Genomic DNA, 71,940 nt, shown 5'->3' on the forward strand with positions numbered 1-71,940 from the left:
ATTCCAGTATTCTTGCCTGGGAAACCCAATGGACAGAGGAGCCTGGTGGGCTATAGTCCATGGGGTCACAAAGAGTCGGACACAACTTAGCACACAGGTGAGGGGCCTAGGGGAGGGGACTCTTTGAGCTTCTGACCTTCTCCCCTCACAGATTCCTTTCTCTCCCTACCATTTCACCAGCTACTGCAGCCTGGACTCAAACTGACTTTGTTTTGGACCCAAAAACCCTGGACCCAACACCCTCAAGAACCCCCAGGCTTTCTAAACTTGCCATATGGCCAAAGAACTTCTTTTCCTCCTCACATGTGCCCTTCAGAGTCACATCTGGAGGGACCATCCTAGCCATTTCCCTTACTAGTCTGGATCACCTGGCCCCAGGTGAATTCAAAGCCCAGTGATCTAGAGCATGATGTCACCTCAGGGTCAACAATGACTGTGGGGTGCCAAAAGCCTTTGCCACCTGCTGAGGAAGGCATCTGCAGGAGGAACAGGATGGCCCAAACCCGTGATTGCGCTCAGGAGAGTCAGTCAGAGCGGAACCAGTCTGCTCAAAGTGCCAGGGGCTAAAAGAGCCTTGTGTCAGCTTGCCAAGGAGCCAGCTATGCGGGGGACCAGGCCAGGCTGAGTATGGGAACCATGCTGGGGACCTCCTGATACCAAGCTCCTCTCATAGCTGTTCCAAGAACCCTCCAATCAGAGACAAAGGGCATCTCCTGTCCTCCCTGTAGCCCACTGAGATTCTATCAAGGTAAAGGCCATGGGAGAAAAGTAAAGCTTTTCTTCAGGCTTCACGCCTCAGGACATTAGGGACATTATGTAGCTTGCTCAAGGTTATGTAGATGATAACAAGCAGACTTGGAACACCCAGGTCCTTGAGTAGGCAACAGTGTACTCTAGCAGAGACTGCATCATACCCCAGACAGCTTTCAGGACTCTCTTTTCCCCTGGGCCTCCTGCCTCAGGCCTTAGCTCACTTGCTGAGAACCACAGTGTGTCAGGATTTGAAGAGATCTGAGAGATTAGTTGTCCACCCCAGCCCACATAGCCATGTACACACATATGCACACACTCAAACACACGCAGAACACAGATGGGAAACGTGAGGCTTGGGGAGGAAAAAGAGAATGAATGCCAAAGATGGACAACGATTCAGTAGGCTCAGAAGCCGGATCTCTGGACTTCTCCAGCAGTTTTCTCAGTGTCCAGGCCTGGCTGCATCCTTGTCCTGTCAACTTTGCAAGCAAGCCCAAGCAGCTATGACTCCCAGCTCCTCTGTCCACCCTGTCCTAAGCTCTGTGGTCAGGGCTCAGCCGACAGTCAGAGAAGACCCCAGCCTCCACACGAGCGCAGAGCACAGCAGGGTCAGCGACTGCTCCCAAGCCCCACCCAGTGGAAGAGCCACCCACTTCTGGTCCACATCCTGTCCTTTCAGTAGCAGGTACAAAGAAGCGATTGGTAGCAGAAAGAATCCATGGGGAAAGGTAGGTCCGGATGAGGCAGCCCAGACTGCTAATGGAAGAGGCAGCTCCTACCCCTTCCATCAAAGCCTTGGAATCCAGAACTGCAAGGGCCCCAGGGAGGAAGTAAAAGGAAGCTGAGTTGCTAAGTGGCCTGCCCCCAGCCCCGGCTGCAGATGCCTGGCTGGCTGGAAAGAGGGGAGGCCAGCAAAGGAATGATAATAACCATCCCTCGCATCTGGACAGCCTTTTTACACACCACTAGCTGGCTCTCCACCCCTTCTCTTATCTCAGCCACACAAAAGGGTCCTTATCCCTATTGGACAGATGGAGGCTCAGAGAGGACCAGAAACCTGCGTCAAGTTGCCCAGCAAATCAGTGGTGATGGTAGGTGCCATTCTGCACTCCAAGATTCCACATCTTGGGCATATGTCCTTTGCTTTCTGCCTTGCCTATAGGCCCAGGCCCCAGGTACTGAGTGCTGCCCCTGCAAGGGGGCAAAGGGCATGGCTGTCCAGATTGGGAGGGACTGTGAGAGAGGAGTAGGGTCTGGGGTGGGGAGGGTGATGAGGACCAACATGACAAAATAAACATCTACCCCTTTCCCGAGTTTCCCTCACTGCCCTCTCATCTGAAGAACTGTCTTTAGCACTTCTTTTAGAAGAGATCTGCTGGCCACACATTCTCTTAGTTTTCCTTCATTTGAGAATATCTTTACTTCCACTTCATTCTTGCAGGATATTTTCACTGGAGATTGAATTTGGGATTGACAGTTTTTCTGGGATTTTAGTAATGTGGCGGCATTTCCTTCTGGCCTCCATGGTTTTGGATGACAACTCCCCTATCATCTATGCCCAGGTCTCTTCTGACTTCAAGGACCTGCTTGAAAGGTGATTTTGTAAGGAGAATGATATCTGGGGACTGGGAGTTGAACCACAGCTCCACCACCTCTGAGCTAAGGCACAGTGGATGAGTTTCCCTACCACTGTGAACCTCAGCTTTGGCCCTGTTGCCATGCGAAAGTGCCAGGAGGACAGATGTCACACTACAGGCCTCTCTTGTGGTCCTGGCATTCTCTGTGTCTCTAAGAATGATCAAATTCCCTAAGAGGGGGAGTTCTTCGTGAAGAGGAAAGAGAGAGACTCTGAAGAGATGCCCTTTGGCCCTGTCTGCCCATGGGAGAGGCGGCCTGAGTCCTACACCTTTTGTCTCCTACCTGCTGAGACAAGAAGGGTTCTTAGGATGTTTCTGGCTTACCTGCACAGCTCCCAAATCCTGATCAACTAGGTAGAGTCCCTCATTTCCCTTCACTCAGGACATTGCGAAGTCTACCTTCTGTGTGGATGGGGCAACCTCCAGGACCACCCAATGTCTGTCCCCCTCCACCCTACAATACATTCCAACTGCCAGGTCTCCCCACACGCTCCCATGCTCTTTCAGGCCTCCATTTTGTTTCCTCTGCCTGGCAAGTCCTTTTGCCCTTGTGCACTTGAAAAGGGCTTGCAAAAGCAATGCTGTCTCTTACTTCCCCTCTCTTTGCCTCGGTTTTCTCATCTGTGTGTTGAGGATAATAATAATACCTACCTCATCAAGTTGTTAATAAAAGCTTTGAACAATGTTTGGCCCATAATAAGTACTCCAGAAACATTAACTCATTCTTGTAATTATCAGTGACATGATTATAGTATAGTGATTAAGTACACAGACCCTAGAACCAGACTGCCTGTGTTCAAATCCCAGCTCCAACGCTAGCTGTGGCACCTCAATCATGTCATTAAACCTCAATGGGCTTCAGTTTCCTCACCTTTAAAGGCAGGGAGGGGGGATGATAAGGTTGTCACAAGGATCAAATAAGACAACATATATGAGCACTTATTATAAAGCCTGGCACATGGCAAGTTCTTAATAAATATTCACTATTAGTTTCATGACAGTTATCATTCCAGGTTCCTTCTTTCTTAGAGAGGGAACAGCTACTCCTGGGGTAGGTCCATCCATGAACACATGCAGTTCTTGGACCACATCAAGCTCCCAGTTCTGGCCGGGAGACACTGTCGTGATATTTCCCACACCTGTGACTTGGCAGACCTGTTCTCTATGCCTAAATTGCCCTCTGCCCTGACCCAGCTCCAAGGCCCTATCTTTAAGAAGCCTCCCCCAGGTCTTGCATGTCAGTGGAATGCCAGAGATCCTCCAGGGCACCCCTGATGTGCCCTCTGAAGCTCAAGCAGCAGTTGCCCTGGGCCTGCCTTAGATGGAATTAGTTCTGCTCTAGAACCCTAGGTTCGAGTCCTAGCTCTGCCCCCTGACTTGCTGCGTGGCCTCGAGACAGTGCTTTTTCCTTGATGGACCTCCTTTTTCCATTGTAATATAAGAAGTGTGGCCCAGAGGGTCTCTAAGCCATCTCCCAGATGGGTAAGTCCTAATATGACTCCCAAGGGTCATCCCAGGGCTGAGCTAGCCCCATGCCTGCCACTGAGAATGAGATGAGTTGAATCAGATGGAACTTAAGTGCAGTGATTATAGAAACAAGGATACATGCCCTGACTCGGTGCCCACTCCTCTGCCGCCTGCCTGCTCTGACTGCCCAACTTCCCGACCTCTGTAACTGTGGGGTAGAGGGAAAAGCCTGGCTTCTGCCTGGAGCCTGGAGTGCTGGGGCCCAAGCAGGAATGTTCCAGGGTTTATTTTGGTGCTCTAAATTGGAAGGCTGGAGGCTCTAATTTAGCCTTCCCTGCCTGGAGCAGAAGCCCAGGCTGGGGTGGCCTGCCTTGCTGCCAAACATGAGCCCCCCACCAGACCACAGCCCAACCTCAGAGCTGCCTGTGGCCGGCCCTGCATAGCAACACTCCAGACAACAAAGGGCCCTTAACCCTCCTCCTCTAGCAGCAACTCTGGTGGTGGCTGCTGTTGCTCTGGGGCTAGGCGGGCTGGGGCCCAGAATAGGACGTGGGGTGGCTGACAGAACATCAGAAGGCTCAGACAGTCCCTGTGCCTGCTCTGGGCACCCTCCCTCAGGGAACCTTGGCAGGGCCACACGACCTGCCCGCTCCAAGCTGGGCCAGACTGAGAAGTGTGGCCAGTGGAAATTAAGGCTGAGAGACCAGAGGGCCACTGGGCTTTAAGGGAAGGGCCAGCTGTTTTCCATCTTCACTGAGGGCTGAGGGAGAGGAAACAGCCAGGGAAAACAGTGAGGAGGCCTGAGGGTTCAAAAGACTAGCCTTCCATCCTAGGCAACTGTGGAGAGGTGACTGGATCTCCAGCCATGCTGCTGCAACCTACCCTCCACGCTGCTAGGAGAGGCATTTTGCCTGCAAAGACTTGATCAGATTCTTCCTTTAATGAAAACACTTTGATGGCTTCCTACCACCTACAAGAGAAAGTTCAACCCTCCATTAAAAAGCTGAGGCCCCTCATTCTGCGGCCCTAGCCTACTTTTCCACATTACTCCCCATGCCTCTCCCCACCCCACCCCTCTACAATATGGCCGCTCCAGCTGCTGGGCTTTCCCCAGTTGCTCCCATGTTCTCTCAGGCCTCCATTTTGTTCCCTTTGCGGGGGAATCCTTTCTCTCCTGTCCACTGGGCAAATTCTGCCTTATCATGGAAGTTCCAGCTCAAATGTTTCCTACTCTGTTACACAGTTACACTGTTTCCTCTTCTGTGCTTCCACAACACTACCATCAGACGCTCATCCATTCAACCAGGCTTCACTGAGCACCTGCTAGATGTCAAACACTAGTCTAGGCACTGGGGATACAACAATTGAAAGTGGTAAGTCACAGATCCTACCCTTGTGGAATTTACATTCCAAAGAGACAGCAAATAAGTAATCAAATGTATAAGATAATTTCAGATATTGAGATTTACAGAGGGTGCTGGTAAATGTTTAGCAGCCAGCTCTGGAGAGGGAGAGCCTTGACCTGCAATGTCTACTGATTTCTGTCGTGTAAATTCTCCTATCATGGCTGAGTCCAAGTGACCAATGAGAAGTCACTCAACAGTGAGTTGGGAAAGGTCAGTGAGGGGCAGCTTCAGCACACTGGTGGTGCAGGCCAAAAATAAAAGGAAGCAAAGTAACAAAAGAGAGAGTAACTGAGGCACAGAGATGAGGTGTTACCAGATTAGATTAAGTGAGGGGGTAAATCCTGGAAGGTCTCTCTGAAGAGGTGACATTTAGGGGATGACCTGAATGACCAGAAGCCAGCCACACAGAGATCTGGCCCATTGGACTTTTAAAAATACTTTTTCTAGATGCCCAATATAGCTCATTATTAGAGAAATGCTAATCAAAACTACAATGAAGTATCACCTCACTCTGGTCAAAATGGCCATTATCAAAAAATCTACAAACAATTAATGATGGAGAGGATGTGGAGAAAAAGGAACACTCTTGTACTGTTGGTAGGAATCTAAATTGATACAGCCACTATGGAAAACAGTATGAAGAGATTTTTTTCCTTAAAAAAAAAAAAAAAAAACTAAGAATAAAACTACCATATGACCCAGTAATCCCACTACTGGGCATATACCCTGAAAAAATCATAATTCAAAAACACACATGTACCCCAATGTTCATAACAGAACTATTTACAACAGCCAGGACATGGAATCAACCTAGATGTCCACTGACAGGTGAAAGGATAAAGAAGTTGTGGTACATATATACAACGGAATATTACTAAGCTATAAAAAGGAATGCATTTGAATCAGTTCTAGTGAGGCGGATAAACCTAGAGCTTGTTATACAGAGTGAAGTCAGAAAGAGAAAAATATCATATATTAATGCATATATATGGAATCTAGAAAAATGGTACTGATAAATCTATTTGCAGGACAGGAATAGAGATGCAGATGTACAGAATGGACTTGTGGGCACAGGGAGGGGAAGAGAGATGGGACAAATTGAGAGAGTAATATTGACGTAATACAATATCATGTGTAAAATAGGTAGGTAGTGGAAAGCAGCTGTATAGGACAGGGAGCTTAGCTTGGTGCTCTGTGATTCACACTGTTGTACAGCAGAAACCAATACAGTATTGTAAAGCATTATCCTCCAATTAAAAATAAGTAGAAAAAATAAAGATATACAATGAAAAAAATACCTTTTCTATTGAGGTATAATTTACATACAGTCAAATGCACTGATCTTAAGTGTTAAGCTCCATGAATTTATATATAAATATATATATCTATCTATCTCAATGTAGATAACCAACACCTAGATGGAGAGGTAGAACATTTCCAGCACCCCAGAAGGCTCTCTGTGGCCTTCTCCCCATCAGCAATCCCCCCACCTGCCCCAAGAGTAACTATTATTTTGATGTCTATCCCCATGGATCAGTTCCATCAGTTCTTGAAGTTCAGATACATGGAATATAAATGTGGCATTCTATAGTATATTCCTTTTTGCATTGGACTTCTTTCACTCAACACAATGTCCAAGAGATTCATCCAGTAGACTGTTCTTTTTTTATTGCTGTGCACTGTTCCATCATATGAATATATCCCAATAATGGGATATCAATTGTAATGATCTGTGTCCCTGCCAATCTCCTCCTCAAGTCTGAGAGATAGCTATGTAGAATGGCTGAAACGTGCTGGGCTTTCGAGTCTGCATGAAATGGGCTCAGGCATTCTGGAGCTGCGGGACTCGCAGTAAGAAAGTCCTATCTAGATACATGTACCCCAATGTTCATTGCAGCACTGTTTACAATACCTAACACGTGGAAGCAACATAAATGTCCATCAGCAGATGAATGGATAAAGACGATGTGGTATGTATATGTGTGTGTGTGTGTGCATGCAAACGTGCTAAGTTGTTTCAGTCATATCCAACTCTTTGCGACCCTGTGGACTGTAGCCTGCCAGTCTCCTCTGTCCATGGGATTCTCCAGGCAAGAATACTGAAATGGGTTGCCATGACCTCCTTCAGGGACTCTTCCCAACCCAGGGATCAGACCTGCATCTCTTATGTCTCCTGCATTGGCAGGTGGGTTCTTTACCACTAGCATCACCTGGGAAGCCAGGTGGAATACTACTGGAATAGTACGGAATACTACTCAGCAATGAAAAAGAATAAAATAATGCCACTTGCAGCAACATGGTCAGACCTATAGATGATCATACTAAATGAAATAAGTCAGAGAAAGATAAGTATCATCTGCTATCACTTAAACGTGGAATCTGAAAAAATATGCAAATGATCTTATTTACATAACAGAAATAGACTCACAGTCTTATAAAAACAAACTTGTGGTTACCAAAGGGGAAAGTAAGGGGAGGGGTAAACTAGGAGTTTGGGGTTAACAGATAGAAACTACTATATATAAAGTAGATAAAGAACAAGGACTTACTGTATAGTATGAAAGTGAATTTACTCTGTCATGTCCAACTCCTCGCGACCCCATGGGCTGTAGCCCATCAGGCTCCTCCATCCATGGAATTTTCTAGGCAAGAGTACTGGAGTGAGTTGCCATTTCCTTCTCCACTGTATAGTATAGGGAACTATATTCAGTATCTTGTAATAACCTATAAAGGAAAATATTTTGTAAAGGAATATATATATATATAATATGTATAACAATCACTTTGCTGTATACCAGAAACTAACGCAACTTTGTAAATCAACTATACTTCAGTTTAAAAAAATCCTTTGTTGTACCTGCTAAATGGAGAGGATAATGGTAACTCCTCCTCCGAGTGTGGCTAAGAGTTGAAGAAATGATACATGGAAAGCACTAAGTGAAGGCCCTGCTATTGGTGGCTCTGCTTGAGGACTCTCTGGGTGCCTTCCTTTCCTTAGACTCTGTGTGTGTGTGTGTGTGTGTGTGTGTGTGTGTGTGTGTGTGTAGAGGGTGATTATGTGGCTATGTTTTGTGCTCTGAAAAGGCTTCTGAGATTGCTTTTGGGATGGCTGCTTTAAGGGGAGATTTTGAGGGATCAGAGGTACCTTCACTGCACAGAGGACCTGAGATTTGAGTTGCCTCCCCACCAGGCAGGGCCAGGATGGGTTGGGGAAAAGAAAGAGGTGAGGGACTCCTGACCCCACCAGCGCCCATGGACAGACAGGAGCTCAGGGAATTCAGTGTGTGGTTTTAGCTCCTCTCCACTCTGCATGGGAAGGGAGGCCAGCAAGGATCATTTCCTCCACTTCACAGCTGCAGGAACCAAGGCTATGAGAAGTTAACCAAGGTCACACGGCCTGGCAAGTGTTGGAAGACAGATTCAAAACTTGGATGTGTTTGACTCAAAGCCAGTGGATTGAGGGCATCTCATGCATGTCCCGGCCAAGGACCTTGAGGCTGCTGAGTCAGCACCAAGAAGACAGACAAGTTGGGCGAGCTGGTTGGGGCTTTGGCCCAGGGGAGGGCCTTGGGCCTGGAGCCTTGGACTGCAGAGGGGTCTACCCAGGGAGCTCCTGCCAACAAGTCCCGTATGACGGGGCTCACCTACACATCACAGCATTTATTCTCCCTCCGTGGCTTCCTAGAGGAGAGAGTAGGTGGGAGAGGAGGAGGGCCTAATGGGAAACATGTGTCCTCAACATTCTAGCAGCAGCTTCCTGTTGTGCTACCCTTGCCTCCCCATCAGCTCGTGCCTATGTATGGCCTTGTCCTTGGCACTGCCGCCTTGGACCCTCCCTCCACTCCCAATTTGCCCCCCTATGGCTTGAGGGCCAATCTTTCTGTGTGACAGACCTTTTTCTTCCATTCACACGGTACTCCTTTCTTTCCCTGAGCCATGGGAGTCCCAGTTGGGCAAGTGCAGGGACAGGTGGAAGGCCCTATGCAAAGCACAAGAACCTGTGGCTACCTGTTCCAGTCCCATGGTAGGTTCCCTGAACTTTGCAGTGCCAGGCCCTTCCCTTTGGCTCTTCTGCTATCTGTACAATGGGCTCATCTCTGAGAGCCTTGTCAGTTCTGGGATTCTCACTGGAACTGTGGAGTGGGTGCAGAGTGGAGCATCTTCAAAGACCCATTTCCCTGATGGAGAGCAGCATCACTGACTCCAGCTTGGGGTTGACAGAAGAGCCCTGCAGAGAGAGAGGAGATTGCTTGAATTCTGCTGAGGATGGAGAGATTCTGGGCATGAGGGTGGGGGCATGGGTGGGATCTGATCACTCTGGCCCCTTTTGCTGCGACTCCTCACTCAACATTCATTCAACGAGGCATTTTGGAGCAGCAGCTCCAGCCCAGGTGATGGACTGGGTGCTGGGTACACAGCATTTGGTTCCTGCCCTGGAGAAACTGCAACAGGCCCCTGGATCCTCAATTACAGATTGGAATCCCATCCATAGCATCACCTTTCATCCCTGAAGAAACCTGGGGCCCAACTGTCCAAAGCTGTTTGTTGGTATTCAGTCACTAAATCGTGTCTGACTCTTTGTGACCCCATGGCCTGTAGCACCCCAAGCTTCCCTGGAGTCCAAGGCTATGTGTGTGCTTAGTTGCTCAGTCATGTCCAACTCTTTGCAACCCCATGGGCTGTAGCCCGCCAGGCTCCTCTGTCCATGGGGATTCTCCGGGCAAGAATACTGGAGTGGGTTGCCATGCCCTCTTCCAAGGGATCTTCCTAACCCAGGGATTGAACCCAGGTCTCCCACATTGCAGGTGGATTCTTTACCAGCTGAGCTACCAGGGAAGCCCTAAAACCTAAGACAGGGGCTCAAATCCAGGGCACCTGACCACCACCACCTCACCCCTCTTGCCAAAATTCTTGTCCCTCAAATCTTAGCCTCACTGGCTGATCGTGAAGGCACTTTAAACATGGCTAAGAGCCTGGAGATTAACAAAAGAAGCCTTAACTGGGCACAGCCCAACCACTAGAAAACTGCCTCAGCATAGAAATATCCTGACTGGCTGCAGGCAGAATTCCTGGCTCTTCTCCTCTGTGCCCCCATGGCATTGTGTTTGCCCTTGCTGGCACACCAGGGATCGCAGACAGCCTTCCTTCATCATTTGTTTGGATATCTGTCTCCTACAGTGGACTGAGGGGTGACTTGAAGGCAGAGCCTGTGACTTGCCTATCTCCGGATCTCCAGGGCCTGGACCAGGCAGAGAGAAAAGCAATTCAGTGGGTGCGTGTGGTATGGAATCAACTATTTTGCTCACTAAGTATGGATTCTTCTAGGTACTATGCTCTTGATGCGTGAGTTCTAGAGGCAGGGGCCTTGGGTTTGCATTATGATCCCATTAATCACCCCCCACAACTTTGGGCCAATGACTTAACCTTGCCTTACCTTTGTTCATTGGTAAAATGGGGATATTTGTGGAACTAACTTCATGGGGTTGCTGTGATACACCCTAAATATCTGGTACATACATAACAAGTGTTTAATACGTGCTCACTACTGCAACTATTACTATTACTATTTGAAGTTAAGCATGTAGAAGGCTATTTCTTATACAGGCTGCCAGAAATGCATATTCTTCATATATGACCAGCTAAAGGTTGGGCACAAGCCTAGTTCTTCCTAAACTTTCTCCTGCTTAGGAATCACCTTTGGATCTTATGAAAATTCAGATTCTGACTTAGCAGGTCTGGGGTGTGAGGCCAGAGACCACATTTCTAACAAACTCCCAGGTAGCGCTGACCCTGCTGGTCCAGGGACCACACTTTGAGGAGGCCTCGCCAATATTAACTACCAGGGAGATCTACCGTCTAATGGGAAAGTCAGTGCCAGGCCCTGTGCTAAGTGCTACATAAGGATTATCTTATTGAATCCTTGCAACAGCCTTGGTAGGTACATATTGATCTCCCTACTTTACAGATGAGAAAGCTGAGGTTCAGAAAAGTCAAGTGACTTCCCAAAGGTTGCACAGCTTAGAAGTGGCAGAAGCAGGATTTTAACTCAGGCCAGGCTGACCTTCCAAGCCCCGTTGTTTCCCATTCTGGCAAATAGCTTCCCTGTGGCCTGGAGGACGTCTGTCCCACTGAAAGAGGATTGCAACACAGAACTCAAACCAAGTGACAGCAAAAGCCTGGGCACAACTCACCCTTCTTTATGGTCCAACTCTCACATCCGTACATGACTACTGGAAAAACCATAGCTTTGACTATACAGACCTTTGTCAGCAAAGTGATGTCTCTGCTTTTTAATACACTGTCTAATTTTGTCATAGCTTTCTTCCAAGAAGCAAGGGTCTTTTAATTTCATGGCTGCAGTTATCATCCACACTGATTTTGGAGCCCAAGAAAATAAAATTTGCCACGGTTTCCATTATTTCGCCATCTATTTGCCATGAAGTAACGGAACCCAATGCCATGATCTTTTGAGTGTTGAGTTTTAAGCCAGCTATTTCACTCTCCTCTTTTACCCTCATCAAGAAGCTCTTTAGTTCCTCTTCACTTCCTGCCACTAGAGTAGTATCATCTACATATCTGAGATTGTTAATATTTCTCCAGCTTGTGATTCATCCAGCCCAGCATTTTGCATGATATACTCTGCATATAAGTTAAATAAGCAGGGTGACAATATACAGCCTTGATGTACTCCTATCCAAATTTGGAACCAGTCCATTCTTCCATGTCTGGTTCTAACTTTGCTTCTTGACCTGCACACAGGTTTCTCAGAAGGCAGGTAAGGTGGTCTAGTATTCCCATCTTTAAGAATTTTCCAGTTTCTTGTGATCCACTCAGTCAAAGGGCTTCCCTGGGGGCTCAGACGGTAAAGAATCCGCTTACAATGTGGGAGACCTGGGTTCAATCCCTGGGTTGGGAAGATCCCCTGGAGGGCATGGCAACCCACTTCAGTATTCTTGCCTGGAAAATCCCCATGGACAGAGGAGCCTGGCAGGCTACAGTCCATGGGGTCGCAAAGAGTCGGAATCAACTGAGCGACTAAGCACAAAGTATTTGCCTGTCCCCCATGAGCCTGATAAGCAGGCAAGGCAGGGACTTGGACTCCAGTTAAGGCTGGTAAGGACTGAGAGAGCTGTCAGAGTGGATGTAAGGGCAGGCGGGAGGCTATGGGATAGCCCACTGGCTGCCCAGGCCTAGCTTCCTCTTGGTGAGATCCCATGACCCAGGAGCTGTTCCTCATCCCTGAAGGCTCAGGACTCTATCAAGTTTGCCAGACTGGGAGCAACTGACTGCCACTGGTGCAAAGACCTAAGATTCTGAGGTCTCAAGCAGAGGATCTGTTTATGTGCTTGGGGTAAAACATCAAACCATCAAGGAGGCACTGTGTTCTCCTTGGCCTTGTATCATAAGGTAAGGCCACAGCCGAGGCAGAGGGAGCCTTGCGCTCCTTATAGCTCCATGGCTCAGGGCCACTGTGTCCCAGCCAAGCCTAGAGACATATACAGCCCTGATGTACTCCTTTCCAAATTTGGAACCAGTCCATTCTTCCATGTCTGGTTCTAACTTAGCTTCTTGACCTGCACAAAGGTTTCTCAGGAGGCAGGTAAGGTGGTCTAGTATTCCCATCCCATATTCCCATTCTCATACCTCCTGACTCCTTAATCACCCCTGTTCTCATCCCCAAACAGGCCCACGGAAGCCTTTTGCTCACATGGGGCATAATACTGTCTTGGGTCTTTCCTAGGTTTCTTAAACTGGGGCCATGGTCCTGTAGCATGTCTGAGAGATGGGTTTATAGGGTCTGAGACTGCTAGATGTGCTAGAATTGCAGGCCAGAATGTGTGCAGAAGTATTTTCTGGGGTGGCTATCTATCCAGCCTTTACCATTCTTTTCCTCATGCAGCAAATATTGATTGAAAACCCTCTCTGTGCAGGGCATTGAGTTAGGTACTAGAGACACAGTGATGAGTGAGACAGATGCCTGCCTCCAGAGAGCTTCCAGTCCAGGGGGAGTCAGTGAATGAGTGAGCAAACCAAAAATATCTCCACATGAGAACAGCTGGGGCCTGGCCTCTGCCTAGTGCAATGTCATTCATGCCATAAATTGGCACTGCTCACAGTTTTGAAGGTATGCCTGAGTGAGGCCCAGAGCAGCAGGCATGGGGGCAGGGAAGGGCTTGTCCAAAGTCATACAGAGAATCAATGGCACAACCAGAAGCAGACTCCTGGGTTTCAGGGCTCTTGGTGCAAGGCACTGACTGCCACGCGCATGTAGTGTTTAAGTGGGCACATGGCACATGGAGTTGCTTTGGGCTTGACACGTTTTTTACGGCCAATAAAGTCACTCCCACCTCTATCCCCGTTCTTAGTTCATCCATTTCCAAGGCAGATTGCCTATGGAGGAACCTCACCCCGCACCCCTCTCAGCCCACAGGCAGCTGTTCTCCTTCTAGCCTGCTGGGTGGGCTCTGGACCTTCCTGAGGCCTCACTCCCTGAGAAGGTCCAGCTGGCAGCCCAGCTGGGGGTTTGAGGGAGGATGGGGCCCATCTGGAGGGGCCTTGGAGTGAGCCAGAGGGGCCAGCAGGGAGGGAGAGCCCCTTGGGAACAGAGCCTGCACTGGGAGAACTCTCTCAGAAGGACACAAAGAAAAAAAGAAAATGCCAGGGTATCTGGGTTGGCATTCATGACAGTCTTCTGAGGCCTGAAAGAATATTGAGGGCCCCCGTTCACCTTCCCCGGGATGTATTTCCTTTATTTGAATCTGTGTGAATCTGTTTAGTTTCCCAACTCTCTGGGCTGGCAATGGACCATTCTCCTGCCCACCACTCCCTGGCACCATTCTCATTCTTCTCTGGTGGCCAAAGTGGCCCAGGCACTGGGCAATGTCTAGGGAGAGGGGAAGAGTGAACCTGTAGTTGAAATCCCCTCTCTGTGGAAGGCCTTCAGTCTCATGGAGGAGATAGGCCTAAATGATTTGCTCCAATATGCCATGCTCAGTGCTTTGGGTCTTTTGAGGAGGGAGAGAGTAAGTCTGGATGGCAGGGCTGGGAGAGAAAGGACTCCCAAAGGAAACATGGATAAGAGGAGAAAGGGTCTATGGGCAGAAGGCCCTCCCTGGCCTCCAAGGGTTAGTCTGAGCTGCTTAAATCCCCATGTGATGTTCATCCCGTTCTACCATATTTCATCCAAATTCTTGACCTGCCTCTGCTTTCCTAGTTCCTTAGGCAGGAAGCTCATTCACTAGCAAGAAAGAGATCATCTCAATATAGCCCTTACTCTCGGAAAGCTCTCTCTTGAGTTGGGCTGAACTTCGTCTCTTTATGGCTTCTGTGCAAGGGTCACAGCACTGTCACCTGAGGCCACCTACATTCTGTCTTCTCCCTCTGCCCCTCAGAGGTCTGGAGCATCACTCTCACCGAAACTCCTGAGTCTTCTCCAAGCCAAACAGCTCTTTCCATTCTCCTTCCTGAGCTCAGAGTTTCAGCTTCCTCCCCAGTCTGCTTTTGCTTCCCTGCCCGTGCTCCAGTATGTCTGCTGCTGCTGCTAAGTAGCTTCAGTTGTGTCCGACTCTGTGCGACCCCAGAGACGGCAGCCCACCAGGCTCCCCCATCACTGGGCTTCTCCAGGCAAGAACACTGGAGTCGGTTGCCATTTCCTTCTCCAGTATGTCTATGGCACCCTAAATATGCGGGTCCACAGCTGACAGCATATTCCAAGGCAGTCTTTCACTTCCTTGTTCTAGAAATGTCTATGCTCCTTACAGATGCAGCCTACAGCTTCTTGGATTTATTTAGGAGCAGATCTCTTTACTCTGTTTCCAGCCCTCTTACCTATTCCCTCTGGTCAGCCTGCATCTGAGGACTGGGTTTTAGGATCCAAGAGTAAAAGATCTGACTTTTCTCTGTGACATAATTACTTTGTACACTTCAGCCCCTCCTTCTTGTCTATCCGGACAAGACTGAAGGCTGATGAATTTAGCTCTCCCACCTATAGTTGGACCCATGCTCCAAACCTTACCAACGAGCAGCTCTGACTGTGCATGTCCTGCCAGGCATTCATCTCTGTGAATTCATCCTGAAAGGCCTTGTCAGATGCCTGGAGGTGAGAAGTCAGCTCCCCTCATACTGCCCTGTGACCCCAGGAGCCTGAAGGAGTATGTCCAGGAGTTGATGGTAGATCCATGGACAGAAGAGGCAGGATGCCAACTACTCTGCCTGGCCTGCCGTCAGCCAACCAACTTTTCCAGAGGCTTGTTATAGGCTCTGAGTGTGATGGGGGTGCTGCAGAGAATATTCAGAGACACCAGACACTGCCTCTGCCCCCTGGGACCTTCCAGTCTCACAAAAAGAAAGACCAGGTAGGCACCTAATGTAGGCTGAATAAGGTTCCCCAAAGGTATCAGGTCCTAATCACTGAACTTGTGAGTGTTCCCTTATGTGGAAAAAGGATCTTTGCAAATGCTTTTAAAGATTTTGAGATAAGGAGATTATCCTGAATCATCTGGGTGGACCCCAAATGCAATTACACTCTAAGAAGGAGGTATCCATATAAGAGGTAAAGTGGAGGGAGATTTGACACAGAAAAAGAAGAGAAGGTCTTTTGACCACAGAGGCAGAGATTAGAGTAGTTCAGCCGCAAGCAACAAATGCTGAGGGCCACAAAAAGCTGGAAGAGGCCAGAAACAGTCTCCTCTAGAGCCTCCAGGGGGAGTCTGGCCCTGCTGACACCCTGATACTGAGTTTGGACTTTTGGCCTTGAGATTTAGAGAATACGTTTGCACTGTTTTAAAGTTGTAGTAGTGGGTTAGAGCAGCCACAGGAAACTAAGACAGTCAATGAGGGAGACATAAGGGAGACAAACGAGCAAGTGAGGAGGCCCAGACCAAGATCAGAGAAAGTCGGGAAACTGGTGGCTGCAAATCTCAGGCAAGGCTTCCTGGAAGAGGTGGGCCTGGAGCTGGAACCACAAGAGCAGAGGTAGGAGGAAATGAGTGGAGTAGGGATACAGGGTGGGTCAGACCTGCTAAGACCAGAGACACTGTAGCTGCAGAAGGGAAAGGGGTGTGTGTGTGTGTGAAAAGGATAAATCCTGCAAGGTTGCTGTTTTACCTTCCTCCCAGGGAGAGAGGAACGGTGCCCTGTATCGCCATAAGGCTGGCCCTCTGCCAGGCTCACAGAACCCTAGAGTGGGGTTTCAGGCCCAGCAGCACCACAGACCAGTGTCTGCTGCCTCCCTGAGCCTCAGTCTCACCGTTGATATATTGGGAATGTTAATATTGGCAACACAAGGACATTTTCTCCTTTTCCGTTTCCCTTTGTTGTCTGAATTTTTCTATAAGATGTTAACAGGCAAGAATGGGCTGCTTCTCTTTACACGAAAGGATCCAAGGGGGATGGGAGTAATGCTAAGACCCTCTCCCTGCTTTGGGATGCAGTGAGGTTGGGGTAAGATAGTCGCCCTGATTCTGTGCTCCACGAAGGCCAGTGCCCTGCAGGCTTGCTTCCCAGAGCCGTGCAGCCAGGTGCCCGCCCTCTCCGGAGGGCCTGTTTCCCCTCTGCCGCTCCTCTCTCCTGACCCCTGCCAGCCCAGCTCCCAGGCAGCCGCTGCAGGAAGGCATGGAGGAGAGCCGAGCATGGCTATTTATAACAGGGGATGTGATAAACACTTCGAAGAGATATTTCCCAATAGACCAAATTCAACGGAGATTACATAAGCAATTAGATCTTCTGAGCTCCCTGCCATCTTCTTGCACTGAGGCTGTCCAAAACGTGTGTGAACAAGTCTTTCTTTATAGTCAGACATTTATACTTTACAAGGCTGTAAACTGAAATGTTTCAGGTGGGCAAGCCAATCCCGACCCCACCCCCATTCCCACCATCCCCCTCCAGCCGCCCTGGGTGGTGGTGGAAGAGTCCTCAGGGCCTCTGCTTCTTGCAGTCAGGTGATCCTGGGCAAGTTCCGGCATGTCTCTGGCTCCCTCTGTGCCTCAGTTTCCCCTTCTGAACAATGGAACAAAAGTATCCGGCCCTCAGGCTGCCATGAGAATCCTGTGAGAAACTGTCTGAAAGCTCTCAGGCTGGCCCCGTGGTGGGTACTCAAGATATCTTGGATCCCAGAGTCCCCTTCTCCTTTCAGGCCCACAGGGGGGAGGGAGTTTGGCTCCTGGTTCATCTGGCCTCCCCTCCCTCTCCCCCAAGTGCTAATGCTTTCTTTCTAATTTATTAGGCTGTTAATGGGCCTGAACAGTGGTAATTGTCTCTTGCCAAGGGTGAAAGCTATCTGCCCTCGACAAAGGCTCACGCCTCTCCCTTCTTCCTGGTCCAAGTGCCAAGACCTGCTGATCGCCAGCACTGGCCCTTCCCACCACAGCAGAGACTCTTGTCTGTAAAAATGTCCAGGACCAACTCCCCCCAAAGCCATAGAGCTGGCAGCCCATGGATCCTGGCCCTCACACTTCTGGCTGTCATAACCTGGCACACATGGTCCCAGGGGAACTGGGCAGAAAGAATGGCTGGCAGAGCTGGACATAGCTGGGGAGGGGAGGGGAGGGGTGGCCCGGCCCAGCGGTAACTGTCCCTCTACCAACTCCAGCAGCTCTCTCCACACACCCAAAGCTCCTGCCGCCCCCAGCCACTCACCCAACTCTTCCCACCTCCAGGCTTCTGCCTGTGCTGTCCCTTCCCCCTCTGCCCCATCTCCTGGTAATTGATCCCTCCTGGTAATAGATTCAGTCCAAGGATTTCCGACTCTGAAGGAAACTCTCGCCAAGGCCTGCACTCCCAGGGACTCATGTGCCACCCTCTCCTGGTGTAAGAGTGAGCCCTTCATCTGGGCTCTCTCTGGTCCCCTGTGGCCAGCCTGGAGCCTAGCCCAGAGGAGATGCCCTGGGGCTTTTTGCCCAGTGTGATGGAATCAAACCGTAGCAGCAGGGTGGTCATTACAAGGGATAGTGAGACAGGTGGCATCTCCTCCCCAACACCAAGCAGAGACTGACCAAGGGATGGGGGCACCTTCCAGCAGAGGAGACAGGCAGCAAGGAGCAGGAGTCAGATGCCATCAGAGGATGCTTGCAAAAGAGACAGTTAATGGGTAACTCTAAGGGTATTCAGCAAGCACTTAAAGAGTCTTGTCAGGGGTTCCAGGAATACTTCTGCTGTGTATGTGGCATGGTATCTGTTCTAGCATGGGGGATAGAAAAACAAGCCCTGGAATCAGGAAGCTACTGCGCAAGAGGCTGTGTGATCTTGGCCAAGTCACCTGTCCTCTCTGAGCCTTGATTTCATCTGTACAGTGGAGATAGGAATCCCTACCTCACAGGACTGTTGTAAGAAGTAAATCATATGACATGAGGACCAGGTGAGAGCACCTGTGCACAAACGCTTGGTGTTCCTTAGGCACCCTAATAAACTACCATTTTCTTCTCCTACCAGTACCACTGGGAACTCACAGTCTGTTTGGGGGCTTTATCCGGCAGAACCCCAGCCATAGTAAGTGCTGAGAGTCTCAGAGTTGAGTGATGAGTTCTTAAAAGGACATCGTATGTGAAGGGCAGAGCACAAAGGAACAAGGCAAAATGATATAGCACAGCTGTAGGTTAGACATTAGCAAGAATTCCCAGACGACAAGAACTTAGAACTAAGAAAGCTTTCGAGAAGAAGAATCCTCTAAAAACCTAACATCTGAACTGAGACGTGGAGGGCATGAAGAAATCAGCCTTGAGAAGAACTGGGGGGAAAGTGTTGCAGAGAGAGGGAACAGCAAGTGCAAAGACCCTGAGGCAGAAATCCGCTTTGTGGGGTCAAGTTACGGAAGAGGTAAGTTCAACTAGAACAAAGTACGAAGAACGTGATCCCAGAGGGAACCAGAGGAGTCCGTAGGGCCCAGACTATGAAGAGCCTTACAGGCGTGGATAAGGACTTCGCATTTCACTCTGAGTGACATGGGAAGCCCTGGGAGGATTTTGAGCAGCAAAACGACATGAGTGACTTAGGACTAAAACAGATCACTCAGCTTTTGTGTGAATAACAGTTGGTAAGGGACAAAAATAGAAGTAGGGAAACCACGAGGAGGTTTCTGCAGTGATCTGGGCAAGAGATGATAGTGGCCTGGAGGGGGGCGGTAGCAGTGGAGGAATGAAGTGGTCAGATCTGGGATTTACTTAGAGATGAAGATGGCAGGACTCATTAATGAACTGGAATAAGAAAGGACACTTATTTGGCGTCTATTATTAGTGCAGCCAGCACCTCAATGAATCCTTTTGACTGCCCTGTCAGGTCAAGCTGATTTATCTCCATTAGACTAAGGAGAAAACCTAGGCTCTGAATGGCGTGTGGCTTGCTCAAAGTCACACAGCCGTGAAGTGGTAGACAAACTAGGAGCCAGGTCTGGGTGATCCCAAACTTGATGTGCTTTCCCTGCCACCATGATCCAGGCCTGTGCTAGGCCCAGCCTTTGGAGCATGGGTTCCCAGAGAACAGTTGTCTAAAGAGGAGTCTCCTACCACTGCTTTGTTCTAAACCTGCCTTGAGCTCTGTTCTCCCTGCTTCATCCCCCACTCCACCCCACCTCACTCCTCACACCAACTACTTCTGCAGCTGAAAGGGAGCAGCCCTAGCGTGTTCATGAGTGAAATGCAGGAGCAGTCCATTGCCTCTCTGGTGACACGAGGACTAAATGAGACATGAGATGGGGTGGCCAAAGCCCCCCTGCCCAGAGCCTGGCATTTGGCCTTCCCCTCTTCCCTCTTGGCCATGGGTGCCACCTGGCCCAGATGCCCAGCAGGCTGCCCTGGTGTCCCTACCCCCAGCAGCCCCCACATAGAAGCTAGCACCTCTAGGCAGAGCCCTGTCAGGCTCTCTCTCTCTGTGTCATTTTTACTGTCCATTCCTTGGGGCCCAGGCAGATGGGATGAGTCCAACCATGCAAAAAGGATGCAAAATAAAGAAGAAAAGTTCATTTCTTCTGGCATGATGCTTTTTATCCCCACCAAAACCAAACATAACTGACCCTCACCATGTGTGGGGCCCTGCAAGCCCCTCTGCGGAGACAGAGAGGCAGCAAAACACTCACCCCTGTCTCTCCTTCCACATCCCAAGCCTCCAGGTCTCCTCCCACAGAAGCTTAGGAACACTCCACACTGAAAGGAAGTATTGCTGGCTCTGGCACACCGCTCTCATAGTACACCTGGGGAAACTCAGGCACAGAGAGAAGGGACTTGGCCAAGGGCACACAGCAGAAATGAAATCCAGGACTTCAATCCCAGAAATATGCTTTTGCCTCCAGAGAATGACTGTGCCCAGGCTGGCATACACCTGGTATGTGCGCAAGTGTGCCCCTAATAGCTGCCGCTATTTTATGCAAGGGCCCAGGCAAGTGGACATTGGGGTGTGTGTGTCCAGAGTCTCTCATAAGCCCCTGCACCCAGGACATGAGGCTCCAGCCTGGGTCACCCCCAAGGAGAGGATTGTTCCCTTGAGCTGGGTGGGCTCACAGCCAAGAAATGCATGCCTGGCTGCCGACCTCTTTCATCAGCCATCCACCTCCCTCCCTGGTGCCTGATGTCTCCCCAGGTCACCTGGCATCCCCATCCTGCCCTCTCCTGGCAGCCCCACGGTTGACCCCAAATGAGACCCCCTCCCACTACAGCCAGGAAGAGCAGGAGGGCACACAGAGGCCACGAGGAAACTCGTGCTGAGCCGGCCCTTAGGGACCTCACATCGGCGAGCAAGAAAGGGGCCATGGCCTCTGGGGGCAAGGGAGCCAGTGCGGGATTATGGGCTCCTCGCTCGGAAATGATTGGTCGTGACAAGCTCACTGCAGGAACAAAGCCATGTGAAATTGACCTCATCACCAGTGATCAGATCAGATTGTTTAGTGTGAGGGGAATGCAAGGGGGATGTTCATCTGGGCGATGACCTAGTTAGGGCCTTAAAGAGGCAGAGCAGCTGCCCCACTCTGGGGAGGAGGAGGCAAGAGGCCTCTCAGGGGGAGGCCCCTGCTGAGCTGCAGGTGGAGGAAGACCCGTTCCCAGGCAGGCTCCGGCCTGGCCACTACAGGCTCCTCGAACCCTCCAGCATCCCCAGGGACTATCTTAGGGTAGTAGGGCCTAGCCTTAGGGGCCTAAGGGATAGTGTACAGAGGTGGCCAAGGCAGGAGCCAAGGGCAGAGTTTCCATATCTGTCTGAGGAGAACAACCAGGTAGATCAGAAACTTGGGAAACCCTGAGGCAGATCTTAGGGAAGAGGAATGGAATTTATTTTACTATTTATTTCCTTGTTTGTTTGCTCTGTCTCAAGCACTATTCGAAAGACGTATATTAACTCAAGTAACCCTCAAAACTCTATGAGGTGGATGCTATTATGATGCCCATTGGACAGATGAGCACATTGAGAGTCAGAGGTGGTATCACTTGCCCAAGTTTACAAAAGCGTTATGTGGCCACCTGATCATGGAGGCTGGGCTTGTTCACAGCAACATTCTACTGCTTCTCCTGTGATGAGAGGGTCAGCCAAATAAAGATGCAACTAGGAAGAGGTGGCCTGTGCCACACAGCAGACGCCTTTCTTTCCTGTCAGGCCCTCAGGGTGCCAGGGGGCCCAGGGGCTGGGGTGAGGACGAGGGGGCCTGTCAGGAACTCCAGAAACAGGTGCCTGCTTTCTCCTTGGATCCTGTTTCCTGACACTTGCCTGAGGACCGGAGGGGGAGGGGGAGGGAAGGGACATGGGGCCAGCCGGGAGCCGGCCCCTTTCTGCCAAGCACCGCCTTAGGGAATATGACTCCTGCTGCCTGAGGGGTACAGGGGGGATGCCAGAATGGGGGTGGGACTTCTGGTGGTGTTAACCCTTCATCAGCAATATACGTGCAAAAGGCAGCATCAGGCCTGGCACACAGGAAGAAGGCACCCACAAATGTGCAGCAAGTAGCCAAACCCACTAAGGGTAGGCCAGGGCAACAGCTGCAGTGTGAAGAATCCTGGTCGGTTGCTGGGAAGCATTCCAGGGAGACTGGAGGCATAGAAAGGACCCCTGTCACCCCCAGAGGGTTTAGAAGCACCCAAGGCCAGTTACTTAGAATCTTATACTGGGGGCTCCAGGGATGCCAGCTCTGATGGAAACTGAGGGGTCAGTGTGGAACTGGTCTGCCAACCAGCCCTTGCTGAGTACCATGCAGGCTGACGCATCTAGGCTGGCAGGACCTGGGGGTATGTAGCTTAAAGGAACTCTGCTGTTCCCCAGTGCCTGGGATGAGAGGGGCAACTGAATGCTCTGTGCTGACCTTTAGGGCAACCAGCCCTGAATATGCCCCCAGGGCAGGCCTCTCAGTTCTCTGGCTCCCTTCCACCCAATTCTGTTGGCGTCTGGGAACTCTCATGAAGGCCTCTGGGCCTCAGGCAGGGATGGGCCAGCCTGCCTACTGCCCAGCCTGCTTTCCAGCCCCTTCCTTTCTTCCCTATTTCCTCAGGTTGGGCCAGTTTCCATTCTACATTCCTCCCCCCACCCCGCCTTATCTCACACCGAATTTCTCAGACTCAGACGCAACCTGGTGTGGCTTTATTTGACTAGTGGCCCCTCTTTCACTCCCCAATTTGGTTTGTGTGGGGCTTGCTTCTCCCACAATGCAGTGCAACTGCTCTGGGCTACAGGGCATCTCATTCTTTCCTGAGAACCCACACTGAGAGGTTGCAGGCCCCCAAGGATTTTACTTCTTTGGGGGAGACTTCTGAAGAACTGTCCAAGGGCACAGGGATTCTGAGGACCACATTTAAGATCTGTGGGTGGCAGCCATAGCGTTAGAGATTTCTGTTCACTTCAGAGAAGGATTTCCTGTTATGGTGAGCTGTTTTGTAAGAGAACAGCTGTCTCAGGTCCTTAGTGAGGACCCCGTCCCCAGAGGTGTGTAAGTAGAGGCTGGATGGACAACCATGAGAGATGCTATTGAGGGCCAGTGAAAAAAAGGTAGGGCTCTTCCTGGGTCTCTCTCTATGTTAATTTTTTTGTTGCTGTGATCACCACAGACCCATGGTGTTGTTTGCCTTCTGGTCAGCTCTCCTCACCGCAATATCCGTGCAAGTTCTTGAGGTTCAAGACAGACACAACAAGACTAACAGCAAATCCAAGCCAGAGGCAGGGAGAAAGTTGAGACAGCAAACTGCTCCTTGCTTCATGCTCCCTTGTCTCTCTCATTAGCTCACGGGGTTCTGGAGGAGCCTTATTCCCCAGCTAACCCTGTAACCCTCCCATGCCTTCAAAGGCAAGGGAGTGCCCCCCCAGCGGCAGCTGTCCTAGCTGCAGGGGTCAGGGCCCCGGAACACACCTAAGGTTGGAAGACCCCTGGGTGAGACCTGGCCCAGGCCACCAGGCAGCTCCCTGCCATGTCTTTGGGTAGAGAGAGGATTCCAGTGGGGCCCCAGTGGCTCCAGGACCCAGGCAGCCAGGAAAAGACTCTGGGGGAAGCGGTCTCTGCCTTCACAGGTTGGCCACCTGGCAGAAGGAACAGACTGGGGTTGTGGTGGCCCTGGGGAGCACAGCTGAGCCCCCAGGGTAGGAGCTGCCTCTGGGTGCAGCCAGCTCAACTGTGGGAAGAACTTTAGAGCTCGCAGAGGCCCTTCACAGGAGCCAGCGTGCACAGCTGTGCACAGAGGCTAGTTGGCCACCCGTAGTGGGGGTGGTGCTGGGAGCCTTGGCGGTGAGTGAGACCAGAGAAGTTCAAAGCGAGAGAGAGAAAGTGACTGATTCTGCGATTCCCATGTCCTCAAGCCATGTAACTATATATCTATGATATCTATGGATTTATGGATTTCTATATCTATCTGTTATCTCTACATTTATCTCTGCATTTCCATATGTCTATCTAAGTAATTGTGTATCTGTGTATTGATCTCTTTGCTATGTATCTACATAGCTCTGTATCCATCTATGTCTCTCCCCTTTTAGAAGAATGGCTGATGGAGATCCCAGAGAGTTTAAGGCCCTCTTCTTCCTGAGCTGCCCCTCTCCACGGTCACTGCCTGCCCTCTCATCCCCTTTCCCACTGGATGGTGGCCATTCTGGGCCTAGGCCAAGGGGTTACCGTGAGGAAATAGGCCAAAGTCCGGAAAGCCGTCCTCCGAAGCCAATAGCAGCTGCTTTGCTTGCATCTGTTGGGGGTGAGGAAGATGAGCGAGCAGGAAGAGCCATGCGGGAGTGGAGGTGGCGGTGTGGGAGCACAGGGAATGTGACAGTGGCTGAGCAGTCGTGAGTTTTAGTTCTGGGAGGCAGGACATCACACTGGCAGCCCGCACTGGCATTTTCTTGCTGTGTGATCTAGGACGGCACTCTGTCCCTCTCAGGCCTTCGATGTGCCCATCTGTACCGTGAGCCTCTTGAAGGGCCCTTCCAGAGCTGGCACCCTTAGCAGGGCAGCAGTCACCACACTTCTAAATCATGGATTCCTATCATTAGAGCACTTTGAACACAGCAACTCAAACTTTCATATATCTATGAAAGTGTTCGCTGCTCAGTCATGTCTGACTCTTTGTGACCCCATGGACATGTTCGCCAGGCTCCTCTGTCCGTGGAATTATCCAGGCAAGAATACTGGAGTGGGTTGCCATTCCCTTCTCCAAGGGATGTTCCTGACCCAGGGGTCAAACCTGGGTCTCCTGCATAGCAGGTGGATTCTTTACCATCTGAGCCACCAGGGATTTATTAATACATAATATAGAGATTTAGTAATACATAATGTAGTGGTAAAGAACATAGACGCTGGGGTCAAGTTTGTGAATGTGAATCCTGGTTCTTCTACTGGGTGAGTGGCTTGATGTCTCTGGGCCTCAGTGGTCCCTGGAGAAAGAGGAGATAGGAGTTCTACTCACTGCCATCAAGTGATTGTGGGGGTCTGGGACAGAGTGAATGCATAGATGCTGTTTTTACTATACATGTGTTACTTTACTAATTGATGATGTAAGTCACAAGTTGCATGTCCAATGTCAAAACTGTTAAAGGATGAGGTGAAAAGAAATGCTCTCTATATTGCAATATTTTCTTCTCACTCCCCAGTGGGTTACTTAGGGCATTGTAACTCTTCCAGAGTTTGCTTGCAATCCCTTCTCTGCTTTTCCACCAGAGAAGTTTGAGTCTGGGCCTCCTAAGGTGACAAGCATGCCAGTCTGGACTTGGGCCTGCCTGGCACCATGCAACCACTCCTGGATACACTGCGTTCTTCCAGGAGTCCTCTCCTTCAGAGGGGCTAAAGGCCCGGAGGCGCCCCATTTCCCCACACCTGGAGGACCAGCATGGTCTGGGGGCCTTACTTGTGGCCCACAGGCTCTGCTGCCCATACCCCAGGGTGTCCGCTGTCCCTGTTCTCCTCAGCCCAGGGCCTGGGGTCAAGGTGTGGCCCCTTCGTCTCTCCCTCACCACAGCCAACCTCTCCATCACAGAGCAAGCAAACCAAGTCCAGGGCTCACAGCCCGTCCTGAATCGCTATTTCTCGGATGAATAATGACAGTGCGTCATTACTGAGCACGCTTGCACTTTCTTAAGTACTTTACCTGCATCTTCTCTTTGAATCTTCCCAGGGATCCTATGAAACAAATACTCTTCTTCCAATTTGACAGATGTGAGCATCACCAATCAGTGACAGAGAGGGGAAACCAACTGCCAGCGATCTGACTGGAGAGCAGCCTCATCACCTTGCGAGCGTGAATGAACAAGGGAGGGAATGGTTTCCCTGTTCTTCACTCTTCCCCAAGGCCCCTGTTGTGCCCTTCCTGAATTTGGGGTTTGCTCTGACCCCCCAGGCCCCAGGTCCCCCAACCCTGTACCTCTGAGGGTCCAGCTCAGTGGGTCTGCACACCCGGCCTCAGGCCCCGGGCTCCTGTACCCACCCCCATCCCCTCTCCCCTCCTGACAGCCTCGCCCCCGTGGACCGCCGACCTGCAGGTAATCCCCTCCCCCTTCCTCCCCCCGCAGCTCCAGCGCCTTCCGATTAGCCCAGTCTCCGATCTCTTCGTCTGGGAACAGCCACCCCCACCCCTTCCCCCACTCTGCTCCCTCGTGGGGAGCCCCTCTCCCAGGCCGGCCGTCCCATTCAAGGCGCCTTCCTCCATTGTCCCTGCCTGCCACTAACGCGGGCCATTAGCATTTCTAAAGCCCACTTCTCCTGGTCTCCACTTTGGTCTCAGCCAAAAAGGGCATCACTTTGAAACAGGATTTTGGGAAAAGGGTGCTCCCTAGGCTGCTAAAACAGCTTCCCTTTATGGCCTCAACGCTCCAGGCCTCAGTCTGTTTGCCTATAAAATGGGGAGAATTGCAATCCCACATTTCAGGCTAAGGACACCTGGAATTTCTCAGCTCGAGAGTGTTTGAGAAATGAAGCGGCCTCCTGGGACCGCAGTACAACTGCCTGTTCCTTCCCCTGGGTTTTTCTGGCCCTACCAGTCTGGACCCTCCATTTCCCAACCACGTCCCAGAGGAGATACAGAGTTTTGTTAAAACTGGTTTTCCCTGCCCTAACCCAAGCGGCCTTTGTTAAGGCCCTGGCAGGATGGGGCATGAATGAGGGTGACTTCGTTTGCCCTGGCATCTGAAACCTGCCTAAGTAACTTGGGTGGAGAGACAGCGCCACCCAGTGGCTCCATGGGCTCCAAGCTAGTCTTCTTGGGAGTGGGTCCTCATATACCTGGCTTCACGGCCCCCAGGAGGCATCTCACCAGAGCATTGGTTTAGCGGCTTCAGGTCCAAGGCTAAATAAAGAAGCAGAGGTTAAAGTCCCAACCTGCTCAGCTCAGCTGCGGCCCCGCCTCCATCATTCCTCTGGGCTGGCAATGGCCCTTACTCTAGACTCTGGCCAATGACCAGTACTTTCCCCTGCCTGGTCCTCACTTTTCTCCATCTGGAAAATGGCAGAATATTCCCTAGCCACCTTCTGCTTTTCCTGGTTGGCTGAGGAAATTTGTGGGATAGGGGAGGTTGTGGGTCTGACAGCCAGTCCTCCAAGACAGTTGGCCACTTGGACCCCAAGAATAGGCTCTGGCCCCATCCATATTTCCCAGACCAAATCCCTAGCCTCAGTGTCTTCCTGGAGATCCATCAGCTGCTGATCAACCCCCTAAGAATACCAGGCAAATGGGACCCACTCCTCCCCAATGCCTACCTTCTTTGGTTCTTACTTGCTGTTTCTACCCTCTCCTGCTTCCTCTCTTCTCCCCCTGCTTGTTCCCCTGTGGCCACAGGATGCCTGTGTTTCTCTTCAACCTTGGTAGAGAGCAAAATGAGGCAAGAGTAACCCCTGTCTCCAATTAAAGCCCACCACCCATCCCATTCCCCTGTAGGGTCCCTTCTGAAGCTGGTCTGGCTGAAGCAGGTGATAAAGGCAGAGGGGACCAACAATCAGCCCCAGAGACCTGGGGTGCTCTGTCTCCATCCTTCCTCCTGGCCTCCTCCCATGAGCCCTCCCTCTGTGCAGATAAGGCAATGGGCTCCAAGGCCCCTCTGATTTGGGGAGAGAGAGTAGGTGGATTGGGCCCCTAGTGTGTTGTGTCTGGAGTCGGCTAAAGCTTCTGGAATAACCAGACTGATGGAGAGAGCAGGAGATAGGAGGAAGCTTGGTCAAGAATGACAGAGCAAAGGGTGCTCAGCTCCAGTATACAGTGTGGCCTCTAAGCATGGTTTAACCTGGACTTTCTCCTAGTCAGGAGGAGATGGAAAAAGCTGAGAGTAGTCCCAGACACATGGATCAGCAATACAGACGGCAGGTTCTTCTGGTTTGGGCCTTTTTAGCTCTTCTCTGAGGAATTGTAGGGGTTTCTAGGACCAATGGCTCTGAGTGTAGTGTGCTGTGTTCAAGGGGCAAGGGCAACCCCCATCCCGAAACAGTTCTACTTGATCTGTTATTTTTTGTTATAGTTCCAGATGAGATTTTGTTCAGAAAAATTATTCTGCCACTGGAAATAAAAAGTTTAAAAAACTCTGACTTGATGCAGCTTTACAGTTTACAAAGGAGGAAATTGAGGCCCAGAAGGGTAAACTTCTCATAGGACCCTATACCCAGAAAGTCTCCAATAAATATTTTAGAAAGAGCTATTGAATATCATAACATTTTCAAATAGTTTTAAAGCATAACCAAGTTCACTTTCATGCTACAAGACCTGCCACCTTTTCAGATGATCTAAAAAAGTTGTTGCATGAGCAGAAACAAAGAAAGTTGGGACTTTCTCAAATGTTAGGAATTACTTAAAAGCATAGCAAACTCATATAATTTAAGTGTAAGCAAAGTGGTAATTCATACAATTGTCCTTACCTGCTGTCTAAGCCAGGAAGTATGCATGTTCTTGAGTACATTTTAGTTAATTTCTGTCATGGGTTTAACATTAGCTGCTGATGTTTGACATGAAGAAAAAGTGAAAAAGGAAAAACTTCCTCTTGCTTTGAGGTTGAAATGTGAAAGGTGCTGTCATGAACACAAAGGTACATTCACACCTCCAGGGGTGGTTTGGTTCTGGGGAGGGGGGGCCCTTATTGTCTCTGAGCCATGACTGGGGTATTTGAGGCCCTCTCTCAGCCTTCTATGGACAATTATGCACCACAGAACAAAGCCTGCCAACGCACAGTGGCACAGATTCTGGGTTGTCCTCTGTGGATGATCCTCAGGCATGTTGTAAACCCAAGCCACTTTCTCTCTCTAGGTGTGGATGGGCTGGCTATCAGGAAAGTAATCAAATGTTAGGAGCTGGTTGACCAGGACATAATGATCAGCAGACACCATCCACCAAAAATGGGACTGTGTGTTCCAGAGGCAAATAGAAACAACTGGTAGGCTAGGCCTGAGTTTGAATTATCCATATCACTGCTTTGCCCCACCCTCCCAGCCTACCTCCCTACATGCTCAGTCAGTATGGATAAATAAAAAGAGCTTTCTGCTATTGACTCATTGAATGTGACTTCAGGTAAACCTCTTTCCTCTCTCACACCCAGTCTCTTCATTTCTCTTGTAAAAAGAAGTTTCAGAGTAAACCATCTATTGAGAAAGTTAAAAGACTGCCCAAAGAATGGGAGAAAATATTTTCTAATCATGTATCTGATAAGAGTCTGTGCTATGCTCAGTCGTGTCTGACTCTTTGCAACCCTATCTGTCCATGGGATTTTCCCGGCAAGATCACTGGAGTGGGTTGCCATTTCTGCCTCCAAGGGATCTTTCTGACCCAGGTATTGAAACTGTGTCTCATACATCTCCTGTACTGCAGGCAGATTCTTTACCTCTGAGCCACTGGGGAAGCCCAATAAGGGTCTAGCATCCAGAATGTATAAAGAAGTCTTAAAAACTCAAGAAATAAAGAGATAAATCACCCAGTCAAAAAACAGACAAGTTGGAAGAAGTAGATATTTTTCCAAAAAAAAGATATACAAATGACCGTTAACACTTGAAGAGATGCGTGCATGGTGTCGCTTCAGTTGTGTCCAGCTGTTTGCAACCCTATGGACTGTAGCCCCCCCCAGGCTCCTCTGTCCATGGGATTCTCCAGGCAAGAATACTGGGGTGGATTGCCAAGCCCTTCTCCAGGGGATCTTCCTGACCCAGAGATCGAACCCATGTCTCTTTCATCTCCTGCATTGGCAGGCGGGTTCTTTACCACCATCGCTGCCTGGGAAGCCCCTGTAGTCATGAACGGAATACAAATCAAAACTACAAGATGTCACTTCATATCAACTAAGATGGCTAGAATTAAAAATAAAATAACTGGGGAAATAACAAGCGTTGGTGAGGATGTATAAAAATTGGAATGCTTGTTCTCTGCTGGTGGGAATGTGAAATGGTACACTCACTATAGAAAACAGTCTATCAGCTCCTGAAAAAGTTAGACATAGAGTTACCATGTGACCAAGCAGTTCCACTCCTAGGTACATACCCAAGAGAAATGAAAATGCATGTCCACACAAGAACTTGTCCATGCAGGTTAATAGCAAAGGTATTCACAAGACCCCCAAATGTGGAAGTGACCCAAAAGTCTATCAGCTGGTGAATAGCTTGACAAAATGCTGTATATCCAGACAATAGAATACCATTTGGGAACAGAAAGGAATGAAGCATGATACATAGGCTGCAACATCGATGAACACTGAAAACCCAAGTAAAAGGCCAAATACAAAAGGGCACATTTTGTATGATTCCATTTAGTTGAAGTGTCCAAAATAGGCCTGTCCACAGAGACAGACGACAGATTAGTGACTGACGGGGGCTGAGGGTAAGGCATGTTTCTTTTGAGGGTGATGAAAATGCTCTGGAATTAGTGGTGATGGTGGCACATACTAAAACCCACAGAACTGTACATTTTAACAGGGTGAATTTTATGGTATGTGAATTCTATCTCAATTTTTTTTAAAAAAAGAGTGAACTATAGCAGTAGTTTACAAATTTGGCTAAATCACAACTACTCCAGAAGCAACCCACCTTCTGGTGATTCCAGGCCTGAAAGTCTGTATGCTTTATACATCCCTGGGATGGTTCAGATGTAGCCAGGTCTGGGAACCACTCTCCTAGCTCTAACATTCTGGGTCCCTGCCTGTGTCTCTAATGCGAGGTACCTGTAAACAGTTGCACACAGCCCCTTTCTCTGTGGGAGCTGGCCCCCTCTCGAGTTCTGCACACCGTGAGACAGCCAGACCTCACACCCCAAGAAGGACCTGCATTAGCCCCAGAAACAGACCCTTCTTGTGCTCCTGGGGCTGTAGGGTGCTTTCTGACCTCTGAGGCGGGGCTGCTGGTGTTGGCCTTTCCAGGTGTGGCAGCCTCCTTGCCCCTCCTCCGCCTCTCCCTCCAGGGCCTCTTTCAGCAAGGCCTTAGAACCATTGCTCTCTGCTCCAGGGGCGCCAACACCAGGCCTGCCCGACTGGCCAGGTGGTGAAAGAACTCAAACCCCACTGGGGAGGCTGGTAGGGGAGGGGCCACAGGGATGACCCTCGGGTGCCTGGGAAACCACATGCCTAGGGCATTTTGGCTCTGGTGCCTGGACCAAATTCTGAGGAGAGAGCTCTTAGAGAGGCAGTCCAGGCCCAGTCTTCAGCAGATGAGTGGTTCTGGTCCCCTTCAGGGTGTGTGAAGACCGGAGGGTGTGTGAAGACAGGAGCATGTGCACAGGCCTAGTGAGGCGCTGTGAGCCAAGATACTAGGGCCTTGCTCATAGTTTCTCCTTGCCTACCTTTTCTCCTCCAAGCTCATATTCTCTCCTCACAGTATTTGTAACAAAATAATGTTCCTCCCCACCTCACCGACTGAGGGCCGACCTTATGTTCGGCTCAATGCAAAATGCTTTGAGAAACTTTCCTTCATTCCAACCCTCCCAACAACCTTTTACAGTAGGAAGTACTCTTCTCACTTTACATGAGGAACAAGAAATTCAGAGCTTAGTTATTCACTTGATTAGAATTTTGGGGACACTTGTTTTATGCCAGGTACTATGCCAAGTGCTGGGTCTACAGAAAAGAATGAGGTCCATCCCCTCTTGGAGACTACACTTTATCTCCAAGCAGGAAAGGAGAATTCTAGAAAGATTTCTAGAAAGAAGTCAAGCTGGGATAGCAAACCAGGTCCACTTGAGTCTATAAGCCCTCCTCTTTCAGGGTGCCCAACCTTGGCCAGATGTTCCCTCCATGCATTGCAAGACTTCCCAGGGCTGCCCTGTGGCTGCGTCTTTCCAGGCATGTGAGAAGGGAGCACACAAGATTTAACAAATATCAGTTGTTCACATGCCACCATCATGACTTTTGCTATCATCCTACCCCACCTGTTTCATGATTCAGTTGCCATTTTTCCTTAAGTGGACACACTTCTGAAAAAGGAACTTTAGTATTTTCCTCAGTGTCATACTAAGCAATGAAATCATTTGTGGTATGCTAATTACATATTCTCCTGCTGCTGCTGCTGTTAAGTCACTTCAGTCATGTCCGACTCTGTGCGACCCCAGAGACGGCAGCCCACCAGGCTCCCCCATCCCTGGGATTCTCCAGGCAAGAACACTGGAGTGGGTTGCCATTTCCTTCTCCAATGCATGAAAGTGAGAAGTGAAAGTGAAGTTGCTCAGTCACATCCAACCCTCAGCAACCCCATGGACTGCAGCCTTCCAGGCTCCTCTGTCCATGAGATTTTCCAAGCAAGAGTACTGGAGTGGGTTGCCATTGCCTTCTCCAACATATTCTCGTAAAAAACGTTAAAATTAATATATCACTTCAGTTCAGTCACTCAGTCGTGTCTGACTGTTTGTGACCCCATGGACTGCAGCACACCAGGCCTCCCTGTCCATCACCAACTCCCAGAGTTTACTCAAACTCATGTCCATTGAGTCAGTGATGCCATCCAACCATCTCATCCTCTGTCATCACCTTCTTCTCCTGCCTTCAATCTTTCCCAGCATCACAGTCTCTTCAAATGAGTCACCTCTTCATCAGGTGGCCCAAATACTGGAGTTTCAGCTTCAACATCAGTCCTTCCAATGAACACTAAGGACTGATCTCCTGTAGGATGGACTGGTTGGATCTCCTTGCAGTCCAAGGGACTCTCAAGAGTCTTCTCCAACACCACAGTTCAAAAGCATCAATTCTTCAGTGCTCAGCTTTCTTTATAGTCCAACTCTCACATCCATTCATGACCACAGCCTTGACTAGATGGACCTTTGTTGGCAAACTTAATGTCTCTGCTTTTTAATATGCTGTCTAGGTTGGTCATAACTTTCCTTCCAAGGAGTAAGCGTCTTTTAATTTCATGGCTGCAATCACCATCTGCTGTGATTTTGGAGCCCCCCAAAATAAAGTCTGCCACTGTTTACACTGTTTCTCCATCTATTTCCCACGAAGTGATGGGACTGGATGCCATGATCTTAATTGAATATTGAGCTTTAAGCCAACTTTTTCACTCTCCTCTTTCACTTGTATCAAGAGGCTCTTTAGTTCTTCTCCACTTTCTGCCATAAGGGTGGTGTCATCTGCATATCTGAGGATATTGATATTTTCTCCCGGCAATCTTGATTCCAGCTTGTGCTTTATCCAGCCCAGCGTTTCTCATGATGTACTCTGCATATAAGTTAAATAACCAGGGTGACAATATACAGCCTTGATGTACTCCTTTCCCTATTTGGAACCAGTCTGTTGTTCCATGTTCAGTTCTAACTGTTGCTTCCTGACCTGCATACAGATTTCTCAAGAGGCAGGTCAGGTGGTCTGGTGTTTCATCTCTTAAGAATTTTCCACAGTCTATTGTGATCCACACAAAGTCTTTGGCATAGTCAATTAAGCAGAAATAGATGTTTTCTGGAACTCTCTTGCTTTTTCGATGATCCAGCGAATGTTGGAAATTTGATCTCTGGTACCTCTGCCTTTTCTAAAACCAGCTTGAGCATCTGGAATTTCATGGTTCACGTACTGTTGAAGCCTGGCTTGGGGAATTTTGAGCATTACTTTACTAGCGTGTGAGATGAGTCCAATTGTTTAGTAGTTTGAGCATTCTTTGGCATTGCCTTTCTTTGGGATTGGAGTGAAAACTGACCTTTTCCAGTCCTGTGGCCACTGCTGAGTTTTCCAAATTTGCTTGCATATTGAGTGCAGCACTTTCACAGCATCATCTTTCAGGATATGAAATAGCTCCACTGGAATTCCATCACCTCCACTAGCTTTGTTTGTAGTGATGCTTCCTAAGGCCCACTTCACATTCCAGGATGTCTGGCTCTAGGTAAGCAATCACACCATCGTAATCATCTGGGTTGTGAAGATCCCTTTTGTATAGTTCCTCTGTGTATTCTTGCCACCTCTTCTTAATACCGTCTATTAGGTCCATACCATTTCTGTCCTTTATTGAGCCCATCTTTGCATGAAATGTTCCCTTGGTATGTCTAGTTTTCTTGAAGAGATCTCTAGTCTTTCCCATTCTATTGTTTTCCTCTATTTATTTGCATTGATCACTGAGGAAGGGTTTCTTATCTCTCCTTGCTATTCTTTGGAACTCTGCATTCAAATAGGTATATTTTTCCTTTTCTCATTTGCTTTTCACTTCTCTTCTTTTCACAGCTATTTGTAAGGCCTCCTCAGACAGCCATTTTGCTTTTTTGCATTTGTTTTTCTTAGGGATGGTCTTGATCCCTGTCTCCTTTACAATGTCACGAACCTCCATGTATAGTTCATCAGGCACCCTGTCTATCAGGTCTAGTCCTTTAAATCTATTTCTCACTTCCGCTGTGTAATTGTAAGGGATTTGATTTAGGTCATACCTGAATGGTCTAGTGGTTTTCCCTACTTTCTTCAATTTAAGTCTGAATTTGGCAATAATGAGTTCATGATCTGAGCCACAGTCAGCTCCTGGACTTGTTTTTGCTGATCAATATTGACATATACATCTTTGTTTAAGGCCACTTAAAATCCTCTCAACAACCTGCAAGGTAAGTACCATACTTTGGAGAAACACATGAAGAGAAAGAAAATATAACTCCTCTGGAGATGCTTGGAGATGTACTTGCATGGAGACTGCCTTCGTTGCGAAGTTGCTTGGTAATCCTGCTTTGGGCTAGACCCTGAGTCTTTAGGGCCCAGAAATGGATCCAGCTGAAGGCTTTGTCTATTATTCCAAAAGAGCAAGGAGGAAGTGCAGTTGACAAGATGGTGGAAGGTCCTGCACTCTGCCAGGTGACTCCTCAAGACGTCCACTCCCCACCCATAATCTCCAGCCAAGTCATTCCCCTCACAGAATGTTGGAAACAAACAGTGAAGGATATGGGTCTCCAGGCTAACTAAAGTAGTCAGAATTTGGGCAGCAAAGCTTCTGGATGTTGCAGAAATCCTGGGGAGGCCTTTGGGTTCTTTCAGGGTTCAGGTCAAGGCTCACTATATCTGGGAAAGGCAGGGATCCTGGATCCCAGTGGCTGAATGATCCTGGGTAAGTAACTGTATCATGTTTCAAATGGGAAATGAGAGCCTTCTTCACAGACTGGTTGTGAAGGTTAAGTGAGACAAGAATGTATGAGTGGGCTTTGGTAATGGCCCATCCAAATGTTTTCATTTTGTGATCATGACTTTTCAACAAATTCAGTAAACATGCTTTGGCCACTTTGGTGCACAAAACATCATTCCACACCCTGTTGGGGAGGGGCAGCAATAAGCATGGAGGGGTGTGAATGAGTACAATGAAGTCCCTACAGTCTAGGAGCGGAAGCAAGCAAACAGTTGGATTTAACCTATGAAATGGCCAATCATTTTGGACCCACAACCCAATACTACCTCTGATATCAGGCAAAGTGAAATAAATACAAATGGAAATGGAGGAGGGAGTGATTTTCTCTCCCTGGAAAAATTAGGGAGGGTTTCCATGAGGAAATGACTTTTGACTGAGCCTTGAAGGATGTGCTGGATTGTAATCAGCTGCAATCCAAGGAGAAAGGCCTTGCAGGCTAAAAGCAGGGAGAGTGGAAGCAATGGCACAAGGGTGGGGTCGGGGGCAGCCTGTTTGGGGATGAGGAAGCCTGGGTACCTGGGCAAACGCTCTGCTGGGACAGCTTGGTGGGACCATTATGGAGGGTCTGAGATGCTGGCCTCGCCTTCCCCAGGGAGTTGGCAGCTGCTTGTTAGCAAATAAGGGACATGGTCATTTCTTTCTGCTTAGTGGGGCAGGTGGCATGAAGTGGGGCAGCAGCCTTCTCACCTTGCAACTAAAGGCTTCTCCTGGCAGCAGGAGAAATTGTAATCAACCAAAAGAAAGAACTTTTTGCAAGCGAGCTATGGGAACCTATTCCAGAATGTCCAAGGAAAGCTGAGGAATCTTTTCCCCTGGAGACCTTGAAAAGCAGGAGAGGTTCTCATCTGTCTGGTTTTAGAAGAATTCTGCCCAGAGGCAGGGGGCTGGACTAGAGAACCCATTTGGGTTCTTTCCAGTCTACAGCCTGGGTGATCTCATTGTTCCCTCTTCCTCTGGATGGTGTTGCCTCGCCCCACCTCAGTCTCCTTGGGATTATTCCTGTTGTTAGGGATCTCCCAGGCCCCCAAAGCCACGGCTTTTCCGGTTGGTGACTCATGACCTCTTCAGCAAGATCTTACCAGTGTCTAGCCTCCATCCTCCTTGCTGTTAGCTTGAGTAAGCTTAGCCTTTCTCTTTGTAGCTTCCTTTGACGGTGAGGAAACATAGGTTATTATCCTTATATAGCCAAGACTTTCCACCATGGTCAGCCCTAATGCCAACGTTCCTCTCACCTCTGAAGGGAGTCAGAACCTCACAGATAGAATAGGTTTTAGAGTTGAAGGGCCTAGGTTTGAGTTTTGATTAGTTGTATGACCTCAGGCAAGTCATTTAAGGGCAGAGATTAAGTCAACTAACACTTGTGGAGCACTTGCTATATTTTCAAATACTGTTGAATGAATCAAATGTAGGTATCGTCCCATTTTATGGATAGGAAAACTGAGGCTCTAAGAGGTAAAGTTTCTTGCCTACTGTTACACAGCTAGTTAAGTAATAAAGCTGGAAATGGAACTTAGACCTCACAGATTCCCAAAGCTGTGCCTTTTCCACACTCTGTGGTGTTACTTCTTGCTTCATCACTCAACCTGTTCTGTCATCTGTAAAATGGGGTTTATCCTCTCTGCCCCAAAGAGATATTGGAGGGATTAAAAATACACATACTGTATGTGAAAGGGATGTGGAAGACAAAAAGTGCTCAGCAGACACTAGATAATTATTTCTCAGTCCCTGATCAATTCTCGGCGCTTCTGCCAACATCTTTGGGAAGCTATTTCTGAGAGCAGCAGGCAGAGTTGGCCTCACCTTTCCACTCTCACTGTAGGATGGAAGAGACATCTCTTCTTCCTGAAGTAGAGAACTAGAGAACCCTAGCTCTTATTGCACTGGGTCGAACTCTTTCTTGAGCAGGTTTGCCTTCCTAATTCAACTGTAAGCTTCTCCAGCGCACAGTGCTGATACACAGTAGTACTCAGCAAGTGTGACTGTTGTCGCTCCGTCACTCAGTCGTGTCAAATGATGCAGCGACTTGCCCTCACAAGCCTGTTCCTTCTCTGTCGCTGGTCCAGTCTCCATCCTCCCTGCCCAGAGCCCAGCTTCCTAACTGGGCCACCCACCGCTGGCCTTCCAATCCCATGGTCACATGTTTACCTTGGCTGGCTGGCATTCAGTCCTTAGCATGTGACACTCAGCTTCGTTCTACCAGGAATGCCCTTTCCTACAATATCCTCTTGTCAAAGTGCATATTATCTTGTTCGTGAAGCTTTCCCTGACCACCCACCTTGTCCAAAACTAAAGGTGATCTCCTTTTCCCATGAGCTCCCATTGCATACAGTGGGTGCCATTTATAGGACTCCTTAATATCTTCTACCTTCTCAAACAGTTATGTGCATCCCACTATGTGACCTTGGGTAAGTCCTTACCCCTGATATGGGCCTCAGCCTCGAATCTGTTCATGTGTCCCACGACTCTTCCAACTCTGCCATTCTGTATCCTGGCTTCTTTGGGGTTCTTGGAGAACAAGACACAAAAGAGCCCCAGTTGGGGCCTTCAAGTCTTGACAGCACGTGCCCAGCTCCCAGGCCTGAAAATCAGCTGCTCAGATATTTCAAGCTAATTGACTTGCTTAATAAAGGGATAAATAAATATCTACTTAACATGATTACTGTCAGAGGCCTGAGCTACAGAACCTTTCCATGCTGGGGTTTTATTGCACGAGAAGCTAATTAGTTCTAATTAGTTAACTCCCAGGTGCTTAAGGCAGAGGCAGGGGAGAGGAGGGTGTGAGGGAGTGGAAGGCAGGTGGGGAAAGGGAGGAGAAGGTGTTCTATACTCCCCACTCTCAGCTGCTTACCTGCCACAGCCAGGCTCAGGACTCATCAGGAAGCCCAGGCTTAGTGATACCTCAGGCACCTCATGCATCTGAGATGAGGGAATGAAGCTCCTTGAGAACCTACTATGGGCTGGGCACTGAAGCCTGTTCTCTGCATGATCTTGTTTGATCCTTGCAATGACCTGCAGAGGCAAGAACTCTTCATTGTCCTGTTTTCTAGGTGGGGAAACTGGGATGCACAGAAGTACAGCCCCTTGTCTGAGCTCACACCCCAGGGAAGCAGAGGAGCCAGCACTGGATCTGATTGAAAGGCCAGGGTTGCTGTGTTTGGCCTCTGTTACGCCTCCAGGTGACAGCCCCAGAGGGCTCGTGCTGCTCAGAAAGGGATTTGGATAGGCAGTGACCTCCCTTCACTGTGGTACTCAGCCAAGAGGTCTTCCTGGATAGGCCAAACCAGACACAGCCAGAGCTGGCAGGGTACTGAAGAGCTAGTCATCGTTTGATTCAAGAACTCCTCCTCCTTTGATTCAAGTCAAAGCTCTGGGCTGGAAATCCTGCATGACTCAGATCCCCGCCCACAAGGAACTCACATTCAAGGGAAGTGTATGAACATTTGGACAGCAAGTTATTTAACTGTTAAAAATGTACATGAGGAGATACAGCTCTCTTCTATTGCATAATTTCTCTGCTTAGGGAAAATTTTTCCCAGGCTTTGAGGGCCTAAGTCAGAGAATCAGGATCTCCTTCTGGGACACCACTTGCAGTGTAGGAAGGAGCATGGACTCTGACGCTTGGATTTGAATCGAGGATCTGCCACTTATTAATTGTATGATCTTGGTCATATCCCTCTGCCTCTCTCTGTCTGGCCCACCCCCTCCTGGACCTAGCTTCCAGACATTTACCTACACACACTGTCTCCTAACTGGCTTCCCTGCTTCTCTGGAACCCATTCCTCACACTGCAGCCAGAATGAGCTTCTGCCTCATGTGATAACCCCACTGTGAGTCCTTCAAAGTCTTCACCATGGCCTGCGAGGCTTCCATGATCTCTGGCTTCATTTCAGGCCACACTCTCTCACTCACCAAACTCTGCCACACTGGTCTTCTTAATGCTTTAGAAATCCGATCTTGTTTCTACCTCTGGACCTTTGTACCCGTTGTTCTGGTCACCTCAGTGTTCTGACCCCAACCACTTGCATTGCTGGCCTCTTCTCATTCTTAAACATCACCTCCTCAGGGACATTTTCCCTTTAACCCTATCTCAAACAGCAGTAGCCCCTTTGTTCTCAATTTCAGTACCTTTCATTTCCATCCAAATACCACAATTTGTAATTTTTTAAATTCACTTAAACATGTGTTCTTTATCTATTTCCTCCCGCTCAGATAATAAGCATCATTAGGTCAATGACTTTGTCATTGCCACTGTGTCTTGAACAGCGTTTGACACATAGTAGGTGCTCAGTACAGATGGAGGGGTGGATGGTTGGAGCAGTGAATGAATGGCCACTTCTTAAAGCTGTTGTGAGGATTAAATGAGCTGGTGCATGTTAAATGTCTGGCACAGAGCCCAGCAAAGAGCCCAGCTCAATAGCTAAGTTGAATCTGCACGTGGCTGGCACCCAGCTATTTCCTGAGCCATCCCCACCTTAGTCAGCTAGTACTCCATCCCACCACCCTGCAAGGCCTAGCTCCTACTGCCCTGGAAACAAACCCGTTCTCACCCACAGGCAGTGGTGTGCTAGAGTTGAGTGCCACTTGTTAACGATTCAGGAATTTTACAAGCAGATTGTTAAACTATCAGTAGCTTCAGAGTGGCCACGGAGGGAGTACTTACACCACAGAAATTGACAAATAGTACAAATCGCACCCCCAGGACGCAAAGAGCCGGTTTACCAGTACACCATCACTAGGCTTCTCTCCTGCTGCTCACTCTGCCAGAGGGCCCTGCCTGAGTTCAGCCTGCCAGCCTTCAAGGTTCAGATCAAGCACTGACTCCCCTTGAAAGCCATGAAGCCTCCCATATCTCACCCCTGCTGACAGCCTCAGTGCCACAGGTGAGGGTATCTAAGTCAGTGTTTCTGGATATTGATTTTTGTCTTCTTCTCCAAGTAACACAGAAATCTCATCCCCGAAGCTAACTTTTAAAACTGCAAAAGCAAGGGCATGGTTGATACACTTATTTCTTCTAGTCCCTCAGGGTGACTAGCACAAGATTGGGGACTGGAGAGGTTTTGGTAAAGTGTTTACAGCAGCAAGTGTTCAATGACAGATGAGTTTGGATAAAGAAGATGTGGTAGGGACTTCTCTTGTGGCCCAGTGGCTGAGACTCCATGCTCTCAATGCAGGGGGCTCATGTTCGATCCTTGGTCAGGGAACTGGATCCCACATGCTGCAACTAAGACCTGGTGCAGTCAAATAAATAAATAAAATAAAAGGTTTTTTTTTTTTAAAAAAAAAAAAAAAAAGAAGATGCAGTACATATATACAGTGTAACATTAGCCGTAAGAAAGAATGATAAAACGCCGTTTGCAGCAACATGGATGGACCTAGAGATTATCATACTGAGTGAAGTAAGTCAGACAAAGACAAATATCATATGATATCACTTATAGGTAGAATCTGAAAAATAAAATGATCAAATGAGCTTATTTACAAAACAGAAAAAGACTCACAGACATAGAAAACAAACTTATGGTTACCAAAGGGGAAAGGGGAGAAGGATAAATTAGGAGTTTGGGATTAACATATACACACCACTATATATAAAGTAAGTAAACAACAAGGACCTACTGTATAGCACAGGGAAATATACTCAGTATCTTGTAAAAACCTATAATGTAAAAGAATCTGAAAAAGAAAATATTTTGTGTATAATACATATGTATTGTGTATAATACATAGATATGTGTGTAATACATATATGTACACATATATATGACTGAATCAACTTTCTATATACCTGAAACTAACACAACATTGTAAATCAACTATGTTTCAATAAAAATTAAAAAAGAAAAGGCGACTCAGCTGCAGGCTGATAGAGTGGCTGCTGCTGCTGCTGCTGCTGCTGCTAAGTCGTTTCAGTTGTGTCCGACTCTGTGCAACCCCATAGACGGCAGCCCACCAGGCTCCCCCGTCCCTGGGATTCTCCAGGCAAGAACCCTGGAGTGGGTTGCCATTTCCTTCTCCAATGCATGAAAGTGAAAAGTGAAAGTGAAGTCGCTCAGTCGTGTCCGACTCTTAGCGACCCCATGGACTGCAGCCCACCAGGCTCCTCCATCCATGGGATCTTCCAGGCAAGAGCACTGGAGTGGGGTGCCATTGCCTTCTCCAGATAGAGCGGCAGGAGTCTAGAAAAGAGAAACAGGAGCCCTGCATTTGGCACAGCTCAGCCACTGCCTTGCAGTGTGACCTCAGTCCAGTCCCTTTACCTTTCCAGGCCTCAGTTTATCTATCAAAAATGATGTTGATGATTTTTGAAGCTTCCTTCAGACTTCAAGATTTCAAGGACTTGTTCGCTGACTGATATGCAAATAAGTGTTCATTATTTGATGCAGAAGCTGTTAGGTATTTTCAAAGAAACAATTACTGGCATCCCTTCCACCATGTTCACAATGAGAGAAGACTTAGGAGGGCCTTTGGACCATTGAACCCAAGGCATTATTATCCATTCTGCAGATAATGATAGCTAGGATTTACCAAGCTCTTGTGATATGCCAGGTAGTATTCTAAGCACTTGACATTGATTAACCAGTTTAACCATCACAACAACACTAAAAAGGTAGATACTATTATCAGTGCCCATTTTACAGATGGGGAAGTTAAGGTTCAGAGAAGTAAACAACTTTCCCAAGTCACACAGTTAGGAAGTAATAGAATCGAGGCTTGAACTAGGCAGTCTGATTCTAAATCCCATATACCTGACCACTGTGCTGTGCTCCTTTATACAATTTCTCAGAGGAAGAAGCTGCCCTTCAAAGGCCCTGGAGCCCCCAGACAGACAGCTAGCTTTCCCACCTACACCCAAACGGGTCCCATCATAGTACAAGCTTTACCAATAGGCAGAACGCCTTAGAGGAAATGTCACATCTGGTTTCCTCCACCTCCCAGCTGTGTGACTCTGGGCAGGTCCCTCTGCCTCGCTGAGCCCCAGTTGTCTCATCTATGTCACACAAAGCTGTTGTGAGAATTAAGAGGAAGGAAATTAGTAGGTAATGATTGTCTCTGCATATTAATATTTAAATTTGCATTGAATTACCTCTTCTCATTCTTCTAGAGAGAAATTTGTTTCCCATTTTACAGAGTGAAAATATCCTCAGAAAGGGTAATAATTTCCTCAAAGCCTTGCTGTTAGATGGTGCAGAAAACATGATTAAAAAGACTCCAAGTTATTTTCATTTAAATAAGTTTTAAAAAAAAATTTTAGAACAGTTTAAGATTTACAGAAAACATTTAGAAGACTGTATGGATTTCCCATATATCTGTACCCAATTTTCCCATCTTACATTAGTGTAGTACATTTGTTACAATTAATGAATTAGTATTAAAGTCAGATTTCCTTAGTTTTAACCTAATGCCCTTTATTCATTCCAGAATTCCATTCAGGACACTGCATTATATCTAATCATCATGTCTCCTTAACTCTTCTGGTCTATGATTGTTTCTTAGACTTTTCCTTGTTTTTAATGACCTTCACAGTTTTTAGGAGTGTTGGTAAGGTACTTTGTAGACTGTCCCTCAGTCAGGATTTGTCTGATGTCTTTCTCATGGTCAGGCTGGAGTTAAGGGTTTGGGGGAGGAAGTGCTCTTCTTATCACATCACAGCAAGAGTATATGCTCTTAGCATGACTTGTCATTATTGATGTTTATGGTGATCACCTGGCTGAGGTATGTTTGTCAGGTCGCTCCACTGGAAAGTTACTCTGTGTTTTCAGCCCTTTCCATATTGTACTCTTTGGAAGGAAGTTGCTATGCTCAGTCCACACTAGAGGTGTGTGGAATGGGGAGATAAGCATTGCCTCCTTGTGGGAAGAGGATCAACAAATTATTTGCAATTCTTCTACACAGGAGATTTGCCTCTTCTGTATTTATTTATTTACATTTTCATTCATTCATTCATTCAACCACTTATTTCTACCACTATAGACTCATGGATGGTCTTCCTAGGTGGTTCTAGCAGTAAAGAACCCACCTGCCAATTCAGGAGACGTAAGAGACACGGGTTTAATCCTTGGGTCAGGAAGATCCCCTGGAGGAGGGTATGGCAACCCACTTGGGTATTCTTGCCTGGAAAATCCCATGGACAGAGGAGTCTGGAGGGCTACAGTCCATAGGGTCACAAAGAGTTGGACATGACTGAAGGGACTTAGCGTGCATGCACATAAACTCACGGGTATTGGTTATTATACTTTGGGTTATAATCTGATACTACATTATTTATCCTGTTGCTCAAATTGATTCAGCTTTAGCCTTTGGGAGCTCTTTCAGTTGGCTCCTGCATCCCTCTGACCTATCATTGTGGGTTTTATCTTTTTGGCATTTCCTTCCTCTCTGTATCTTTACCTATAAGATACTCCAGGCTCATCTCATTTATTTCCTGCACCAGCCCTAGAATCAACCACTACTGTGAAGAACTCTGGTTCCTTTATTGGAAAATGGTATTACAAACCAAGATCCAGGCACTGGGTGTGTTCATTGCTCCTGGGCCCTCTCAACCAACAGAGTAAGAAGATGTATGTTCCTATGCTGCTGCTGCTGCTGCTGCTGCTGCCAAGTCGCTTCAGTCGTGTCCGACTCTGTGCGACCCCATAGACGGCAGCCCACCAAGCTCCCCCGTCCCTGGGATTCTCCAGGCAAGAACACTGGAGTGGGTTGCCATTTCCTTCTCCAATGCATGATAGTGAAGAGTGAAAGTGAAGTCGCTCAGTCGTGTCGGACTCTTAGCGACCCCATGGACTGCAGCCCGCCAGGCTCCTCCATCCATGGGATTTTCCAGGCAAGAGTACTGGAGTGGGGTGCCATTGCCTTCTCCAATGTTCCTATGCTAACTAGTGTATATACACATATCAGTGAGTGCTCTGTGTAAATATTTGTACCCATAGTGAGCTAAACATGAGTTTACACTCATGTCTCCCATTCTAATCCATTACCACATGGATTACTCTAGTCTTTTCCTTGCTTATTTGTATACTCTCACTCCAACAGTGAGCAACCTGGCTCCTGCCATTCACTATCTGACTTCATGCTCTTTTATAGCCTTCCTCCCTTACTCCTTTCAGGTTCCCAAGGCCTACCTGGCAGCTGCCTTGGGGAGTAGCTGTGTTCATCTCTCCTGGGCTATGGGTGGTCCTAGGTGGTGGTGGTGCTTTTACAGCCTGGGAAACTCTTGTCATCAGTCTCTGCCTGGTTTGGTTTCCACAGGCAGCCCTCAGAGTAGCCTCCTCTGGTCATTCTGAGGGCCTGGGAGGGTTTCCCCAAGTACCTTTCTGTGGGTGACTGAGCCTTTAGACCTGCAGGAATTCATTGCTGGTGTGACAGCAGCCCCTCCTCCAACTGCCTGGTATGCTAACCTCACTGTCTCATCCCCTACCATTCTCCCCCTTAGCCAGCCACTGGGTTTTCTTGCTAAGCCCTGCTCAGCCTCACAGTTCCTGGCCAGTGGTCTGGAATGACATGTGGTAGAGGATGCAGAGAAAATCGGAATTCCAGGCATGAGCAACATACTGCATGGAGAGGCTAAGGCTCCTTTGGCCAGAGTTCAGATTAGTCCAGCTCAGTGGCTGTCACCTTGGAGCACTACACTCTATGACCCCACACAAGCAGGGCCCTTACCCCAGCCCCATGCCTCAGGAGACCCTGTGTTTTGGAGGACATTCCTTTAAATGTGCTAACGTCCCCTCTGGTGCCGAGTTCCAGCCAGAGCCAGCACTGCCTCCCAGGTAGAGTGCTCTGAGCCCAAACATGAACCCAAGTAGGCCCCAGTCCCTGTTTCTCCTCTTTGGGAAACTCTGGCTATACCACGTGTGGGGTCAACCAGATGCCCTGATCTCCTAGACTCACATCTATGGTATCTTTCTGGAACACTGGAGCTGAGTTGGCACAGTATTTTTTTCACAGGACCCTGGGAGAGACCAGGTTGCCAGAATGTTGCTAACATGCTGATTTGGGGTAAGTTGAATTGTTTATGTAACAGGGGCCTTACACTCATATATACACACACAAATATATGTCTATTTATTATATAAACATACATATCCCCTCCCCCACCCAGGCTTACATACTCTAGGGCAGCCTTTCCTTAGAGTTTATGGAGTTAAAAGTACAAAATGTCCAAGACAGAAGAGTTTTGAAGCCATTTAGCCCAAGGCATTCCTGGTGTATATGCGTCACCCCTGCCTCACCTCCACTTGCCCCAGAACCTGCTCTGGGTCTGTCTGAACCTGGAGTTGCTGGGGATGGAGAAAGGAATAAGTCTCTGTCATTGTCTTCCAGGGTCTCCCAATCTAATGGGATATACAGGTACAGAAAGTGTCACTTTGAGTACAATTAAAAGAATAATCACAGTAATAACAAGAGCTGCCACTTATTTAGCCCTTACTGTGGGCCAGGCACTGCCCTCCATGCTTTGCACACATCGGCTTGTTACTTCTCTCAATGAGCTCATGAAGCAGGTGCTTCCCTATATTCCTACCTATAGAAGAGGCAACTGAGGTTCAGAGATGTAAAGCAGTATATGTGTGTGAGCCCAGAGTGCCCTTCAGCTCTGTCTGGCTCCCCAGCCTGAGTCCTTTCATACTCTCAGGCCTCAAGCCTGAAGAAATGGAGGCCAAGTGGGCTAAGGTTACTTGCCGAGAAAGAAAGGACTTGAATCCAGTGCTGTCTGCCCTCAGCCCTGTGGGGAAGCTGCTGCGTTTTGACAGAAAGTCAGTGGCATGTGCCCACAGTCCTGGCTCTCCTCTCCTGTCATGGTCTCATCTCCTGGCACAGCCCCAGCCCCGGCCTGAGCCGGGCCAGCCATGTGGCTAGCACATCTCCCTTTCAACTCTGCCAGGCCTGCAGCTGGCCCACCCCTTGCGTGCCCCCTCCAGGGCCCAGCCCTCTCTCCTCGGTCAACGACGCAGCCCTCCTTCCGTTCAGCATTCCTGCCAGCTGGTGTGTGAGCCCTGTGCAAGGAGGCTGGGTTGCCATGGCAGCCGGGGAGGGCTGGTGGGAGCAGGGGGGGGGGGAGGGGGGGGTGCCACTGTGGTGCAGAGCTCCTGACCTCCCTCAGAAGGGAGGCTGTGGCCCTGGGCCTGGTAAGTGCTTTGGCAGGTCACCTTAGAAGGCCTGCCCCCACCCCACCCTGGCTCTCTGCCCCCACCGGGTGTGCTTTAAGAGCTTTCACCACACAGAGAAAGGGATGAGCTGGGGAGAAAAAATGCCCAGGCCCTTCAGAGCTCAAGCCCAATATAGCAGAACTAATTTGAAATGTCACTTAGGGCAGTCTCATTCCCAGCCAGCGAAAAGCTGGTTTATTTACATAGTCGGCAGTGGCAGGAGGCCAAGAAACCTGCCATGCCAGGGTGTAGGGGATGGGCGGCTGGGAGCCGTGGCTGTGGCCCCTTGGCCTGGACCTTGCTCAGAACCACCATCTGGAAACCCCTGTGGGCAGAAGGGCCAGATCCCATGGACCCCACGCACGCCTCCCTCACTCCAGCCAGTGTCCCCCCACCCCTCAGGGCCCCAGGTCAGAGCAGGAACTTCTAGTGACTGCCTTGGCACCAGTTCTGTGCCAGGCACTCTGCTGCACATTCGACATGGTTTTCTCCTTGAACCTTTGCCAAGCTCTGAGATGAGGAGTGATTAGCCCCCGTTACAAATGAGGAAACTGAGGTGGGGAAGGATGTATGACTTTCTAGGGGTTAGATAGCCAGGAAGTGGCAGTTGGGATTCAGATCAAGGTCTGTCTGGCTCCTGAGGGCATGCTTCTCCTCTCCCACCCCTGTACCCCCCATATCCATACCTTGTATCTTCATTCCTTGGCTTCTGCCAGCCACTACCCAAGACATGGCCTGTGTGAGCCACTGGGCCTGTCAGTTGATTGCCAATGGCCTTTTTCAGCTCAGCCCCTATGGGCCCTACCAGTGAGCCACTGGCCTGGGGACTGACAGGCCTGGAGCCAGTCAGGGTGGGTTCGGGCCCCTAGCAAGAGAATGGAGTCTGTTCCTGGTGCCCACCTGTGTGCTTCAGTCAGGAAGACGGTTTTGTGGCTGAGAGGGGGTACAGAGGACTGGTAGTCCTGTCTGTACTTCATTCTATTATGCACTAAGCTTGTTCTTGTTTGTTGTTGGCTGTTCAGTTGCTCAGTCGTGTCCAACTCTTTGCGACCCCATGGACTGCAGCACGCCGGGTCTCCCTGTCCATGTCTCTCATGTCCATAGAGTCGGTCAGGCCATACAACCATCTTACCTTCTGTCGTCCCCTTCTCCTCCTGCCTTCAATCTTTCCCAGCATCAGGGTACTAAACATCTATTATGTGCCTGGAACTGTGCTGGGTGGGAGGGGGTACAGGGCAAGAAAGACATAGTCTCTGTCCTCACAGAACATCTAGTTACATTCCAGAATAATAACAAGGGTTAACATCAAGTGGTCTATGCCAGGCACTATTTTAAGCAGTGGATTCATCTATATAACTCCTTTCATGAGGCTATGAGGTAGTACTGCTATTATTCCCCATCTCCCAGATGAGGAAACAGAACCATTGAGAGGGAAAATATCTTGTCCAAAGTCACACAGCTACCAAATAACAAAGGTGGGGTTTGAAACCAGGCAGACCGCCTTCAGAACCCACAGTCTCAACCCAGCATTATCTAGAATAAAAGGAAGAGGACTGAACACTGCAAGGAGAAGAGTAAGAAGTAGACAAAGAACAGGTCTGCCAAGGGCACTTTGGTGGGCAAGCAAGGAAAGATTTTGCCAACTAGAGACCCTCCCCATGCATTTCTCTAGAGGGAAGGAGGTCAAGCGTGGCCCAAGCTACCCTCAGAGAAGTCAGCCCACTCTATCAGATTTTGTCTCTGTTTTTCTTAGGTTTCCTGTTCTGATTGATTGCTAGAACCCAGAGGCTCAGTCAGCCAAGGGTTAATGCTCTGAGGGGCCCCCTGGAGAAGGGCCTGCTCTCCATGCCAGGGCCCTGGGGAGAGGATGTGACTGAAATCAGCTGGGAATTATTAAGAGTGCTGGCAAGGCAGACTGAGGTGGGGAGGGGTGTGGAGAAGGCCCAGAACCCAGGGCCAGGGTGTGGTAGGTGGCCGGCTAGCAGACTCTGAGCTGAGGGGGCAAACACAGGGTCAGACAAGGAGTGGGAGCTGCTTAGCCCAAAGTGGAGACCCTGGTCTCTAAGTGATCCTCCCTGAGGCTGCAGATGAAGGGAGCAAACATCTGGAGAGAAGGCTCAGACTGGAAATGGAGACTTGAGCTGGTGGGTGGAGGAGGGGGTTGGTTGTCTTTTAAGACCCAGGCTCCTTGGAGAGTTGGTAAACCCTCGTCCACACTCTACTTTGCTGTGTGCCCTTCTAGGATTTTCCAAAGCAGCCCAAAGGGGAAGAGAGACCTCAGTAGCACTAAGGGCTAACCTGCTCCCTCCCCCTGACCCCAGTCCTATCCCAGCACCCACCAGCTGTACATTCCCCTCAACAGAAAGGAGCACATAGGACCTGCCTTTGCAAATGCCACGAGCTCTGGAGAGTTTTATCCGCTAAGTGCTTCTTGACCTAGAAACCCAAGAAGGAGTGTGCAGGGGAGTGGCTGCTGTGTGGGTAGGAGGCCCAGCCAAGCTTCCCAAGCTGTTGGCTCAGAGCTGGCACTGAGGCTGCCTTGAGGAAAGGGGGCAGAGAAGCTGGCATGTTGGTGGCAAAGCTGCTGACTTTGGGGGCCCAATTTGGGGAGGAGGGGGAAGCCCAGATCCTGCTTGAGCTGAACTAGAGCTTCAGTAAGTTCCACAGAGCCAGGGAGGATGATGGGACATGTCATCAGAGGCTGCTGATAACTAGGAGAGGCTCCACAGAAGACTGGGCTTCCCTGGTGGTTCAGCTGGTAAGTAATCTGCCTGCAACACGGGAGACCTGGGTTTGATCCCTGGGTTGGGAAGATCCCCTGGAGAAGGGAAAGGCTACCTACTCCAATATTCTGGCCTGGAGAATTCCATGGACTATTCCATGGGATCACAAAGAGTCAGACACAACTGAATGACTTTCACAGAAGATTGATCCTGAGCTAGGGTTCCTCTAACTTACTTGGCTAGGGGTCCCCAGGACCTCTGAGCACCTGTGGGACAGGCACTCTTCAGTCCATGCTGAGACCCCCATGACATCTCAGCTGGCCTTGAAAAAACAGTTGGTCAGCAGAAGGAAAAAAACATTTTGGAGAGCCAAAGCCAGAGTGAGCTGGGAGTGAGCTGGGGGAACGTGACTGGAGCTACCTTCAAGGTTCTCAGAAATGTCATCTAGTTGCCTCCTAGCCTGATAGAGGGATTCTCCAGGTTCCGTCTCCTTGAACTCCATTCCCCTACCCCAGTTCTCTCCTTACAGTCCTCCACTGACTCTCCATTCTCTGCAACACTCTCCACCTGCCCATTCTCTCCTGCTACCTCCTTGCGCATGAAGTCTTCCAACATCGATGTTAAGACACAACATCAAAGTGCAAAGTACAAGTTCCCATCCCTGGCCTGTCATCCCCAGAATAGGTGGCCAGGAGCCAGTGGGGTCCCTGTGAGCCCTGTGTGGGCAGGGCAGATATATCCTTACAGGTTTCTCTGCCTCTGCAGAGGGCTGCCAACTTGGGCTACTGCAGGAGAGACAAGTGCGGGGAAGAAGAGGGGCCAGTTGGACAGGGTGGAGCTGCTCAGCTGTACCCCAGCTCCCAACAGCCTCAGCAGCGAGGGCCATCTGGCCCACTGAGTCACTTACAGAAAAACACATGGGCATGGAGCAGGGTGCCACTGAGCACAGGCTGCAGCAGAAAGCAGATGGGCTCAGGTTCCCCTTCCTTTGCATTCTTCTCCTTCAGCTTCTCACAAAACAACTCTTGCTGGCCCGGATCCTAAGTTCCAGGTAAGCACTGGGCACCAGCAGTAATTGCCAGAACTCTCCAGTATTCTCCATCCCTGGGTCGGTCCTTAGGAATCCCCACTGGCTGCCCATCTGGGAGTCGGGACGGGCTCCGCACTCCCCCTTCCCTATGTCCACATCAATCAACCATTAAGTCACCAACCCTTGCCCATTTCAACTCCTAAACCTCTCTCCTATTTTTCTTGGTTTGTGCCTTTCACTACCACTTCCCTAATCATCAAAAAACCAACAACAGTACCTACCTTTTACTAAAAGCCTCAGATATGCCAGATTCTGAACTCAAAATTTACATGTATTTGCCTCCGTTAATCCTCCCACCAACAACTCTCTGGCAGCTGTCCTCTTATTGACTCCATTTTATAGATGAGAGAAACTGAATCCCAGAGCCGTGAAGTCCCTTGTTCGATGACATACACTTAGTACAGGGCAGAGCTGGGAGTCCAACTTGGGCAGTCTGCTTCGAGAACACAGACACACCCAGACTCACTGTGCTCTGCTGCCCTCTTTCTTTCCTCCCAGCAGCCCCACCTCTCTCTCACCAGCTGCCAGAGTGGTTTCTCCAAAGCCCAGCGCCAACCGTACCGATTTGTCTCCTGGTGCAGTGCCCTATTCTGGCTTTCATTAAAGCATCCACCCATCCCTCCTCACTGCCGTTGTGCTAGCCCAGGCTGCTGGCATCTCTGGCCTCCCAACTTCTCCATTCAGCTATCAGCTGCTTGAGAGCAGGGGCTGGTGTGTCTTGCTCACCAGCAAAGTGCCCCCTAAACACAGATGGCACCAGGAAAACATTCACTGTGTCAATGGATGGAAGAATGGCCTCCTGCCTCCCATCTGATCCCTGCCAGTGCATTCTCCATGATATTGTCAGAGGAATCTTTCCCGGAACAACCCCGAGCATGTCACTGCTCTGCTCTGAACCCACCCCTGACAAATTTGATCCCCAGATTCTACTTCTAGGAATTTACCCTATCACTACACACACACACACACACACACACACACACACACACACATGCAAGGAATGACATCCACACAGATTATTCATTGCAGCCTTGGTTCTAATTGCAAATGATTGGAAATAACCTAAATGTCCATCAGTTAGAGCCTCCATAATTCTTGTGAGATGAGGAAGCACTTTAGCGGCTGACATGAAACAGCCTCCAAGGCATAATTGGTGGAAAAGGAAAGTACAGAAGGGGGGCTGTGATAACATTAATACAAAACAAAAAAGGGAAAATACACAAATATAATTGCTATATATTAACCTATTTGCCTTTAAAATTTTGGACTGTATGAATATATTGTCTACCCCCAAAATGTAAACCTTAGTATTTAAAATATAATCATGTAAACCACAAATAATACAAATTATAAGCAAACAAACAAAACAGAGTCTCCCATCAGTTATACACCCAAATTTGCCCATGCTGCTTCCTCAACCTAAATTGTGCTTCCTCTGCCTTCTAGCTTCCAAATGTCTGCATCTGGGCTGTCCACTATGGTGGTGCATGTGGGTTTTAAGTACTTGCAATGTGACCACTCCAAATTGAGATGTGCTATAAGTTTGCAAATACACACCAGAATTTGAAGATTCAATGTGAAAAAAGTGTTAAATATCTCCACAATTTTCTCTATTGATTACATGTTGATATGATATTTTATTTTTTATTGAAGTATAGTTGATTTACAACGTTTCAGATATATAGCAAAGTGATTCAGCTTTATATATATATGCCATATATATATAATCATTTTCAGATTCTTTACCATTGTAGGTTATCACAAGATATTGAATATACCTTTCTGTACTATACAGTAGGTCTTTTTAATTTATTTTATATATAGTTGTGTGTATCTACTACCACACAATTGCACTCATCTCATACACTAGTAAAGTAATGTTCAAAATTCTCCAAGCCAGGCTTCAGCAATACCCAAACCGTGAACTTCCAGGTGTTCAAGTTGGTTTTAGAAAAGGCAGAGGTACCAGAGATCAAATTGCCAACATCCGCTGGATCATCAAAAAAGCAAGAGAGTTCCAGAAAAACATCTATTTCTGCTTTATTGACTATGCCAAAGCCTTTGACTGTGTGGATCACAATAAACTGTGGAAAATTCTGAAAGAGATGGGAATACCAGACCACCTTATCTGCTTCTTGAGAAACCTATATGCAGGTCAGAAAGCAACAGATGGAACTGGACATGGAACAACAGACTGGTTCCAAATAGGAAAAGGAGTACGTCAAGGCTGTATATTGTTACCCTGCTTAACTTATATGCAGAGTACATCATGAGAAACGCTGGGCTGGAGGAAGCACAAGGTGGAATCAAGATTGCTGCGAGAAATATCAATAACCTCAGATCTGCAGATGACACCACCCTTATGGCAGAAAGTGAAGAGGAACTAAAGAGCCTCTTGATGAAAGTGAAAGAGCAGAGTGAAAAGTTGGCTTAAATCTCAACATTCAGAAAACTAAGATCATAGCATCCGGTCCCATCACTTCATGGCAAATAGATGAGAAAACAGTGGAAACAGCGGCAGACTTTATTTTGGGGGGCCTCCAGAATCACTGTGGATGGTGACTGCAGCCATGAAATAAAATAGAGGAAAAGAACAGAATGGGAAAGACTAGAGATCTCTTCAAGAAAATTAGAGATACCAGGGGAGCATTTCATGCAAAGATGTGCTCGATAAAGGACAGAAATGGTATGGACCTAACAGATGCAGAAGATATTAAGAAGAGGTGGCAAGAATACACAGAAGAAGTGTACAAAAAATATCTTCATGACCCAGATAATCACGATGGTGTGATCACTCACCTAGAGCCAGACATCCTGGAATGTGAAGTCAAGTGGGAACAACAGACCGGTTTCAAATAGGAAAAGGAGTACATCAAGGCTGTATATTGTCACCCTGCTTATTGAACTTCTATGCAGAGTACATCATGAGAAACGCTGGACTGGAAGAAACACAAGCTGGAATCAAGATTGCTGGGAGAAATATCAATAACCTCAGATATGCAGATGACACCACCCTTATGGCAGAAAGTGAAGAGGAACTAAAGAGCCTCTTGATGAAAGTGAAAGAGGAGAGTGAAAAAGTTGGCTTAAAGCTCAACATTCAGGAAACAAAGATCATGGCATCGGGTCCCATCACTTCATGGCAAATAGATGGGGAAACAGTGGAAACAGTGTCAGACTTTATTTTTTGGGCTCCAAAATCTCTGCAGATGGTGACTGCAGCCATGAAATTAAAAGACGCTTACTCCTTGGAAGAAAAGTTATGACCAACCTAGATAGAATATTCAAAAGCAGAGACATTACTTTGCCAACTAAGGTCCGTCTAGTCAAGGCTCTGGTTTTTCCTGTGGTCATGTATGGATGTGAGAGTTGGACTGTGAAGAAGGCTGAGTGCAGAAGAATTGATGCTTTTGAACTGTGGTGTTGGAGAAAACTCTTGAGAGTCCCTTGGACTGCAAGGAGATCCAACCAATCCATTCTGAAGGAGATCAGCCCTGGGATTTCTTTGGAAGGAATGATGCTAAAGCTGAAACTCCAGTACTTTGGCCACCTCATGCGAAGAGTTGACTCATTGGAAAAGACTTTGATGCTGGGAGGGATTGGGGGAAGGAGGAGAAGGGGACGACAGAGGATGAGATGGCTGGATGGCATCATGGACTCGATGGACGTGAGTCTGAGTGAACTCCGGGAGTTGGTGATGGACAGGGAGGCCTGGCTGGCATGCTGCGATTCATGGGGTCGCAAAGAGTCGGACACAACTGAGCGACTCAACTGAACTGAACTGAACTCCTTGGAAGGAAAGTTATGACCAACCTAGACAGCATATGAAAAAGCAGAGACATTACTTTGTCAAGAAAGGTCCGTCTAGTCAAGGCTATGGCTTTTCCAGTGGTCATGTATAGATGTGAGAGTTGGACTATAAAGAAAGCTGAGCACTGAAGAATTGATGCTTTTGAACTGTGGTGTTGGAGAAGACTCTGGAGAGTCCCTTGGACTGCAAGGAGATCCAACCAGTCCATCCTAAAGGAGATCAGTCAGTGTTCATTGGAAGGACTGATGTTGAAGCTGAAACTCCGATACTTGGGCCACCTGATGTGAAGAGCTGACTCATTTGAAAAGACCCTGATGCTGGGAAAGACTGAAGGCAGAAGGAGAAGGAGACGACAGAGGATGGGATGGTTGGATGGCATCACCAACTCAATGGACATGAGTTTCAGTAAATTCTGGGAGTTGGTGATGGACAGGGAGGCCTGGTGTGCTACCGTTCATGGGGTCGCAAAGAGTCGGACACGACTGAGAGACTGAACTGAACTGAGTGTGTATCTGTTAATTCCCAATTTATCCCCTCCCTACTTTTCCCTTTGGTAAACACAAGTTTGTTTTGTAAGCCTGTGATTCTGTTCCTGTTATGTAAACATTTGTATCAGTTTTTTTGATTCTGCATATAAGTGAGAGGATATTAGTCTTTGTATGACTTATTTCACTTTTAGGATGATAATCTCTAGGTTCATCCAAGTTGCTGTAAATGGCATTATTTCATTCTTTTGATATGTGTATATGTATCATGTCTTCTTCATCCATTCCTCTGTCGATGGACGTCTAGGTTGCTTCCATGTTTGGCTATTATAAATAGTGCTGCTAGTGGGGTGCATGTATCTTTTTAAATTAGAGATTTCATCTTTTCCTGATATATGCCCAGGAGTGGGATTACCGGGTCATATGGTAGCTCTATTTTTAGTGTTTTAAGGAACTTCCATGCTGTTCTCCATAGTGGTTCCACCATTTACATTGCCATCAATAGTGGAAGAGCGATACACTATTTTAGATATATTGGTTTAGAGTAAATACATTATTAAAATGAACTTCACCAGCTTCTTTTTTCCTTTTTTAATGCAGTTACCATACAATTCAAAATCACATATGTGGCTCACCTTTGTGGCTTGCATGATATTTCTGTTGAACGGCACTAGTCTAAATTCCATCAGCTCTTCCAGAGTATTTTGAAGGCCACCTTTTCTGCGAAGTTCTCTTTGATTCCCTTCTCGGAATCCCTTTTTCTGCTACCTACCTCACAGTATCACTGAGCACAGGCTAGCAGGCGTCTGTCTGTGCCTCACCCATTCAACGGTATGTAAGCCCTCGGGGGAACAGGCCCAGTTGCCTTCCTCTTTGCAGCCTTCAGAGTCTTTGCTGGTCAAGCCCAGAGCTGGGCACAAGCACAGCTCAGCTGGTTCAGCTTAGATGAACTGAAGTGCAACCAGGGTAGGCATGGAGAAGCTGGCAGGACAGCCCCAGAGGTCCACCCAGGACCAAAAGCCCCATAAGCGCAAGCAGCAGAGGCCACTTCTTAATGTCATCTTTCTACCCCACTGCCTCAGGGCCCAACTGTTCAGCCCCCAGCTCCTAGAGAGGCAGAAGGGGCAGGACTATTGCAGAGGAAGCTTGGGGTTTCAGTTGCAGGTGCAGAGACCTAGGGAAAGGGTGCTTATTTGCATAAGTTATGAGTATTAGCCTGTATAGTGGGGATGTTACATAAGCAGGATCTGGAGTCAGAGAGCTGAGTTCAAATTCTAGATCTGCCTTGTGAAAACACTAAAACCATTGAATTGTACACTTTAAATGAGTGAATTGTGATGTGGAATTATACTTCTATAAACTAGTTATATCCATTTATAAGCTGTAGAACCAGGGGCAAATAGCTTCACCTCTCTGTGCCTTAAGTTTTACATTGATAGGGGGAGGTGATAATTTTAGTACCTATCTCACAGAGCTCCTGTTAGAATTAAATGAGCAAATGCGTGTGAAGTATTTCATGGTATGCCCATAGTAAGTGCTTATTAAATGTCAGCTTCTATTATTCCTGTGTACCAAGCCCTGTGCTAATCTTGTCACATACAGTATTTCATTTGGCTCTCACAACAAGCTCAAATTGGCATGCACGTACTACCAGCTGCATGCAGACATTTAGTCAAGAGGAGCCCTGTGTTGATGGAGGTGTCTATTGGCAGAGCTAGAATTGGACCCCTGGGTTCCTGCCCCTTCCCTCTTTGACATGGCTCTCTGCTCACAGGAATTTGGCCAGCTGTGGGCAGAAATCTCAAGCAGGCCTCTCCTGAATACCAGCGAGGTCTGAGGAGATGTGAGAGGCCTTCCTCTAGGATATGTGTCTTCGTACCTGCGACCAACCCAGCAGGGGACCTCCAGACAGCCCTTAGGACTGGAGGCTGATCTAGGGCTAAGGCAACCATAGGGCAAGAATCATAGCAGCCGTGGCCATCGGGCCATACTGGCTAAGAGCACTCATGTTCTTAGAGCCAATTCTCACTTTGGAATGGTAAGGATTCACCTGGGGTTTCTTGATCACCTATGGGATCCCAGGAGCTGCTCTAGGTGATTCTCTACGTCTTATTTCTGTGAATCCTCACAATGAGGTAGGCATTACTGCCCCAGTTTACAGATATGGAGCAAGAGGCTCAGAAAGGTGATTTACCCATTACAGAGCCAGGAATCAAACCCCATTCATTAACCAACTCATTCATTCATATTTCTTCATTCATTTATTCATCATCTATTAGGTGCTAGGGATACAAATGTGAGTTAGTTTCTGTTATGGGAAAAATGCCGGGGTAGAACTGAGGAGGGAGGAATACAGTGACAGCTGGGAGGTGTGTGTGTGTGTGTGTGTGTGTGTGTGTGTGTGTGTGTGTGTGTGTGTGTGTGTGTGTGTGTGAAGTGTGTGGTGGGGGGATGCTGGCAGGCAATGAATGTCTCCCAGACAAAGTGTTTGGTGAAGAATAGATATAGTTTCACTGGGGTGCAGAAGTGAAAAGGTGAAGACATTTAGGGGAGGAATGGCTCAGGAAAATTGGGAAGGCCCAGCAGAATGTGGGTGTTTATGGGCAGTGAGATGGCACATGGTGTGGCTCGTGGAGGACATGGGGGCTGATGTGAGACGTGAACCTGCAGCCTGTGCCTTAAAGGTCTTGTGTGACAGCTCAAGGGGTCTGAACTTGATTTGCTGAGCCTGAGGAGCCACTGAGGGTTTTCAGCAAACATGGTGCATTGATTTTATAGGAAGCCCTACAATCCAGTTCAAAGGACTTTCTTCAGGGCTCAGTTGGTAAAAAATCTGCCTGCAATGCAGGAGACCCTGGTTCGATTCTTGGGTGGGGAAGTTCCACTGGAGAAGGGATAGGCTACCCACTCGAATATTCTTGGGCTTCCCTTGTGGTTCAGCTGGTAAAGAATCTGCCTGCAATGCAGGAAACCTGGGTTCAACCCCTGGGTTGGGAAGATTCCCTGGAGAAGGGAAAGGCCACCTACTCCAATATTCTGACCTAGAGAATTCCATGGACTATATAGTACTTGGGGTTGCAAAGAGTTGGACACGACTGAGCGACTTTCAGTAGTCACTAGTCACTACAAAACACCCTACTATGAAAGCAGAGCAGAGGGCAGATCTGAGAGGCTGGCCTGGAGACAGGCACCCACACCAAAGGCATCTGGAATAGGTCAGGAAAGAGATGACAGATAAACTCCAGCCATAGCCCTCAGGAACAAAAACTCGGGGACAAATCTCCCAAGACTTGTTAGGTGGTAGATTCGACCGGAATGATTCAGTGCAGTGGATGGATGGGGATTGAGGATGATTGCCAGGCTCTGTCTTGGGCAACTGGGTAGATGAGGTTCCAAGGCCCTGAGGCAGGAACAGAAGAAACAAACATGGGGCAGGTTGCATTGAAGGTCATTTAGTTCTAGAAAGGCTGCATTTGTGGCCCAGCTGTGAGGTCTGGCCTGGAGAAATTTGAGAGCTGTCAGCTGATTTCTAAGATTCTTAGTCTAGTACTTCTCTTTCTACTCCACTCAGCCTGACTCAAATATCTTCTGCAAATGGAAGTTCCCCATGATGCAGGCCATCCTGAGCAGCAGATAAGCCCCCATTGGATCTGGACTCCAAGTGCAGTTCAGCTAGGAGGCAGGGAGGTTTCTATAGGGTTCATACAAATGCAGCAAGACTCAGAGTGGACAGACAGTGGGCTGGACAGAAAGCTAAGAGATTACCTTAGACAGCCTTGTTCCAGGCAGAATTCCCCCTAAACCCGGATTTCCCTGAGTACCCTCCCCCATCCTACTTAGTCAGGGAAGAGCTGAAAGAACTCTGGGTAAGGCAAGGACCAACCGGAATGTGATTTGCATATAATTTGCATAAGACAATCTGTTCTTTGGTAATTTTAAAGTGAAAATGTTATCATCGCTCCCTGGAGGGTCATTGCATGATTTTTCTCTCCTTTGTTCTTCCATATACACAAACTGCCCCAGGTCTGCCCTCTAGGAGGGCCTTTTGTGGAGGAGGGGCCAGAGGGGGCTGGGAGAGGAGGACCCCTCCTCAGTGTCCTCCGGGCTTCCTCCTCAGGAAACCATGCAGACCCAAGTTCTGTTGACCCTTGCTTAGGCCTCTTCAGAGGCCCCCCCAGGCCTAGGTTGCTGCCTACCTCCCCCTAACCCCCAGTTGCTGCCCTGCTCTGTGGCTTCCCTTGGGGCCCAAGCAGCTCACAGCACAGGCCTGGCTCAGGGGAGGCTTTCTAATAGGCGGATAATTGCCTCTGTTAATTGCAATTTGATTTCAGCAATCTTTCTGTGAGAGCCTGGAGGCCTCAGCCCCAGATAGGGAGAGAGGGTGCAGGGGCAGAGCCTACAAGCTAGGGTCTCACCTTGAAACTTAGCACCTGCTGGGGGTCCCCTAGACTCTGTTGCTGTGAGGTAGGGGACTGCGGTCTGAGCTGCATCTCACCCCGATGGCCTCATCTCTTCAAGAAGGACACACAGGGGATGGCTTTAACACCACTAGCCCCCAGGGAGCGGTTTGATAGTGCTTCTGGAAGGAGTGAGCTGGCGGGTACCCCAGGGTCAGAGCAGGGACCCTAGCAGAGTCTGGATGGTTTCCTGCTAGAGCCAAGAGGCTGCTGGAGTTGCTTTATGATCATCCCCATCCCTTAAGGAGCTTCCCTGGTGACTCAGCTGGTAAAGAATCTGCCTGCAATGCAGGAGACCTTGGTTTGATCCTGGGTTGGGAAGATCCCCTGGAGAAAGGAATGGCTACCCTCCCCGGTATTTGTGCCTGGAGAATCCCATGGACAGAGGAGACTGGCAGGCTACATTTCATGGGGTTGCAAAGGGTCAGACACAATTGAGCAACTAACACTGTCACTTTCCATCCCTCAAAATTGTTCCTGGGGCTGCCACCATCTCTTCCTCCTTTCCAGCCAACCCTGTCCTCCTCAGAGAGTGGCTTTTGGAGTCCCACTGCCCAGTGCTCCTAAAACAAGTTCCTTTATTTCTCTCTGCTTCAGTTCCTCGCTTACAAAGTGGGGGAAATAATCGTACATCTGTTGTGTTGTCATGAGGATCAAACAGTCGACATATGCCAAGTTCTGCACCCAGTGCCTGGCATGTTTGAGCTTCTCTATAAAGACAGCTGGATTCTGGTTTTCACTATTATCCACACCTTCAGGCACAATGTTGCTGGTCCTAAGACCTGCAGCCTAAGGCCAGAGGGTCCCTGAGGGCCAACATAGAATCAAGTGAGGAAGCACCCTAAGGTGAAAGTCCCTGGATGGAGCAGGCCCTGAGGTAGGGTTGGGGCTGGGAGAGGGGGCCTTTCAGCCTGAAGTCTCCTGGTCTTTTTAGACACCAGGTGGATGGCTTCCCTGGTGGCTCAGATGTAAAGAATCCTCCTGCAACGTGGGAGACCCGGGTTCAATCCCTAAGTTGGAAAGATCCCCTAGATAAGAAAATGACAACCTATTCCAGTATTCTTGCCTGGAGAATTCCATGGACAGAGGAGCCTGGCGGGCTACAGTCCATGGGGCCAAAAAGAGTAGGACACAACTGAGCAAGTAACACACACTAGTGGATGTTGGCTGTAATGTGCTCACTTAAAGTTAGTTGGGTTACTTCATCCACTCTCTTCCACCTTTGTCTACCCATCTGAACTAGCCACTCTTCCACCAGAGAAGAGGACTCTTTGGAAGAAGATGTATCCAGGGAAGGGGGAGGTTTGTGAGCCAGGTTGAGTCCTTGGAAATGTACCTGGAGACGGGGAACTGGGCTCAGGTTCTTTTTCCCACATGCTTTGCGGACTGGCCCCCTTCCCTGCCCCCGACTCCACCTCTCCCAGCCTCAGTTTGCCCCTCTGCACTAAGGGAGCTGTTCCATCTCCCACATGGGGTGGCCATGGGGATTAGCCAGAATAACACGTGGCAGCATGTAGGTAGGTGCCTAGTGAATAGCTGTTTCCTCCCTGCCCCCCCCTTTTTTCACATGTGAGGGGAGCAATTATCTCCCCATGTTTATGCATGTGCTGCATACCTCTGCCCACCCAGTTCCTCAGCGCAGAGGTGGAGGTGTCAGGCCCCTGCCTTCCTTCCCACAGCACACAGGCCTTCTCTGTTGCTGGTGAGGGCATGGCGGGAGGAGAGAGAGGCAGGCAGTGGTTTGGGGCCCAGGGGGAATGTCTCGGCGCCTGCCCACCACTTCTGACCTGCTGTTCTAGGCAGCATGCTAATTAAGCCAGGAGGACCCACAGAACAGAATTACAGGCCCCCTGCCTCAGTCCAGCCCCAAGTGGCCTGGTGTGGAAATGGGCTGCACAGACAGGCCCTTGGCTTGGGGTTTGGGGGTGGGGTAGAGTTGGGCTGAGCAGCCCAGAAAGGAAACAGAGGAGGGGGTGGCAGAGGTCTAGGAGAGCCTGGCCTGTGAGCAGGGCAGGAACCAGGAGCTGTGAGGAGAAGGCCATGATCTCTGCTTGATCCTGGCCTGTGCTGGGCCTGGTCTGGCCTGGCCCTGCCTGTAAAGAAGGTGTTGACAGAATGATAGGGTGGGAGGTCCTGAGATGGGGGCACTGAAGGGCCAGCATGCTGGGAGGTGACTGCTTGGTACATTGTCCTGGGGCTCCTCGTCTGTACCACTTACTGTTGATTTGTGTGACTGGGGCAAGTCCCTTCACTTCCCTGAACCTCAATTTCTTCCTCTCTAAAATGAGGCTGGTGACGATGTGTAGTGAAAACACGCAGGGGAAGGAGGCATACTAGATTCAGGAGAGTAATTACCTCTAGGAAGGGCAGGAGGAGGAGCCTGGGACAGGAGAGTACTTAAGGGCCCTTAACTCTATCTGGGTTGTTTCATTCCTAAAACAAGATATGGAATGACGTTAAGATTTGACAAAGCTGAGTGGTGGGTACAGAGGTGTTTGTTAACTTTTTTTTTCCTTGCGTCTTGCCTGCATGTCTGAAATATTTAATAATAAAACAAATGTCCAGTGACAGTGTTATACACAGGATTCAAAATGTGCTGAACTCCAGGCATCTCTCACAGAAATGGAACTGATGTATCCTAGAAGCCCCACTGCTGATGGCGACCATGAGTCAGAGGTATACGCAAATCCATGCTTTTTAGGTTGAGTAGCAAAAAAACATTCTTCAAATTTACATACACTATTTGTGATATTAATAGGTATGTATAATGGAGGAATAAGGGCTTCCCAGATGGCACTAGTGGTAAAGAACCCGCCTGCCAATGCAGGTCTTGAGATATAATGAGATGTGGGTTTGATCCCTGGGTCAGGAAGATCCCCTGGCAGAGGGCATGGCAACCCACTCCAGTAGTCTGCCCTGGAGAATCCCATGGAGAGAGGAGCCTGGCAGGCTACAGTCCATAGGGCCACAAAGTGTCGGGCGTGACTGAAGTGACTTAGCACACAATATGTCCACGTGAAGAGTCATCTCATTGGAAAAGACACTGATTCTGGGAAAGATTGAGGGCAGGAGGAGAAGTGGGCAACAGAAGATGAGATGGTTGGATGGCATCACTGACTCAACGGATGTGAGTTTGAGCAACCTCTGAGAAATGGTGACGGACAGGGAAGCCTGGTGTGCTGCAGTCCATGAAGTCACAAAGAGTTGGACATGACTGAGTGAGCAAAGAACAACAACAATATAATATCATATCGTATCATATATATATTCCTTTTCAGATTCTTTTTCCTTATATTTTAGTACAAAATATTGAATTTAGTTCCCTGTGCAACACAGCAGGTTGGTGTTTATTATCTCTTTTTTGTATAGTGGTGTGTGTGTGTACGTGCTAAGTCACTCTGGTCATGTCCAATTCTTTGTGACCCCATGAACTATAGCCTGCCAGGCTCCTCAGTCCATGGGATTCTCCAGGCAAGAGTACTATAGTGGGTTGCCATGCCCTCCTCCAGGGGATCTTCCTGACCCAGGGATGGAACCTGAGTCTCTATGTCTACTGCATTGGCAGGCAGATTCTTTATCGCTAGTACCCCCTGGGAAACCCTATATAGCGGTGTATATCTGTTAATTCCAAACTACTAATTTGTCCCTCCCAGGGATAAATTATCCGGATTTATCCTTAAAACCAGACTGCTGGTTTTAGGTTCAATGCATGAGACAGGGTGCTCGGGGCTGCTGCACTGGGATGACCCAGAGGGATGGGATGGGGAGGGAGGTGAGAGAGGGGTTCAGGATGGGGAACACATGTACACCCGTGGTGGATTCATGTCAATGTATGGCAAAACCAATACAATATTGTAAAGTAATTAGCCTCTAATTTAGAAAAAAAAAATATATATATATATATATAAAAGAAGGTTGAGAAAGAAAGGGATCATCCCCCTATCGTGAGGCTGGGTGAGTTTGTACTTAGAAATCATCCAGTCCATCATTCACTTCTCCATCTGCAGCTTCTGTACCTCTGGCCCTGGTGCATGCAGTAAGCTCCTTCTCAAAATTCCTTCCTTGGCTTCTGTGAAGTCTCCTTGTCTTGATTCTCCTCTGACTGCTATGGCTATGTGTTACCCGCACCCCCCCACACACACACACTCACATACACACACACGTAATTACAGCCTTCTCTGCTTCCTCCTGCTTTCTATTCACCAGCTCATGACAGCCTCCCACCCCCACCTTGCCAAGGTCCTGGACTGGGCACACTGTTCTTGTCTTATGACACACTCTACTCCTTCGGCCCCACTGCTGCCTCCTTAATAGAATCTCAAATTTCTCTCCAGCGCCCCTCCTTTGCAAGACTCCAGTCTCACACTCTCAACTATGATGGACATCATGGTTGTCCATCTTCATCTGGGATTGTCTAGCTCCTCAAATTCAACATGTATAAACTAGATTCATCGAGTCGTCCATGTTCTCTCCAGCAGCCAATTTCTTGTCCAGTTTCTGTTTATGGCACCCCTCTTCTCTTAGTTCAATCATCCCAAATCCTTCCGGTTTCTGCTTTCCCCTCCCTCATCCTTCAATCAGTTGACCTCAGTACACAAACTGGTGAGACTTCACAGGTAACAGCTCCTGCTCCCATAGGATTCCCCCCAAATTTTGTCCTCATCACCTGTCTGACCATCTCGGCAGCTGCTTCCCAGGTGGTGCTCCTCCCTCTCCACCTCTCTTCCTGACTCCCCAGTGCCTGTTGGCAAGTTTCAGTTCTTCAACCTGGGAGGCACGATTCCGCTTACTAGACTCCAACTGCCCTTTCTAACCCTGAACCCGTTGCTCAAGCAGGAAACCTTCCTCTCCAGGTGGACCAGTAGCATTTGGCTTTTATTGAGTCCCTGGGGCTCCTCACTGCCCCCTAACTGCCTTGGTCTACATGGGAGACATAAACGCACTTGCCTGCAGGAGCTGGGTAGGAAGAGAATTGAGTGAAGTGAGTTGGAGAGTGGTGGAGTGGTGGAGAGTGAGGAGAACTGGAAAGGGTAAGTCCCCCCTCACACGGTTTACAGGGGGTACATCTCCTCAACCCCCACCATTTGTGCCCATGCAGGAATGAGGGCCCAGTGTTGCCAGATCCTCCAATTTAGCGAAAGAAGCCAGAAATCCAACATTTGAAGGCGAAATATAGAAGTTTCACAATGTTGGCAAATACTTCAGATTCTGTTGTTGTAAAATTTTGTACTGGGCCACAGAAAACAAATCTGTGACTGAATGCTGTTTATGGGTTCCAGGCTTGCAATGTCTGGTCTCTCCTCACACCCATCCCCTGCTTAGAGTACCCTCCCTGCCCCTTGTGCCCCTTGCCCCTCAGTTCTCAAGGCCCAGCTGAAATCCCATCAAGCTGGCCAAGCCCTCCCTGGCCACTTCAGTCCACCCCAGCTTCCTGTGACATTTAACCTTCAACATCATGTCCCTGTGCCCAGCTAGGATGCTTGCAGAGGCAGCTGAGCGAGGAGGTTAGGGGTTAGAGGTGTGGGACTCTAATTTGGCTGCCTAGATTTGAATACCTGGAGAAGGCAATGGCCTCCCACGCCAGTGCTCTTGCCTGGAAAATCCCATAGACGGAGGAGCCTGGTGGGCTGTAGTCCATGGGATCACTAAGAGTTGGACACGACTGAGCGCCTTCACTTTCACTTTTCACTTTCATGCATTGGAGAAGGAAATGGCAACCCATTCCAGTGTTCTTGCCTGGAGGATCCCAGGGACGGGGGAGCCTGGTGGGCTGCCGTCTCTGGGATCGCACAGAGTCGGACACGACTGAAGCGACTTAGCAGCAGCAGATTTGAATAACAGGCTTCCACGCTGGCTCAGACACTAGAGGTGTGGGTCAGGAAGATTCCCCTGGAGGGGCACATGGCAACACACTCCAGTATTTTTGCCTGAAAAATCCCATGGACAGAGAAACCTGGCAGGCTACAGTCCACAGGGTCACAAAGAGTCAGACATGACTGAGTGACTAACACTTTATCTACTTATTAGCTGTGTGATCTTAGGCAAATTTTCTGCCTTCTCTGTGACCCAGTTTCTCTCTCATGGGGTTGTTATAAGGATTAAATGGGATAAGCCATAAAAAGCACTTGGAATAGCACCTGGTTTATATAATAAACATTCAGTAAATGTTAGCTGTCCTTATCATGACTGCTTGGGGTCATTCACTGGCCGTGTATATGCTCAGATTGTGCCTGTTAAACGATAAGCTCAGAGAGGGCAGGAAGCATGTCTTATAGCTTCTGTATGCTTCCTCATCTGCACCCCCACCCCCACCCCGAAACAATCCCTTAACACCTAGTCCACACAGCCAGATACACAATCAATGCTTGGGGAAATGTTGGTTGTAACAGATTGAATTCAATCAGAAAATATATATTGTAGATGAACTCTGTGTCAGGCACGATGCTAGGTGTCAGCAGCAAGACTTAGGGGCACCAACACTCACCGTGGGGTTAGGCGCCCCAGGTTGCTGCCTCCTAGGAGCCTGAGCACCTGGCAACTACTTCACCTTCCTGACCTTTATTTTAGCATCTTTGATATTAAGAACACCCACCAAGTGATGTTGTTGGAGGCACTGGGGGTGAGGTATGAGTGTCAAGTCTCAACCTCAGTAGCCATTTTCTTTGAGATTCAAATGAAAGTATTCAAGTGTGGGTTCTTGGAAGAAGAGTGCATCTCTCCTGATGGGAGTCTGGCAGGTTGGCCTCCTCTCACAGTGCCCTCTGACTCTGAGCCTGTAGAAGTTCATCTATAGGTTATCTCCTTACCCCCAGGTGTCATCTCCAGACCTCATTCTCAAAGAACACACTCCCCCCAGGGGTGAGGGTGAGGAAGCAGACTAGACTAGATCAGATGAAGGGGCTTACCTCATAGCTAACTTTCAACTGAGTTTTAGACACTGCCCTTTCAAAAGTTCTTGATTGATTTTCATCATCTAAGTAAGCGCTCCTGATGGAATTACTCTCCAGTCCTCGCTCCTTCGCAACCCATAGCAACTCAAAAAATATATTCACAAAATATATTATACTTTGTACCACCCATATGTATATAGGAGTTCCCTGGTGATACAGTGGTTAAGAATCTGCCTGCCAATGAAGGGGACACAGGTTCAATCCCTGGTCCAGGAAGATTCCACATGCCTAGGGGCAAATAAGCCAGTGCACCCCAGCTACCGAGCCCATGCTCTGGAGCCCACATGGCACAGCAAGAGAAGCCACCACAGTGAGAAGCCTGAGCACCACAAACCAGAGTAGTCCCTACTCGCTGCAGCTAAAGAAATCACACACACAGTAATGAAGACCCTGCATAGCCAAAAATAGATAAATAATAACAGTCAAAAATATTCATTCCTTTCCTTTCCCTTCATTATGTGACGTAATTCGACTTTCTCAGCCCCTGTTCCGATACAGCCCCAAACTCAGCATGCTATAATCAACGCTGGACCATTTCACTTTCATCCTTTCTCTTTGCCCTCTAGAGGAAGGTGGCAATATATTTATCCTCCTCGCATACTCTATGTGAATGTTGCCTCACTCCCTTGGACACTAGAAGTATCTATAGGCATTGCGTTCGAAGGATCTTTTTCATCTGTTGCATGCTTACATGTCTGTGTGAGAGAGAGAAAGACGCATCTAGCACAATGTGACACTGTGAGCAGTGTCAAAATATGGTGGCCACCCTTCCCCCATCGCACGCTTCACATTCTGAGGCCTCAGAGAGGCGAGAGATGCCATCCACCCCACCCAAGACCTCAGTCCAAAGGGGAAGAGCCAGACACACTCACCTATGCTTCGGTGGAGATCTTTACCAAGTGTCGGCTACAGAAGCAGAGAGGAGGAGGAATGTGGTATGACCTGGGGCTAGCATGAAGTGCTGGCACAGAAGGTGCCATTTGAGCTGTGTGTCTGAGGGTTCCTGGGCCAAGGGCGAGAGGCATCAGGTGGCTCACAGTGCCCAAGCAGTGTGGGTATGAGGAAGAGGACTGGGAGGTGACAGAGTTGGGACCAGACTGTTACTGGACTGGAAAGCCGAGGGAAAGAATTTGGACTTCATCCTGTAGGCAGGAACGAGCCCTCAGAGGTTTTATAAGCAGAGGAGTAACCTGATCAGAGCTGTGTTTAAGGAAGATTAATTAAAAATCATGTCTAGTGTGTTTAATTCCTAGCTAGCCCTGGGCTTTGGAAGAGACAGGAGAGGAGGACAACAAGGCCCCAATGAACAGGCACTTCACAAAATTCTGTCCAATAAACATATAAAAAGATGTCCAGTGCTACTGAGATGCAAATTAAAGCAACAATGAGATACCATATTTGGCCTATCAAATTAGCAGGGATTAAAAACACTTGATGCTGTGGAGGGTTTTTGTGAGACCATCCTTAGTGCCCACTGTGGGGAGGAGGGGTTGGGGCGACAGCCACAAATCTCTCTGACCTTTCGGAAGGGCGGTTGGATAAGAGAGACAAGAAGCTTGTTAAAAGTGCACGTTGTGTGACCCAGAAATTCCACTTCTACGTATTTATTATCCTAAAGAAATCATTGTTGATGGGAGCAAAAATGTTTGCCCGAAAGTGCCCCCACCCCATGTGTTACTGATAAAAGCCTGTTACTGGATCGAATGGGAAAACTGATGGCAGCCTCTGATGCTAGACTTCAACATTTCTGAATCCTCAAAGGCTGCAGGTGGGAGAGAAAACCATAATTTCTTTTTTTAAACTGCCCATGGGGTGTTGCCAAAGTCTCTAAAGGGAGCCGTTGAAATTTTCCCTGGGGGCAGACGATGCCTTTGTTCCTTTCAGGAGCCTCAAACAGACCTCTTGGTCATGCAGATGCACCTCAAGTAGCTATTCATTGTCTTAGGAGGCCCTGACACCAAATGCGGATGCTCTAAGCAGCGCTGGTAGCCATTCTGTTTAATAATGTAAAACGCCGGCCTTGCCTTGGGCTGGGCGGCATCTTTGTAGAATCTCTTGTGATGGTAAACGATTTCAGCTTCCTTTGGCCAGGCTTTGAAATAGGTAGGGGGCAGGTGGGTTGGGGGTTGGTGACGCTTGGGTCTGAGGAGGATAGGGTCCCAGCAAAACGTGGCGGCAGCCTGGGTTAAAGACCCAACCACCAGCAGTGATCCCTGGGAAAGGGCAAAGACTCAGAGCCTTGAGGATGCTACCAATTGGAATTTCCCTATGCCAATGTGATCCCAAGAGAGCATTTCAAGTGGTACATGGAGGGAAAAGAAGTTTGATACTTGCTTAGGGTGAAGTTTAAATTTTAAAAGGCGGTGGTGGAGCACTGATAGAAAGATCCATGTTAGAGGAAATACTAGGATAAGTGAAATATGAATACAGCAAGTCTTCAAGGTGGTTGCAATTCGCTAAAGTTTGGGGAAAGCTATTCTGTGTGTCTTGAAGTCACTGGTAAAGTTGGTCAACTGTGAGAGTGAAAGCAGCTCTTTTGCCCCTTTCCTGTTTACCCACCTCTGTCCCCCTCTAACCTTAAGAACCTAATTATAGAAATGAGATCACTAGGCAATTTAACCTAACTCCTGACTTATGCTCTCCTGAATGCACATTATGTCTTGCCTAACCTGTTGATTGTTTTCCTAGATCTACCCACAACAGCCCCCTAAGGAATCCTGCAGACAGATAACCAGGGCAAGATAGCATCTGAAGAGAGTCAGCCAGTCTGCACACAATAGACATTGATGCAGAACCCAACCTCTTGCCTAGATGATTCACTGTCATGGCTGAACAGAATCTTGGGAGTTGGTCTCTGGACATGAGTCCACTTTTCCCCCATATTGCCAGCTTTTCTGATTAAAGCACCTTTCTCTTCTACTGACACTTACCTCTTGAATTATTGGCTTTGGGGCAGTGTTCAGTGTGCAGCCAAGCCTGAGCTCAGTAACAGCAGGCCAGGCTTAGTGGTATGTTGTCTACACGTACCCAGGAACACAGAAATGATCGAAGCAACATGGGGGCAGAAGTAGGGATGAGGATCAGAGGGGACAGAGGCTGCAGGTGACAAAGGACAAGCAGAAGGGCAGAATCCCCAGGACAGGAGCATTGTGAGCTCAGGGAGGGCTCTTAGGCACCTTTGGACACCCAGATGGACTCTCAGATTAAGGTTGTTAAGAGTGATCATGAAAGGCTAGAGAACTTGGAGATGCTCAGGTCTTAAATGCATAGGATATTCAGGCAGATGGTCAGGCAATCATTCAACAGTATGGTTTACAAGTGTTTCTGATGATGTAGAGAGATGTCAGGGAGAGATTGTGGGGTGAAAAAAAGGAACAAAAAATTGTAGTACAATATGACTTCAATTGCCTTAAAGAAAAAAAAAAAAGACTAGAAGGAAATACACCAAACATTATTATCAGTGAATGTCACCTGGGTGGAAACCTGGAAGAAGAGCCCTGGTTTGCCAGTCAGAGAAGTTCAAAGGACAGCCATGATTGAGTCAGGGATGGAAGAAATAGAAGTTTACCAGGAAGCAGAAGAGTATGACAAAGGCCAAGGACGTGAGAAGTCTAACATGCTGGGTCACAGATGCTGGTCAAAATCAGATCTCTGTGACTTCTCAGAGACCTCTAGGCACTGAATGGAGGATCTATTTATAGAGAGTTAGAGAAGGGGGAGAGCAGTTAGAAGTTGATGACAGACATACAAGAGAGGTAACAAGGGTCTGCCCTCCTATGAGGCAGTGGAAAGAGAGGGAGCAGAGAACTCAGGAGATATCAAGGAGGTACGTGGACAACAAATGTTGCCTGCCATTCCAACATACAAGGAATGTTGCTCACCCTTAAGCCATCAGTCACTGCAGCATCCCGCCCCCATCCATGGTATGCCCTGAGGGGATTCAGGATGGAGAAAAATAGGACCTAGATAGTTAAGATGCATAACTGAGGAATAATTTCACCGACCCCAGAAGCTTGTATCTTCCCATACAAAGAATAGCTCTATAATCATTAACTTGAAAAGATGTCTGAGGATTTCTTTTTTCTGATTATCAGCAATCTTTTGATATTCAATTATGGTTTTTTTTTTTTCTGAAAAAAAAAAAAACAAAAACCTCCTATTTATCCTGGCTCCTCCCTTTTGTCTTCAGAGCAGTTCCTCAGAGAGCTTGAGAGGCTGTCTCCTTGACTATACTCCTCAGTGGTGATGGTGCTTAGTCACTCCATCATGTCCAACTCTTTGTAACCCCATGGACTGTAGCCCTGGACAGAGGGTGAGATGGTTGTATGGCATCACCAACTCAATGGATATGAGTTTGAGCAAACTCTGGAAGTTGGTGATGGACAGGGAAGCCTGGCGTGCTGCAGTCCATGGGGTCACAAAGAGTTGGACCCGACTGAGTGACTGAACTGAACTGGACTGTAGCCCACCAGGTTCCTCTGTCTATGGGATTTCCCAGGCAAGAATACTAGAGTGGGTTGCCATTTCCTTCTCCAGGGGATCTTCCTGACCCAAGGATTGAACCTGAGTCTCCTGTGCTTCCTGCATTGGTAGGCAGAATCTTTACCACTGGTTCACCTGGGAAAGCCTCGGTAAGGTCCCAAATAAAACATAACTCACAGCCTTTAGGTTTAAGGTTGTGCATGTTTCTTCAGTTGATAGGTCTAACAAATTGGTAACAAACTGTTATGTGGGTGAGGGGAGGGTGGCCTGAAGGTGGACTCCCAAGTCTCTGTGAGGGTTCCAACCCTTGGTTGGAAGTGGGAGGTCTGATTCGAGGCACAGCCGATGCAGGGCCACACCAAGAGAAGGCAGAAGCAATGCTCACATTCTTACAGCTTCAGTAGCAATGAAGAAACAGAGTTCCTCCCAACACCACCGGGGAAGGGCTCTGACTGGCTACCTTAGGTCACGTGTATACCCTCTCTGGCCAAGCAGACTGGATCTATTACCCAAAGAAAGAGAAAAAGGGGCGCAGAGAGGATAAAACTAATAATCACCATATAGTCTCTGAACTCAACAACTAGAATTAAGGTGAAGTCTCCCCTCTCTGCCCCTCTACAGCCTACAAAGAGGCTGTGCTGCACGAAAGAACATTTCCCTCTGAACGTATCTGTCTATAGGAGCAGCGGTGGGGAGGATCTGGGCTGTCTGAGACATAGGTTGGGCCCCAGCATGAAGCACAGCATCTGGCATGTAAGCAGGGCCTTGGCAAATGCTGACTGCGTGGATGGCTTACATTTGAAGTGCTCCTTGTGCTTTACAAAGTGCTTTTCACATCTGTTACATCATTGAAGCCACACTACTGACGTGGAGGAGGGAAGGTGTCTTAAGGCCTCCATTGGATAAGTGGGGAAGCTGAGATGCTAAGAAAGGGGAATGGCCAGTATGAATGGCCGTATGTGTATATGTATATGACAGGGCTGGGGTGTGGTCTTGGACATTCTGCTGTCAAGACAGTGGTGTCCAATTCCAATTCCTTGTTTTGAGCCTGCACTCCTCTGGCTGCAGTTTCCTCACCTGCATCGCGTAGAGGCTGGACTAGAAGGACTCAGCCGTAGCATTCTGTCAGTGGCTGGCTGGCGCTCCCCCGCCCTCCCTCGCACCTCCACTGCAGCAGCTGCCTCACACCTGGGATCTGCCCCTAGGAGGATAAGTGATGCTTGGGAGCAGGGGCAGGGAGAGGTGACAGTGCTGGCCAGGCCCCAGTGGAGGCTGAGCAGTTAGAGGATTCATTAGATGTTAATGAACTGCAATTGAGTATATTGATTACCTCTCAAATCATTTCCTCCTAATTTATTCCTCCAGGGTCAGCAGGCCCTTGGTTTCCCTAGGCTTTCTGCCCACCTTCCTAACCAAACAGTTAAGGGCTTCAGGTGGGGCTGCCAGCCTCAAGGGGTTGAAGGGGGCAGCAGAAGGGGGAACACTAAGATCTGAGCCCTGCTTCTGCCTCGCTGCTCACTTTGCCTGCATTTCTCACCTGGTCAGGACCAGTTTCCTCCTAGCAGTGCTG

The 71,940-nt window shown here is 48.6% G+C and overlaps 1 long non-coding RNA gene across 1 annotated transcript; it reads left to right on the plus strand.

Annotated features, from left to right (window-relative positions):
- Positions 1-48,882: 48,882 nt before the first annotated feature.
- Positions 48,883-55,047, plus strand: LOC132658846 (uncharacterized). The gene is made up of 2 exons (XR_009598922.1): positions 48,883-50,146; positions 52,086-55,047. It is a non-coding gene; the product is annotated as an uncharacterized LOC132658846 (long non-coding RNA).
- The last annotated feature ends 16,893 nt before the right edge of the window (positions 55,048-71,940 follow it).

The sequence above is a fragment of the Ovis aries genome, chromosome X (assembly GCF_016772045.2).
Source record: "Ovis aries strain OAR_USU_Benz2616 breed Rambouillet chromosome X, ARS-UI_Ramb_v3.0, whole genome shotgun sequence".
In the NCBI taxonomy this organism is placed as follows: Eukaryota; Metazoa; Chordata; class Mammalia; order Artiodactyla; family Bovidae; genus Ovis; species Ovis aries.